Here is a 72,089-nt window from a genome sequence, read left to right on the forward strand (position 1 = left end):
ATTAACAGCTAGTATTGCTATAACTTCAGTGAAACAATTTTTAAAAAATGAAACTAACAAACTTTATTTTTGCATCTCCAATGTATAATGTTTTAAAATATTGAATAATTGAATATTTAAACAAGCAAAAGCTAACCTTTTGGCAGTGGGGAGCCAAGATAAACTAGAAAATGTAGGTAATTATTGAAGTTTAAATTCTCTCTTAGATTTTTCTTTACTATATCACTCTACTGTCCTTTCAAAATATATACATTAATATTTTATATTTTAAAATACACTAAATACCTCTTTAATATATCAAAATCATTGTATTTTGAAGATCTAATAACACAGAAAACTTTTGAACTCAATTAATTTAGATGAAATGATTTGACATGAAATTGCATCTTTCCGATATATATAATTCATAAATCATCACTATCAAGAGGAATGGTAAGTCTGAACTAAAAGATTGTAGGTACCTTGGTAACTGGTGTGCATTGCATAAAATTAAGAAGAAAAGAACAAACATGAAATCCAGAATGGGTAGATGAAATTAGTTATGGTTGCTAATTCTGAACCACATGAAGTGAAGCTTTACATGAACACATGCATTGCATATGTCGTCTTCTTACTTGTATCAATTCACTTCACTCCATTTAGTGAGTGGGGGTGTGCATTGGCCATTGCTTTATTCATTCCATAATCTTCGATCTCTCATCTCTATCACCAACCTTTTCAAAGTTTCCAAAACTCTTCTAATGAACCATTTTACACAAAAACATACAAATCTCACCCACCAAATAATTCACGTATTTCTTTATCTTTTATCATCTCCCTACTAATAGTTGTTGTTGTAGTGACTAATTTTAATAATAGTAGTTGTAGTAACTAATTTTGATGTTCTTCACTATCATTATCGAAGTTTGAGGTGTTAACTCATATTGTTAAGAAATGAATTTTAAGTTTAACTATCAACCTTAAAAAATGACTTGTAAAGTGAGGTTTGCACACATTTATATCATGTAAACTCATTTTATCTCTATTCGATGTGACATCTCCAACACACCTCCCTCATGTCGAGGATATATTTCTCGAGCGTGACACTAAACATTAATGGGTAGTCCAAGAGTGGCCTGATAGCGAGTGACATAATAGGCCCAACAAACAACAAATTTGCTAGAATAGGTTAAAACTTAAGGCTTTGATACTATGTTAAGAAATGAACTTTAAATCTAATTTGACCCCACAAAATTGACTTGTAAAGTGAGATTTACACCCATTTATATAAGGTAAACTCGCCTTATTTCTAGCTAACATGGGATCTCCAATATACTCAATTATCGTAAGTTCTAATAACTAGTGAATACTTTAATTGTTAATTGTTTGGTTTTATTTTCTTTTTTGTAAAAATAAATTTAATTGGAGCAATCATGGGTGTAATTTTGGTGTTGATTTTCATGATGTTAACCATAATTATATTAATGTATGGTTAAATAAGATGAATCTTTTGAGGGATAATTGTCGGGGAGAGACAACATCAACAATATAAGAACTCAACCCACAGATAAGAGATTGACACCACATCTAACTCAAAATCTTAAGGCAATATCCTTCACATTAGTACTTCTCTCTCAAGTGAATCACGAGTACCATTCTTGTACTATCGTTCATCTCAATGGGACACATTTTCCTGACCGTAAAAAAGACTCTCGATAGACAGAATTGTCCAAGTCATTCATCAAGACGAAGCATCGACTCTAATACCACTTATGGGTCTTTCGAGGGAAGAGACAACATTAATGAGACATGAGTCAAATACACACATAATTGATAACATCTCTAACCCAAATCTTAAGACAGTGAGTTAATGTATCTTCTTTCTTATACTACAAAAATATTATAAATTAGCTTCCATAAAATAACGAGGGCTAGAAAATGGGACGCTATAAAATATGGCCTAGCCCACACTCTAACAGAGGTAAGATAATTATATATTTTAAAGTGGGTTAAGTCCACTCTACATTAACAATTTTAAAAATAAAATATAACTTACATCATTTAATCAAATTAAAAAAGATGGGGGAGGACTAAATAATATGACCATAACATGGATTTAAGCGACACAAAAATTAAAACTAAATTAAAAAAAGTTATTAAAGGTGTATCGTTACTCATGGAAACAAAATTAGAGTGGCCCACTCTATAGTGAAAATAATATAAATAAAAAAAAAACCTAAATAGTGTATCTGAACAACATGAAATTACATGAAATTGGACACAAATAATATCTTGGACTAAAAATAAATATTGCGCGTGGGTCAAACTGACGTTTTAATAACTTAGTTTTGTATTAAAAATTAAATATTTGTGTCAATTTAACTGACAATATTAAATAATAAGTTTAAAAATTATTAATAGGTGTCATGCGACGCATAGATTGACGCTTGCATTTTATAAAAATTAATTCTACATTAAAATTAATTTTGTGTGTCGGTTAGGTGTAACCAAAGCTACGGAATAATAAATTTAAAAATTAGTAATAAGTGGTGTGTGACACATGTTTCCATTTTATAAAGAGAGAGTAAACAAGCAAAAGAGTAAAGTTTCCCATTTTATTCTCACTTTCCCTCTTCATTTCTATTTTTTCATTAATGAATAATAAATTTAAAAACTGCTAATATGTGGCAAGTGAGGCACAAACCGTCACATTTGTTTTATAAAATTAAGTTCAAAGAGTAAATGAGTAAAGAGTAAAGTTGTGTCTTTTATTTTCAGTTTGCCTCTTTGTTTTTTACTATCTAAACTCATGCTCCATTTTATTGTCAGAGTCGACCCTTGTATCTAAACTCATGCTTCATCCTACATCTTGGACTTATGTTTTCATCATCCCTTCTTAGTACTCGCTTTTTCATCTTCCATTTTGCAAACCATGGCTTTTGTCCTCCATTTTCCTTTAATTTTGGGAAGTCATGCTACCGTCCTCCAGGCACATTACTACTGCTGAGGTCTAAGGTCACAATAGTGCAAAACAAGTAATCGTTTCTACTATAACATGTTGCCATTGTTGTCAGATCCTTTAGTGTTTGAGAAACCTATTGTGCATTGAAGGTTTTGCATTTGGGCTGGAGTTCCTCATTTAATGGACACAGAGAAAGTGTAAGTCTTTCTATACACATCCTAAGGTGAGTTTTGTTTTTAACCAATAGATTGCAAAGTGTTAATGTTTTAGAGATTTGTGTTAAGGTTATTGTGCATAAAAGGGGTCTGTGTTGGTTTGTTTTAGAGGTTTTGTGTTAGGGTTAATTTTGGTGGAAGTAAAGTGATGAAATGTAGTTGTCAAGAATACAAATTGGGTTTCACAACTTGGAACACCTCTTTTGGGTATATTTAATAATTCCTCTTGTAGATTTTACTTCATTTGACAACACATGATGAGTTAAGAACATTTGTGATAATGATAATGATTGCTAGTTTATTTTGCTTATAGTAATATCTAAGAATTATGTTCTTAATCTGAATTGAAACTATTATCCATTTGTTATGAATTATGAGTTTTGATACATATCTATATTGCATATATTATATCCTATATTGTAGTTTTGGTGGTGTATGTGTGTCATCCCTCACTCAACCCTCCTTATTAGATACTACCGCTGACTATGGTGTTGAGAATGAACAACTTCGTCAAGAGGTCAAGGAAGAAAAAAAATAGGCTCGTGAGGCTAATCAAAAGTATGATGTCATTATTCAAAAGTACACACAAGTGAAGGAAACATTAAAGTTGATGCAACAACAAATGGCCATGATGATGAAATGAAATCTCTGCAATACTTCAAGAGGTACGAGTCAGGTCCACCTTGACTATGCTGACACTGATGACTAGTCGCTTTCTTGAAGTTCACCTTCAATGTAATATAAATTATTTCTTATTTAGATAATTTTGTTACAATTTTGATATACTATATTTACACTATGTGTATTATATTTATTCTAATTTATTCTATTGCTTTTACAGTTATTTCACCTTATCAAGAAAGAACCATAATGTTGTTTTGTCGTGGAGGATCCCTTTGTTTTGTCGTGCAGGATCCACTTGTTTTGGTTATTTCATGTAAATGAAATGTTATGTTGTTCTATTATTAAGAACAACTCTTTTTGGTATTTCATGTAAATGAAATGTAGGTTTGGATACAATGGTGTTGCTCCTTTATTTGAAATTCAATTTCAAACAAAACTTAAATTATATTAATTGTTTATTAGTCTTTGAAAATGTGATTTGTAGTTGGATATAAATTTTAATTATTATGGTTGGTCTAGACTTTGAAATTGAAATAAATATTTGTCAAACTTGGTTTCTTGGATTTTGGTTTCGACATTAAACAAATAAGGCATTTCAATTTTTTTTCCAAACAAGCGTCGACGTGGCTGACACTACATGATAAATTTATTTAAATTTTAATTGTAAGAGATTGCTAAGCCCACACTACATATCATTTTACTAAAAAATAATATGATCCAAGCAAGGGCTTCATTGACGCTACTACAAATCATATATTAAAAATTAAATTATTTAATTGTGTAGTGTGGGTTTAACCCATGTTAGTAGAAATATTATTTTAAATAATAAAATGTGTGCTCTAACATTATTGTAGATGATATATGTAGTAAGGACTAAGCCTAGAGAAATAACAATTTAAAAAAAATAAAATTTAAACAAGGGCTTAACCCACGCAATAAAATTATTTATTTTAATAAATAAAACTTTAGAGAGGGCTTCTCTTACTACTATTAATATTTTCTTAAGATAAAACTTTAGCGATGGCTTAGTCCTCACTACTATTAATACTTTCTTTAAACTAAAATGTTGCTGTGGGGTAGTACAAAAAGGGTATGACCAACTATTTTATGAGACAACTGTCTCAATGTATTAGTCACCATGATATAAAGAATGACTCATTTTTCACACTGATCTTATGCATGAGGACACATAAGAGTCAATTTTTCACCTTTTGAAAGGATTTTGTTGCGAGATTTTTTGTGCTTTTCTTGTAGTGTTACATGGTACTCAACTTTCTATTTTTTATTGAATGTGAAACTTAGACTCACATTTAGATTCTCAACAAAATGCAAAAATTATCTATAAACACTTATCCACATATTTTTTTTCGTAAGTCTCCAAAGCTCAACAAGTTATATAGTAAAATCAACACCTAGGTAAAGATATATATATATATATATATATATATATATATATATATATATATATATATATATATGAAATATAAAAATAATATTGAATAAAAAGATGGTAAAAAGGACTCGGTCTTTCTTAAGGGTCTTTCTTAAGGCATGCGTATATAAGTTTGAATTGAAATGTGTTTTAGATAATTTATAAGAGACTTAATTACATGTCTTAATTTTGTGTATATAAGTTTCACCCTTTTTGTTACCTATGTATAACATTTTTAAAAGAGAGTGCTATTGGTAACTTTTATCCGTTTGGATTATGCATATATACGATAAATAATCAAATGTGTTAGGACCGTTATATTTTATTAGCTAATTTATAGTGATGTGATTAATTATATCTATGACTAAGAGTATATATCTGTCATGAAATTATTAACTCTATAGATACCCGCAATATAATAATTTGATAAAGAGGACAAAATATGAATATTGACTTTTGAAAAAATAGTAACTAACAAGATGTTACATCAAGGGGTTATGGTCCCATATGAAAGTCCTTATTTTTGTTCTATTCATTTTTCTTTCTCCTCATCAAAAGAGAAAACCAAAGGAAAATGTGGTTGGAATACTAGATACCAAAATATTCATTATCTACTGTGTGTTCCTAGATATGTTCCCCGCTTTTAATCCTTTGGGTACTGAGAACTATTTAATTATGGGTCTTGCTAACTAGTAGGCACTGGTTAAAGATAATTAATATACATTGGATCCTATAAAAGTACATAGATAAGTGTAATATTAAATAAATCCTGACCTAATAACCATTAATGCAACTTTATTTAAAAAAAAAAACAAAAATGCCCATAAATATTGTACATGTGTATTTAATATTTTATTTAATGTTGACAAATAAAATTTAATACTAATTAAATAATAAACAGTGTCAATTTAAGATCTAAAAATAGTGTTAAACATCTAAAAATGTTACAAAAAATGAATAATTCAAGTGTCAATTTAAGACTTAATTGATTTTTTTTCTTTTTAGTAGAGACCTTAAAAATTTCAAAATCTTGTTTTGTAACAGAAAGTTATTGTCTACACATTTAAAAGGGTATTTTTGTCTTTATAAAATTTATTATGTGTATTTATACTATTTTAATTACTGTATTTAATTATTTTAACTTTCAATGTAAAAATGATGATATCAAAACACATTTATTATTCCTTAACCAATGTCCTTAGGACACTGGTTATCATTCTCCTTTATATGTGAGATTTATTACTTTTATGTTTTCATAAACTAATAAATGACATTGTCATTAATACAATGATGGTAATGCTAATACAGACATTAATAATAACTTTAATCATATATACCTTCTAGTCGAGTCTTTTTTTCAATATAAAAGAAAAAAAAAACGTTGCTAGATTACACTATGATATAATAATATAAATAGTAAAATAAATAAATTATATCTGACCGATATTTCAAATAATTAATAATATAAAATGATTATCTTGTTTTGTCATATTATATATATATTCTAAAGTATCATGATCTTCAAATAATATAATTAATTAAAATATTAAAATATAAAATGAAAATAAGTGTATGTGAACTTGAAAACTAAAATAAATTTATCTTTCTAAGTACGTTGATTAACACAATACAACTCACCATCATATATATTTAAACGCACACTATTACATGTATTTAAATCAATGAAGTTCATACATCCAATAAAAACGCACACTATAAATATTCAAAATTCCCTCCAATATATGAATGTCGGCATCACCACAGAACTTTGACTAATGGTTTTTTAGTAAAAAACATTTATAATGAAGAAGAAAGCGATATATAGAGTATAGGATTATTCACACGTAGTATCCTGTTATGTGAGGTGTGAAGTGAATATCATAATTTATGGCCAAGCATGTGCCAAAACAACTTTAAAACACAAATATCCCTTTCAAGTTACTTCCTCCGAATTAAATAAAATAAATAATTTTAACTACTTTTTTAAGTAATGATACTTTCTCAAAATTATCATTAATTTTTAATAACTTTGTTTATCAAGTTTCAGAATGAAAAATACTTTTCTTTTTATATGAAGTGCATTTCTTTTTATCATGTGGCATATAGAAGATATTAATCAACTTTAACGATTGTTAATGTAACATGTCTTAGTTATATTTCCCTATCCATAAAGTTGTTTTTATGTGCTAAATCGTATTAAATCCGAAAACTAATTTTCCATTTGTGATTTTCATTTCATGTGGGGATACATACTTTTTTTTTCTTTCAATTATTATGATGCAGCCACGTAGGACCACATATATATCCCCTTTCCATAACGTTGTTGCCTTGTCTTTGGCTATAAAGCACCTTTATTGACGTGATTTTCAGGTAACAAATTAATAATGGAATACAAGCAATTTTTTGGCTCAACATGCTTGTCCTCAACATTATTAATAACATTTTACGTTGAATGTAATATTAGGAGTGGATGGAATCATGCAAATAGGTTTTCATATCAATTATTTAGGTATATTTTTTTAATGGATTGTATTCTGGTACACCTAATAAATAATAAGTTTCATATCGTTTAGGAGTCGAAGTCAAACACAGTTTAAATATTTTTTCTTTTCTTCACTCTTTGAGGGGTCTTTTAAGAACAAAACCATACCAAAGTTTCATGCTCCAAAACATACAATATCTCGGTGAACCGACTTAGATAAATCAAAACATAAGAAAAAAAATTATAGAACTTTTGTCCCGAGATTTTGAATTAAAGTAACATGAATTATTTATATGGATTAGATTTATATTTTATTATTACTTAATTTCCTTACATATTCTTCAAAAATATCTATAAACGATATCATAATTCATTGTTTTAGAATTTTAAATTGAGACGGATATCGATCTTTTACGTGAATTAGAATTGTGTTTTGCTATTGTTAAATTTTCTTAGTATATCTCTTGAAAATATCAATTTTTCTTTGTTACGGTTATTTTTATTTAGATTGTTCTTATTGAAGTGTTAAAGCATGTGGTTATCTTTAATTATAATTCAATTAATAAACCATAAATGTGAACTTATAATGTGAAGTTATACCTATCAGTTTGACGTGTTTTGATAAATAGTTCATTTAGTTTTTACTTATTTGAGTGTTTATTACACAGATTGATAAAATAATTAAATGCAGCACGAGAGTGGGCTATATCCTGATGAAAAAAAATAGTAAATATATAAGAATAATCATAAAGGCTCTTATTAATATTTTTCGTATGGTAGGTATTAAATACATTTAATAGTAGTAGGAAAATGTAATATTAGTCAACTCATAAGGTAATAAAAAAAGTAATAGGTTGAAGTTTTAATTTTCGACACAAAAAAGGTTAAGATTATATATTTCCATTGCCATAAAAAAAAAAATTAATGGCCAACCTCTTTATCTCAATAGTAAACCTCATTTAAACTCAATCAATTTTCTTAACTCCCATGATTTAAATCTTAATCACTTTTCTTTATTAAGTATGGTATTAAATTTCCACTCTCCTTATAGCCACGCAATTTACCATCCATTTTGTGGCAAGGACCATCCCTCATTAATGATTTATTTTGGGTTCCCCTAGCTTGCCGTCAAAGTGAAAGAAGAAATCTATTATGATGTGAACCAGAAGAAGAAATTCAAAGTGAAGAAGAAGACAAGGATTTTAAATTTTTGTTACATAAAAATAGAAAAAAATATTTTTTTTACTATTTTCTTACAAGTTATTATCATTGTTTAAGATATATTTTCTCTACACAATAGTAGTAATTGCCCTTTTGTGTAATTTTGGAGGAAGAGTAAGGAGTAGTTAACTTCGAAAATATTGCGTATTTTTATGTTAAAAAAGTATGTAAGAATTAATTTCTCAATCAAAGTCAATTTCTATTGTATGACTATATAATAACTCTTATCAACAAACGGCTCAAAAATAGTTAATAAAAAATAATAAATTTATTAAGGAAAGTATAATTATTATGTTGGACTTTCCAAATATGAATTTAGTTTTACTTATATTAATTAGGAAATGTTTTGACGAAGCATGTAATTGTATTAAAAGTGGAGCCTATTTAAGTAATATAGTTTTGGAAGCTTAGTGTCAGACTCTTTCCACGTTCCCGCACTCACATCCATATCCGTTTTGAAAAATAACGCATCACACTCATTTCAAATTCACGACTTCTTTTAATGTTCAAATTAATATGTATAATATAATATGTATTAGTATTATATTATTTTCCATTTAATTTTCTTTCCTAAGTTGGAATAAATAATAATAATACTAAAGTATTCTTTGGCCTGTAAGATGCAAACGGTTTCCCGAAGGAACGAATTAAGAATATTGGAAGAGTAGTTAGTTGCGTCGCCAACCATCGGAAAAATTTGAATTTCTGGGCAGAAAGAAAAAAAAGGGATCATCACCACCAACAACGACAACAAGGACAAAGTTAAAAGTTTCTGTTCTGTTTTCAGGAACACGATTTGCAACGTTAAACGTTTTATTCCGTTTTGCAAAAAACAGAGCAGAGCAACACTCGCAATTGCGAATTTTCCCAAATTGTTGCCGTTCGGTGTTTATAACCTTTTTTTTTCTCTCTCCCATATTTTTCTTTTTTGGGTTTCTCTCTCTCTCTCTCTCTCATTCTCATTCTCTCTGCCTTTGAGACTCTGAGGAGGTTTGTTTTTGTTTCTCGTTCGCAACAACCTCAACCTCCTCATTCAAACCTCGTAACTTTCGCTTTCAGCCATGGAAACCTTCGACGTTCCTCGATTTGGCAAATGCACCTCCGGAGTTCGTTTTTGAAGGTTGCGTTGATTGCTCCAACGACCTTTTTCGTTCTTCTTCTCACCCTTTTCGACCTTATTATTTTGAAACACCTCCAGACAAGAAAAATACATTTCTTTTTTCATTTTTAGCGTCAATTCTGAAATGGGTTGGTGGAATCAGGAGATGGGGTGTTGATAATTGAAAAATCTCGAGTTGGGTTGGGTATGAGAGTTTCTGAATTTGAGGGAAGCGTTGTGAAATTTGGCTAAATTTTGTTGATTGAGGTTTTCAAGATGATGTTATCAGCTACAATGTCTGCTCTATCGAGGAGCTCGCTGGAGGAGATGCTTGAGTCGCTTCGCAAGAGAGACGAGGAGGAGAGGCCGAAGGACTTGCCGCCGGCATTGCCGTCGCGGCCGCAGTCGAGGGCGCGGATGCCTCCGGCGAGGAGGTCGTTGCCTAATAGCTTCAAGGTTGATGGCGATAATGATGACAAGGGGCACAAAAGGAAGGGTAGTTTTGGGTCCAAGAAGGTCAAGTTGCGTGCGGAATCCCCTTATGCAGTCATAGCAGAAGAGAAAGTGAGTAAAAAACCATCGCCGTCTCCGGTTCCAACTGCGAAGGATTCTTCTACTGATTGTGAAGCTCCTCCTCAGTCCGAGGAGTTGGAGGATGATAACGTTGCTTATTTCATCAAAAAGGTAATAGGGGACTTGAAAAAGTTTATAATCATTAATGGTGGTAAGTAATAACTAGTTAATTAATGGGTTGAAGTTTTAACAGCGATTTTCAGTGTTTTAAAATCCTCAGCTTGTTTTCAGTTGTCTGTTTTTTGTGTGTTATGTTTTTCAGTCAGAAAGATAAGCTTTTGGTGTTTGGATAAAAGCAATCAGCTTGAATGAAATGTGGAAGTTGGTGTTTACAAAATCTGTAATTTTTGTAGTTATACGACTACTGCACGACCTTTTCAAAATTGCCAATAGAAATAAACTCCACTCATCTGAATTAGATTAGAAATCTCTTCGGTTATTTTAATTTTTAAATTTAAAATTTACTGATGTTTAGATTCACAGATTTTATTTGTTTGATGTTTCATATTGGCAAAACTTATGCATAGGTAAATTGTCTGTGGCATGCATAGTGTACTTTCAGCTCAATCTTCGTTCTGTTTGTTGTGTTTCCCTGAGCCTCCCTACTCCTTTAAAATATGAAATTTCGTTTGCCGCTTTTATCTATTTATATATCAGTATTGAGACATTGTTTATGGTATGTTTTGTCTGTTAAATTTCCTTTCTGTTTTTGGTTGTTTCCACAGAAACTTCATGTTTGGTGTAGGCAACCAAGAGGGATGTGGGAGCTGGGAACGATACAGTCAACTTTTGGAGAGGAAGCATCTGTTTCTCTCTCAAATGGAAATGTGAATTTCTGAGCCTTTTTTGTCTTTTAAAAGAGGTATTCATTATTGAATATGCAAAGTAACATGTGATTTGGGCCATTGAGTTGTTACTGCAGGTTATGAAAGTAGCCAGGTCAGATCTCCTACCAGCCAATCCTGATATTTTAGAGGGTATTGAAGATCTTATACAGCTCAGTTATTTAAATGAGCCTTCAGTTCTTCACAATCTTCATTCTAGATATGCTCAGGATATGATTTATGTAGGTCTGCTGCTTTGGCTTGTTTTTCCTACCCAGTTGATTATCTATCTATTCTCATATGCTGCTTGTACTCCTTGTATGCAGAGTAAAGCAGGGCCAATTTTAATTGCACTCAATCCTTTCAAAAAAGTCGAAGTTTATGGAAATGATTATGTTCTAGCTTATAGGCAGAAACTTACCGATAGTCCTCATGTTTATGCTATGACAGATGCAGCTTATAATGAGATGATGACAGGTTGATGAAATTACTGTTTTTTATCCCCTTCTTGAACCCTGTAAAATGTAGTTGTCTGATTTAAAGTTTCTGTTTGCATATTGTACATTGCAGATGAAGTAAATCAGTCTATTATCATAAGGTTAGCACTCAGCATATTAGCCAGTCTATTTCTTGCATGCTTTTTAATATATGTTTCTGAACTCGATATCATTAAAATTTTATAGCAAGAAGATAGTTTAACCACTGGTATACTTGTTAATAGCTGTTATAAATTTGTTTACAGTGGTGAAAGTGGAGCTGGGAAAACAGAGACCGCCAAAGTTGCTATGCAATACTTAGCTGCTCTTGGCGGTGGCTGTTCAGGAATAGAAAATGAAATCCTTCAGACAAATTTTATTCTAGAGGCTTTTGGGAATGCAAAAACATCTAGGAATGATAACTCTAGCAGATTTGTGAGTTTGCTTTTCTTTTCATTGTAGAATAGGAACTTACTCCTGTTCTTGTTCTATAAGATTTCTTTTGCAGATTTGTAACTTTGGATGTTATATACTGGCTGAGCAGTGTAGTTGATATATGTTTACAATTTGGTGCAGGGGAAATTGATTGAAATTCATTTCAGCGCAATGGGGAAAATTTGTGGTGCAAAAGTTCAAACTTGTAAGATTGCTCCTGTTAAATTTTACACAAAATTAGCTCTTTTCTATATTCTTTTTCTTTTATTGTGAATTTACTCAACTGACTTCTTTGTACGGCTTTGTGTTTCTCATATGTCAATTCCTACATGCTATCTTGAACAGTTCTGTTAGAAAAGGTAACTTGTGATGCCCTATTTGAACAACAGCGTGAATCTGAAATATTATTATTCTTCACTTCTGAAATCATCTTGTCTCTTGTGGCCAGTCAAGAGTTGTTCAACTTACCTTGGGCGAGAGGTCATATCACATATTTTATCAACTTTGTGCGGGATCTTCATCCAAACTAAAAGGTGCATTTTTTATGCAATCTATCTACTAATTTGCATACTTGTATACTTCTGTGCATCTTTGAGATAATCCATTTAAATTTTGTTTACTGTTATTCTCCCTTATTATCATCTGCAAAGATGTTTGCCCTGTAAAATTATTTACAAATTTTAAATGGATTGTTCATTTTATGTTGAATTTCATTGACACCATTTTTTTGCGAGTGAAGTGGTAGGTTTCCTTCTCATTGTGATAAACCATATGGAATTATTTTCTTTTCCTGTGCAGAAAGACTGAATCTTAGGACGGCTAGCGAATATAAATATCTTAAGCAAAGTGACTGCACAACAATTGATGGTGTTGATGATGCTAAAAATTTTAAAAGGCTGATGGTATATTATTTTACAACTCAGTTTTGAACTTCTTTAATGTTATTTACAGACTCCTAAGATCTCATGTCATTTTTCCTCCTTTTAAATGTGTTTTCCCCCAGAAAGCATTGGATGTTATTCGAATGTCCAAAGAAGATCAAGAGCTAGTTTTTAAGATGGTGGCTGCGATATTATGGTTGGGAAATATATCATTCCAAGATACTGATAATGAAAGTCACATTGAGGTGGTGAATGATGAAGGTAATGGTTAAGGTGTTCCATGTGGCCAGGAATATGGTCTAAAAGTCTATAAATCACTGAACTATCCTCCTCTCTTGATTCATATTATCTATGACTAACATAGTAACATAAAGTATATATGTAAAACTTCAGTTACTAATTATGACTTTTGTTTCAATCTTCTCTTCGCAGCTGTAACAAATGCTTCTGTGCTAATGGGGTGCAGTTCTCAAGAGTTAATGGCAGTGTTATCTACCCACAAAATCCAAGCTGGCAAGGATACAATTACCAAGAAATTGACCTCGCGGCAGGTCTGAGCATTTATTGAGCACATCAATTGATCAATTTTTTCTGTTTCCTAATTGTATTATACTATTTTATATTTTATTATATATAATATTTTTATTCTATATTCAGGCAATTGATGCAAGAGATGCAATAGCAAAATTTATCTATGCAAGCTTGTTTGACTGGCTTCTTGAACAAGTTAACAAGTCACTTCAAGTAGGTAAACGGTGTACTGGGAGATCCATAAGTATCCTTGATATTTATGGATTTGAGTCATTCCAGGTATGCAGTTTCTATTAGCATGTTTATTCATGCTTAATAGATTCTTTTCTATTATTCCAATTGTTTATTAATTTTCTTTGCAGAATAACAGCTTTGAACAATTTTGTATAAACTACGCCAATGAGAGGCTTCAACAACACTTCAATCGACATCTGTTTAAACTTGAGCAGGAGGTCAGAAAATATGTTAAACTTTGGTAAAAAGTTGTCGTTATTTATATGTTTAAGAAACTTGGTTGCTTTGATGCCTAGTATGTTTGTATCTTTCATTCAGAAGAAATAGTGTGAGATACAAATCCATAAATATAGTTTGTGTATGTAAAAGGTGTTATTACTTCTGTTATCTTTTGGGAATGAGGGAGGGATTTGGTCATGTCAAACTAAAATTTCTCTCGACAAGAAACTTTTGATGTACAAACCATCAATCAGTTTAATCCTGAGTTGGTGACTTACCTATCTGAATCACTATGTTGTTTACTTCATTACATTGCCTGTCACATGATGGAAGAAAACAACCATACTACAACAAAAGGGCTGGTGTTGCATCATTTGCTAAGTTTGTAATGTTCGTTGGATGCTTCATTACAACATTGCAATTTACATGTTTCAGGACTATGAATTAGATGGTATTGATTGGACCAAAGTAGAGTTTGAGGACAACCAAGTGTGTTTGGATCTCTTTGAAAAGGTATTTATATGGTTTAAGATTTCTGAAATTTTATAGCTGTTCTTTTGCTGATCTGGAGGAAAACAGGCTATTTTTTTGTTTGGTATTCTTTTCCTGGACAGTACTATTTTTTACACTGCAGATTATTTTCAAAATCATATTATGTTCATGTCATATTGTTGGAGTTCAGTATTTTCATTATTTACTCTATTGTCTAATGTGCAGAAGCCTCTTGGGCTATTCTCTCTGTTGGACGAGGAATCGAATTTCCCCAAGGCCACTGATCTAACACTAGCCAACAAACTTAAGCAACACCTGCACGCTAATCCTTGCTTTAAAGGGGATAGAGGCAAGGCTTTTAGTGTCTCTCATTATGCTGGGGAGGTTAGTATCAGTTCCTACTGACCTTTGAAAGTTAGCTCATCTAAAATCTATTGTTTGTGATTTTTAAAGTCAATTTGATAAATTTAATTGCTTCAATACATACTTGGCTGAAGTTCTTAAAGTTGAATTGTCCTTAAACTTACTGGTTTACGTTTTATGTTCATTTTCAAAATAGTGCACCTGGAGTATTGTAGTATTAAGCGTAAACCTACTACATTTGATGTTGTTATACTAAGAGTAGCATTACTGATAATTAATATATTTGTAATTTGTCTTGTTTGAACTAATATAATCATTTATAGCTTGTGTTTTGTAAAATTCTATGTTTTCTAATGTGATTATTTAGTTATTTATAATTACAATGTTCTATATTATCTCTCTTTCTAAAACCTCCCTAAAACTAAGCTTATTTAGTTTCTTCCATTGCATGCAATTCAAGATAAAAACTAAATGTTGGGTTGCTTTAACTTTGACGAGGGAAATGTTGACACAACTATCATTCTGATATTAAACACAGTGTTACTTTCAGAGGAAAAATGTTTCAACCAGAGTTTTTTTGTCGTAGCCTGTTATGATCATTGTGTGCTTTATAATTTTGTTTTTCCTAGCCTGTCAGATATATGTAGAATGCATACCATGGAAGTCAATTTTGTATTTCTATTTCTGACTCTTCTAATATCTGGTCCTCTATTAGGTTTTGTATGATACAGGTGGCTTCCTAGAAAAGAATAGAGATCCACTACCATCTGTTTCCATTCAACTACTGTCATCATGTAGCTGTGAACTGCTTCAGTTGTTCTGCAAGAAGCTTAATCAGCCTCAGAAGCAATCAAATTCCTCGCATGGAGGTGCTCAGGACTCACAAAAGCAGAGTGTTGGCACTAAGTTCAAGGTATTATTGTAGCATTACTTGAACTGGTTGAGCATCTTTAATATTTGGAAAGAAATTATTTCAATATTGTTGATATGTGCTGATATAGTCCCTTAAAATTATATGATGTAGTAAATGTACCTGAATTTTAGGAGTATGCTGAGAAACAAGAGAAACACAATAGTTTGAAAAAAAAGTAAGCCTAACGAGTCTTTTTTCTTTTAGGGTCAATTATTCAAGTTGATGCATCAGCTGGAGAGCACCACACCTCACTTTATTCGCTGTATAAAGCCAAATACTAAGCAACTTCCTGGAATGTATGAACAAGATCTTGTACTACAACAGCTCAAGTGTTGTGGAGTTTTGGAGGTTGTTAGGATTTCGAGGGCTGGATATCCTACTCGAATGACACATCAAGAATTTGCCAAAAGGTAGTGGTGAAACTCCTATTTATTTATTTTTATATTGAATAATGGGTTGATTTGTGTTCGGACATATGTTAGGTATGGGTTTCTGCTTTTTGAGGCAAACACATCTCTGGACCCATTGAGCATTTCGGTTGCGGTTTTGCAACAGTTTAATATCCCTCCCGAAATGTACCAAGTTGGCTTCACCAAACTGTATCTTCGAACTGGGCAGGTATATGTCTGTAGTTTAGTGTTTTGTTTGTTTCAACAAATAAAGAGCCATAGTATTGCAAGCTGGATTACGCTTAGGGTGGCAATTGGGTCCATTTTCCATTACTCATCCATATTGAAGTTCATTTCTATATATCTTATTATATTAATAGACTTTACGGATTGAATAATTTTTGTTTAATGGATAGTTAATGAGAAAGTAAGTTTTTGCCAGTGTTAGTTTGTCCAGTGGAGATAGAGAAGAATTAAGAAAGATTGCTTATAAACAAATAAGATGTTCTACTCTCTCCTTTTATAGTTTCAGTTTGATTTTCTTTTTCTCACAAATCATAAGATATTCTACTCACTCAACCTCTCTTATTTATAGGAAATCTACCTTGTATGTTTTAGATAAATTTTATATTAATTTATGTACTAGTTTGTCTGACTTAACATTTCTTCTGTTCTGGTTGAATGTACAGATTGGGGCACTGGAGGACAGGAGAAAATATCTTTTGCAGGGACTACTTGGTATTCAAAAAACCTTTCGTGGTTATCGAGCTCGCTGTCATTACAATGAGCTGAAGAAGGGAGTGACTGCTTTACAATCATGTAATGTCTGGATATCAATAATAGTTTTGTTTGAGTTGAACGTTCTTATCTTATTCTAGCTTTCATACACACTTTTCTTTATTTTTATGCTCAGTAAACTATTTCCAGAAAACATAATTGATTGAAACCGTAAAGAAATGTTGGTGCTTTTCACTTCTACTTTTGAAAAATAAAAATCTGAGAGCCTTATTGATATGGATTAAGAACTTTGAGCGCTTAATCCTGTGCTGTGGCCCTAATAGTAAAAATTATTGCAAGTGTTTGACAATAACCTTTGTTATAGTTTTTATCTGTAACTTAATTGCAATTTGGTTATATTGTAGTTGTTCGGGGAGAAATGGGAAGAAGGGAATATGGTGTTATGGTGAAGTCTTCTTTGACTATTTCTTCTAAAAATTTGAAGGAGATGCAGGCAGCCACAATACTACAATCTGGTTTGTGTTTTATTCTGTTTTGTTTGCCCATAGCAGGGGCATTGCATATGGTTTTGCTAACTATTCATTTCCCTTCAGTAATTCGTGGATGGCTGGTTCGGAGGAAAGCCAGTAACTTCAATAAGCCAAAGAAAAGTCGTGAAAATGCAAGAACTAGGCGAAGGTCACGTGTGAAGATGCCCGAAGAAAAGGTACTTTTTGGTGCAAGTTTTCTCAATTTTTGGAAAACTAATTGATATGGTTCATTTTCTTTTTCTTTTATGTATGCAATGGTACTTGTTGGCGTTTATATCTTCTATCCAACTAAAAATCGCTTCATTTCAGAATTTCAAATCTGAAGTTGTATAGTTTTCAGCTCATTTTCAAACCCACTTTTTAATAGTATTAATGAGACTATTGCTGTATGAGAATGCATATCCCCGTGTTTGGTAAGACAATTGATTTTTTCTTTTCTTAATTATCTTGAATAATTTATATCCATATTTGGTAGCATATATGGAAGTGTATAAAGTGAGATACTAATTGAATAAATTAAATTTGAGCAATGCTTTTGATTGCTTGTACGTTTTTGCTCAAGTATTTTCATATGATTTAATCGGTAGTAATCAAAGTTCTTCCAAGAGTTTTCTTTCTAGTCTTTTGCTTGTTATAATGTACAGTATCCCAGCCTTTTTGCAGAAACATGACTAACTACTCATTTGCATACTGGTCTAAAACTTAAAATCTGTTGTATTGCACTCGTCACAAGAATTCAAAACCTATTTTCCTTCTGCAATCAGATTTGTCATCGAGTAAAATGCTGAGCTTCATGATTATATGAACTTCCTAACTACTCAACTATGATGCATGGACACGATACGTATATCGAAAACATGTATTTTGAAAATAATAGAATAGAACATGTGACATAATATATATTTAAAAATGTATAAAAATTCTTAAAATATAATAAATATATAATTGTAATTGTGCAAATCCAAATACGTGACATAAATTAAAGTATCAGTGTCTCATAACTACTCAAAATTTCCAAAAATGTCTCATTTTTTTTTTTGTTTAGCAGGATGTGTCAAGTGATCAGATCCGGAATCTACCTTCAGCTTTAGCTGAACTCCAAAGGCGGGTTCTCAAGGCCGAAGCTACCATAGAGCAAAAGGAAGGGGAAAATGCTGAATTGAAGGATCAGCTAAATCAGTTCGAGAATAGATGGATTCAATACGAGAAAAGGATGAAAACAATGGAGGATATGTGGCAAAAACAAATGGCATCTTTGCAAGTATGTTTTCAGCTCACAGAAGTCCTCAACTTTTTGTGATATACTCGTGAATATTATTGTTGTAGACAAAGTTGGTTGACTTGCTCATTCTGCTTTCACCTCCCTGAAAAAAAATATGACTAGTATAATATAACCAAACAACTGCACTTTAGTTGTCTGTGTCATCTTAAAGAGAAATGACACATACCTAGAAATTTATTTCTTATGTTGCAACCTTTTGTTTGCTGAAGGTTCTCATCTATAAATGGTTCCAAATACAGCTTAAAATTATACTGATCTTTCTGGTTGCAATTTGAATGCAGACGAACCTTGCTACTGCTAGAAAGAGCCTTGCTTCTGAGAATGCCAACAATCAACATGGTGCAAGACGTGATGTATCATCACCTTTACCCTATGAATCGGAAGATGCTATTTCCATGGGATCTCGAACACCTAGTGCAAGCACACCATTGAAGTACTCTAATAGTATTTCTGAATCTGCACTAGGGAGAGAAGGTCATGGTGCTATGGCTTCAGTGGGCAACCTTGCGAGGGAATTTGATAACCGCAGACAGACCTTTGATTATGATGCCAGAAATCTGGTTGAGGCTAGAGCAGGTCAATCTGCTAACTCAAATTCCGTTGAAGAACTTCGGAAACTCAAACACAGGTTTGAGGTGTGGAAGAAAGACTACAAGGTTAGATTAAAAGAAACAAAAGCAAGACTTCAAAAGGTAGGGAATACAGAAATGGATAAAAGGCGGAAATGGTGGGGGAAACTGAGTTCCAGAACACAACAATAGCTAGCATTCAACTTCCAAATATGCTCTTTACCAAAGGTGAAAGATTAAGCAAAATGGTTAAATCTCATTGATGTCATAAACTCTTATTTTAGAAGTTGCTTCATCTGTACATCTTACGGGAATATTTGATCAATGTTACTGTACTTAATTGGTGAAGGGAAAAATATGTATATCTGCCAATTTTGTTACATTGAGAAGTTGTGTATAGTTGTAGACATTAGGTTGCATAGTTGTATTAGTAGTGTAGCGTGCTGATGTATATATATGTCTTGTGTAATGTAAAACTTAGTCTCTAGGATATAAATATGAAGTATTGATGACATCTTGAAGAATATCACTATATAGCAGGGGGAAAAGGAGATTCATCTACAATGGCTATCTGGTAGCCTTTTTGGGGTGGTCAAGTTTTTGTTCCTGTTTTGGTATGTGTAATACTGCAGTTCTTTTGGTCATGTTAGATCAGAGGCCTATAATTCGACAGATTTGCACATGGTTTGATCAAGTTTTCGTAGTCTCTTAATTTTCTTTTTCGAGTCAATTCATGCAACATCTGTTTTGTTTATCACATGCTTCCCTTTTAGCTTTTGTTTCCTATGTGATCCTCTTCTAAATATGATTAGCTTTTGTTTTGGTCTTTTTAAGTTTCTCAAGCTTTTCATTTGATTTTCCATGGGAAAATTCCAACATACTATGATTGGTTTGCCTGTTCTGTGAAACTGATAATGGAAAGTTCGGAAACAAAAGAAGTGGAGTGAAGGTGCACAATTGAAGATAAATAAAGAATTATAGCAGATTATAACATTTTTGTAATGGAATTATGTCAAACGTGAGATTTATATCCACAATAATATTTTCTTTTACAATTGTTCTATTTAAAATCCAACTTGAGATAGTTTTAGTATTGATTAGAAAGGAGATTAATCATAATTTATTTTTACAAAAAATTGGTTTGTAAGGAGAACATTATCTCTAAGCAAATATCATAAGTTAAGTTGATATTATCTTTAATTTTTAACATTTATTTATTATAACTATTAATTATTTTTTTTGGATTACAAAATTCTATTATCAGTTAATCTTTCCATCATCGTAGATTTTATAGACTTTTTTTAGAAAGAAAGACAATGTTGTGACAAAGGAAAGAGTCCAAATTAAAATTGTTTACAATCAAGAGAGATAAAGTGTCACTGAAACCATGAAAGGAATTTTTAAACTTCATCCAGTGAATTAATTGAACAAAAGCTTAAGAGATTCAACAGAAAAAAAAAAAACCAACATATTAAAAAACGAACAATTAATATCTGGAAAGTTATATAAAACATTTTTTATTTTTCTTTAAGTAGTCACGAAAATCACTAAACATTTGATAATATAAAAAATTTAAATCATATTCTAAATTTACAATAAAGAAAATAAAAATGAAAATATATTTATACCTTTTTATGATTAGGAAAAAAAAAATGCATCCTTTTAGCTCTTGTCATCATTGTTAGAAAGAGTATATAAACATTGCATTCCCTCTTAAAAAAAACACCTTTCTCATTGAATAATTTAAACAAAACTAGCTTAACAAATGAGGCTTAATCCTTAAAAAGTTCACTAATCCAACAATTATTATTTATGATCATAATCTACATATAAATGACAATAATCATAAACATTTAAGATCCAGGGGCAAACTTGGTAGCATAGACCCAAGCATTGTTAGCCACTGGGTTGTCAAGGTGGTCCAAAAGGTTCTCTAATGGGCCTTTGCCGGTTACAATGGCTTGAACAAAAAATCCAAACATGGAGAACATGGCCAACCTTCCATTCTTGATCTCCTTCACTTTGAGCTCAGCAAAAGTTGTTGGGTCATCAGCAAGGCCCAGTGGGTCAAAGTACTGGCCTCCAGGGTAGAGGTTGTTGCCCTCTCCTACTCCATCAAGCCCATTGATGCGGAACCCTTCGACAAGGCCCATCAGAACAACTTGGAAGCCCAGCACTGCCAAGATGCTTTGGGCATGGACAAGGTTTGGGTTGCCCAAATAGTCAAGCCCACCTTCTGAGAATATCTGGGCCCCAGCTTTGAACCACACAGGCTCCTTGAAGTCCACTCTCAACCACTTCTCTAGCACCTCTGGGGTGATGCAGCCCAGTGCTCCAAGCATGGCCCAACGCCCATGGATCACCTTATTCCACAAAAACAATTTTCTGTTATTATTGGGAAAAAAGGAAATAAATAAATAAAATTAAGCGCCACACCCATAGTTATGAGTCTTTTACACGTATATATGATCTTAAATTATTCACTTTGTTGTAACTATAATTTCTTGTTCCTACACAAATTTTTTTAGCAGTTTTTACTTTCAGAAATCCAATTATAGTATCAACCACGAATATCAAAGCTTGACTTTTAAGTATGTGCAGGAACTAAGAGTTATGACTTTATTGGTATAAAGATTAAAACTTTGAATGAGGAGAATTATAGATAGCAAAGAAATAATTTAACCAAATTATGATTAGCCAAACTAAAATTTGCCCTATAATTAATTTCACTAGGACAAATAGTAATTCACGATAATGTACTGATTTTTCAATTTATTTAACCTATTTGTACGTATTCATATATAATACTTAACCTTTTCTACTATTTTAAAGTGAGATTAGTTTAATTTTTTTATCGATAATTATTAGTTATTAATATTTTATTAGTAAAGTAATTGAATTTTTAATATCTGTCATTTTCTTTTTTAATTTTTCAAATCAATATTATAACTGTTGGAAAGTTGAATGCAAATTTTTTTCCAATATCGTTCCAATTTTACCACTTAAACCTTTCAAATAAATCTTATAATTTTCACTTCAACCTTTCAAATCAATGTTTTAATTTTCAAATGTTAATTGAAAAGTTGAGGGCACAAATTCTCCCTCCCCTTTCGTTGTAATATTACCACTAAACCAATTTATAAATCTTTGCGATTAGTTAGCATGGTAAATTAGTTTGAAGAATATGTTAAAGAGAAGGAAAAAGAAAGAAGCATATTATTGTTGTTGAGAGAGTTTAAGGGTAGAAAAGTAACCTCAAGAGCCCTGTTCTTGGCAAATGCTTCTGGGTCAGCAGATAAACCAGCAGTGTCCCATCCATAATCACCTGGAAATTCTCCCTTCAAGTATGAAGGTGTTTGAGCCGAAAACGGTCCCAAGTATTTCACTCTGTCCGGTCCATACCACAGATCATTGCTCTTCACGTTCACAAACACAAAACCAAACAAAATTCTCAGACTCAGTCAAACAAAAAATCAAAAAAGAAAAAAAGGAGAAAAAAAAAAGAGTAAGTACCATGGTGTACTTCCCGGTTCCCATTGAGACAGCATCCCTAAGAGGGTTGGCATTGGCACCCTTTCCTTGGCCGAGGAAAGGAGTTGGTTTAAGAACAGTGCCAGAACCACTTGTTGCTGCCATCAATGTTGCTGCCATCACTTCCAACTTCCTAGGTTTTCAAACCTCAAGTTACGGAAAAAATATGATAACCAGTGGTTTGCAGAAGTGAGTAGAAGAAGGGTTGAATGTAACGTCATATGTAGGGAAAGAGAATAAGAGGGGTTTGTGGTTAGAAACAATTGTTGAAGTTGGTGGTGGGGATGCTGTGGTTTGGAGCAACCAATGAGAATGCTTTAAAGGATTTTATGTATCTCTAACTCATATCTTTCTATCCACATTTTATCTTTCTCCATTCTATCATTTGTCTATATCTATCCAACTAGCCCATTTTTTTTTAAAGCTTTATATTTGGAATTAAACCTTTCTTCTAACACCACACTATCATATATTACTTCAATCAAATATCTTTGTGAACGTTGATGCTTTAGAAAATAAGTTCAGGATTGGAGAATATATGTTAAAATTATTGTTTTCAGCAAGCAAGCGATTGAAGGATGTTGAAGAAACAAGAAGAAGAGATGTAAGGTTGTGTGTAATGTAACATACAATTGAAAAAGTAGTGAGTTATATTTGTTCAATGCCGTATAATAATTTTGAGACGTGATAGGTTGACATCTTCTAAATTTTATATTACTATCTTATAATTATTTTTATTTAATAATTTACTTTAATATTTTATTATATAGAATTGTTAAATAGATGTAAGAAAATAAGATTGTCAAAATAATATTTTCCAACAACTTTTATCAAATCCATTCTAAACGATTCTTAAATTGACCAACTCTGATCTTCCGTATTTGCAGCATAGTCGCATATTAAATTCAATATTTGGAAAATGTTAAAATAATCTATGAAAAATCATCGTATTTTTTGGTCAAACAATTTAGCTTCACTAGAACATAATTTAGCGTACGTTGGATAAATAGTTTAATTATGCATTAATTTTTAACATTTATCACGTGTAAATTCATTTAATAAATAGCACATAAACAATTTATTTTTATAACAATCTATTAAAACTTTTCTAAAATAATTCAATGGGACTTTAATTTACGCAACAGCACTACCAAATACAGAAAAATCCTTTTTATTTCCTCTTTCAGTTCATGATTTTATATATTGATCAGTTAGATATAGAAATTTAACCGATTGTCTGCCTATATTTCGAGGCATTATTTCTTTGTTAACTTCAAATATTTGTTAAACTACTATTTAATTACAACAATACCCTGACTATTTAAAAACCCAATGCTTCGTTTATTATCAAAAAGTTACCCAATAAAATATAAAATTAAATATGATTTAATTTAAACTCATGAAACCAGCACAAAGCTAAATTTAGCAGTATAGTTTAAATAGTTTTCATATTTTTTTGTTATTATAAAGTTGTTAAGTATTTACTTACAGAAAGAAAACTGCAAAATTGTCAAATAAAGGTACATATTATGATTTCTTTTTATAATTGTTGTATATTCATATTTTTTATTTTTTCTTCTGTTAAAAAATAAATTACAAGTTCTTTATGATTTGTAAATAATCTACAACTAAACTCAAACAATTTTCAATAGAGACACATATATAATTTTTAGCTTTAATATGCAGCTTAGTTCAATCATAATTCGAAATCTTAACCAACCTATTCAGTTGAAAAAAAAAATCTAAAAATTCTAAAAGAAAATTCAATTGTGATTGATTTTTGACTTTTTTAAAATCGTTTCAGTTTCTTTTTGGGTTCCATTTTAAAAGACTGTCTCCAACCATACTAAATACTTGTTAAGTAGTTTACTAGAGATTTTTCTTCATTTTCCCCTTCGTTTAACTACGAGGTTATCATCAATTTCCGCCCTAAATTCTGTTGCTTTTGCTTCAGTACATATATGTAACAGAAAGAAAGTAATTACATGCTCCTACTTCACTTTCCTTTCACATAAAACATCAATCAATTATGACAAACTGAATGGCACTATGGTGTCTAAAATGAAAGAAAGAATGATAAGAAACGAATAGCAAAGAATGCATTCAGGAAAACATAAACAAATTGGGAGACTGCAGAACCTATTCTGAAGCAATTGACTGGGTTTACTTTCGTCTTCATATACCTATGCCCACATATAACTACTTAATTTAATTCCATTCTGCCTAAACGATGCATCTTCAAATCTCAGTAAGACGTTATAAATTAGTTGACACTTGACAGACTCACTTAATAATTTATTTATACAAGGTAACAGTATTTATCTTGTCACAGGAACTGTTTACCTTCTTAGAGCTCCATAGCTTTTAGTGACCTAGAAACAAGGGAAAGAGATTAGTTTCACGAAATCACAACTCCAAATATGTTAAGAATCAGATATATTAAAAGAAATTTCCAATATCAACCCCATCTGCATTTTACGTTTACTGGAACTATATCAGAGATGAACATTTGCCTGGCAACATGTTCAACGACAAGATAGCAGACCACTAAGAAAACCATTGGTAATTTCAACATCTATGTATGTGTGATTAAATTCATATAGGAAGTGAATAAGCTAATTTGATAACCATGCTTTTCTTAAGGGTGACACATCAAAACTATCCCAAATATCTTTTTGGTATGTCACAGAAATTACGAATCAACACCCAAGCATAGTTTAAATACTTCTGCTCAGAATGAAGTGTATTGACTGAAGACTCTACATGGATGATCATCTATTCAAACAAATGTTTTGAATGGAAAATGGGAGATACATACCCGAGGTTGTGACTTATTTAATCTTTTCATGATATCCTCATCATCATCGTCGTCATCGTTCATGAGCATTCTATGGATTGAAGAGTTATCTGATTTCCTTCCACGTTTAGAAGACTGTGTAGATCCTCTACCTCTTCCCCTTGGAGCAGCCCTCTTCCGTCCTGGTGGTAACTTGGATTCATTTTCCTGTGCAATATAACAATCAGCAGATTCAACTTGGTAATTATGTGCATGTCAAGGATGCTTTAGTGAAAATTTGCAATCAAAAACACGCAAAGAAAATGTCAGGTTATGCTGGTATCAGACAGGCCAGCACTCAATCAAAGAGCCTCATCAATGCTTCATGTTTCAAGGTGTTACAAACTAAGGAAAACAATACACAAGAAATTAGCTTGATCTATACCGAACTATCCTCGATCTCTTCAACATCATTTTTCTCAGCATCATCACTTAAAGCAGAAGCCAAATTATCCTCATTAGCATCACTTTGGATGGCACTTGCTGCAGCTACTGATGCAGACCTGCATTACGTCAATAGAATCAGGATGAATAAATAATTATCCCTTTTGTCATGACATCATTAGTAGAATATCAAAGTGACTTCATAAATCCATCAATGAGTAAAACTAATCCTTCACTAAATTATTTTTCATGCACACCGTGTCCACATTGCCCAACATGCAAGCAGCAACAGGGACGCATGGAGCAAATCCCAAGTCAGATATAAGAATCATAGCTTCTACTAAGAAAATAAATAGAGGGTTAAATTTAGAAGTAATATCTCTGCTATGACTTATCATGTACCTATCCTTCTAGTTTTTACAATGGGACCGAATCTCAGTCACAAAAAAATTTGACACTGTAACCTGGGTGGGTCAATTGACCAACAATAGGTTACAAAAACAGGGATATCCTACACTAAAGACAAGTATATTAAGTTAGAAAGTCTTGTAAAGGAAATACAAATAAACAAAAGAAAAATTATGTGAAGTTTTATCTCATCATTTCCACGTCTGTTCTGGATTTTACTTTGCTACAGAATTTAGTCAGTAAATTCATGAATGAACTACTAAATCAGATGAGTTCCCGAGTTTGCAGCCATCAATATATACAACTCACATGCAAGCCTATTTCTTGGTCGGCTTTTGGTAAAACTTTAACAAACTAGTAGTCTGGACTTGCTCAAACTCCTGATTGCAGAGGTGAGTTGGTTATTCTACCTGGGGTCCAAATCTACGCTCATTTGGGCAGTTTTGAAGAGCAACACAGATTAATATGTAGCAGAGACAAATTTTGTGACATTCATCTCTGTTCAGGACACCCAACGTGCAATTTTGATCTCTGTTCATTACACACATCTTGTGATTCTGTCATCTTTGTTGAAGGCTCTTACTGTTCTTCTGCGTTCCACTGAAGGCTTCAATCTTTAGTTATACTCATTTCTTTGAGTTGAATCTTGCTCTGTTCAACAATAGCTGGCAGCAAGCCGGAGCTACAAGTTGATATAACATTAAACTATGAGCTAGGCATCCTACGCCTTACTGTACTTCTATTCTCTGCTCTCAGTACTAGTTTTTTTTTTTTTTTTTTTAATTTATTAACTGTTTGTTTCTATTTCTGGTGACAAGCCGAGCCCTCCACTCTCAGCCCTTTCCATTTCATGTATTGATAACATGGCATTTTGATAAATTGAAAGTTTCAATTTGACATACTTTAATGGTTTCATTTAGGGATGTTAATGGGGCGGGTAGGGTACGAGTAGTAGCTCTCCTATACCCTACTCGCTGGATACATATCCGTCACGTACCCGTATCCATATCCGTGTGGGTATCTGTTATGCGGATATCCCCGTACTTTTTTAATATCCACGGGTATTCACGGTACCCGCGGATATTTACAAAAAAAAACTTTAATATTTAACAATATATTTTAATCATAAATTCAAATAAAAATACAATGCATAATATAAATTTCAAATAAAGTGCAAATAACTCATCTAAATAGTATTGAATGACAGTTTACAAAAAAATGAAAATTTTTTAAAACCAATTGATAAAAAATAACCCATTTAATTTAAATGTGTTAATGTTTTAATCATTTTTTTTATTTTTTTTAATTTAAATTAAAATATAACGGATACAGGTACTCACGGGTACAGATACTATGATACCCGTACCCGCCCCGTTAACATGCGAGTATAAAAATACCCATACCCGTTACTCGCAGGTATCTATTTACAATACCTATTTCCTATTGCGGGTTTTAACCATGGATACCCGCGGGTACAAATTTTTTTAATATCTCTTTCATCACACTAATTATGATGTGTAGTACAGGGAATACTTTTCACTTTCAACATATTTGTTAGTTTTCATATTTCAAAGCATAATATTGGTTGAATTTCATATCACAGTATGGATCTTATATTCTCAACCATAATGTACTATAAAACTGTTACTTTATTATTGTAATTTTCTATTTTTCTTTATTAGGGAGTTCAATTGCTGAACATTTTTTGTATTAGAAATACTATGTTTCATGCATATATGTTACTTTTAGGCCTTTTAATATTATTCTTACATTAGATCAACTTTAACAAATTAATGCGTCAAGCTTACAAATCCAATTATGAAGGTTCCGAGCTAAATATAAATTCTCAAGTTTGATAGCATTTTTGCAAAGAACTCATCGAAGCTATTAAATGATTTATTTATCAACAAGAAAAACCACCTCTGAGAAATGCGAAACCCTAAAGCTCCGTCAAGAGTTGTCTGCTTCATGGTGCTGGAACCTCTGCCTCTTCCCCTGCCCCTACCTCTGGTTGTAGTTTGGGTTGCACCAGATGACCCTTTCCGACCTCTAGTACTTGGCTTTGAGCTAGATACTGGTATGGTATCTTCATCATCACTGAAGGAAGCTGCAGTACTTCCAGTTCCAGTAGCACTTCTTCCTTGGAAATTCTACATGGAAATAAAGAGAAGTTAAGAAAAATATACCAGAGGTCATGGATAATAACACTGCCAGCACAAAAACAGCTTTCCATCCCTAATGCAACAGCAAGTACAATACACACGAAGGTTTACCTTCCATGGTTCAGCACCATCATTCAGCTGTGTGGGTTCCTTGGAGTGAGCAGATCGTCCCTTGACACGTTCCTAGAACAAGAGAGATAACCAACAAAGTCATTCATGAAACTCAAATGTTCCTTCCATCAAACCATTGTCACGTGTAAAAAATATGAAGGCCCCAACAGTGGAAAATACTGCAAACAAATTTCTGATCAATGGAGGTTTGAAGGACATGGGAAGCTCTAGTGCATAGATTATCTCCAACTACTATCATGGCTTTCTCCAAAGGCAAGACGAATTTAAAACCTAAATCCATTGAAAATCAATTAATAATAAACAACAATGATGAAGCTTCTAACCTCCAAACATTCTCCAACTTTAATAATCAAATCTTCTTCCTCAAACTTCTGGTTATCCGAATCCTTGGCAATTTTATTCTGATTAAGAATGAAAGTCATCAACGAGAAGAGAAAAAACTGACAGTATCTCCATGAACCAGATGTGGAATAAACCATGGACCAGATGCTACAACAAAGTAGCATCATAAACAAAGGCATATGAAAGATAAATGCAGCACAGAATACTCACTCGTGTTTCTTGAATATTGTATTGTACACAAGAGTAAAATGCCATTTTATCATCCTTGTTCACAAAATTTTGCAAAGCAATATCCAAATCATTGACTGGCAGTATCTCCATTTTCTGTAAAACCATATTATAGTTCAGATACATTGAAAATAACAAAAACTGAACATTGCTTTCATATCCATGTTTCTTTTCAACAAAGCTCAGGTCAGTCCAAAGTCATCTAGTAAAACTACACAACCAGTAAACAAGCTTAACCAGTGATAAGTTATAATTTCCATATAGTTGCATATTATGTGAACAAGTATGCACAGGGATTGAAGTGATCTCTGTTTCTTATGATTATATTTTTTCTTGCATCTTTGTTGATGAAACCTTTGAATATTTCCACCAAATTTCAAGTTACATTAAGTGTTTATAAAAGACATAAATGGAAACATCAAAAGAGTTGAAAGGAAAGGAACTTTGATACATTCAGTATATTTTTAGTACAAGCTCTATTGTCCGTTTCATAGGGTAAACAAAAAGGAAAATAAGGAAACAATATAAGAAAAGATAAATATCAGGATACAAAAGGATATTTCTTCATATCCCAATATTTACAATAGAAAGGAATAAATAAGCCAAATAATTAGATACCAGATTACTTTCAGCAACCAAAGCCTCTATATTCTGTTGGTTTAATTCTTCTGGACGAAGTCGTTCTGAATCATCAATGATTTTTCCTACATAAAAATGGAGGGGTAAGCATAACTAACCTTATTTGCACATTTTAAAGTGAAAACTGAGATTATCACTGTTTTTCAAATTATGTAACATAATTAAACCAATATATAAATGTATGCCAATTGGCCAACTAGTGACATTTTTATATGTTTTACATAGATTGCATATGTCATGCACATGACTATTAATATGGCCAAAATACAAAGAGAACACAATTCCTCCAATCTGTCCATAATGCTGATTCTAAATTTCTAATCATAACCACATCTAGCTTTTTGTGTAATTCTCCTAAGATTCCCATCAATTAGTGCTAGAGTTTTCCACCATTTTTCAGATGCAAAAGTGTGACGTGGATGGTGATATCACACTGCAATATTCACTTGGGACTGCCCAGTGGGCTAGTGCAAAATATGCTGCTATATTAGGATCCAATGGCAAGGAATAGGACCCGAGTCCCACATTGGAAGTTTTTTTTTTTTATCTGCAAATGTTAATTGTTAATTTTTGTTAGTGGGGGGAGTTGAACCCACAACCTTTCCCACCCTCCCTTCCAAACCCTTCAACCCAACCTTATACCTCCCAAATGTTAGTGAGAGGAGTTGAACACACAACCTCTCCTACCCACCTTTCCAACTTTTACCACTAGGTCAACCTTATAGCTCCGTCCCACACTGGAAGTATGAGATTCTAGTGTGAGGTTTATAATATCTTGAGCTCTACAACTACAGCTACTAGCTTTTGTGGTGTAGCTCTGCAAAGATTCTTGTCATTCTTATTTGGGATGCAAAATAAAACAGATGCTATCATATGCAGTGATCTATTGCCAGATATTATAGAAACAGAGGCAGGGCTAACTGGCACTGCTCAAAACAGATTACAAGGGGCTAACTAATGCATGCTGCAGTAACAGCATCAAAGGTGGGCGCGGACAGGGATAACATAAGATTTTCAGGAAGAAAATATATAGCTAGGAAAACCTGAATAAGAAACGTAAGTTGTGGCTTCATCATCAGTAACAGAACTGATAAAAGAAGCCTGTCTAGGATATATTGTAATTGAAAAAATACTGTTGATATGAAATGAATCGGTATAGAAAGGTAAATAAAGATAACTCAAATTACCTTCAACCTTGGTCCTTTTTGTAGCCTTGGAGAAAATGAGAATGTCTTGGGGATTTGCAACCTAGAATAAGGATGACTAATCAACAGTAGAAAACAATTTCCAACCAAAATCAACCTTAGCACACTAATTCAGGAAAGAGATAGGTAGAAATTACCTTCCCAACATATTTCTGCCCAAATCTTTGGGGGTTTATAGTCATAAATCCAGAATAATCCACCTGTAGTTTACATTGAAGAAGTTAAGGTCACGCCAGAAAACATCATATAAAATCTACGGTAACTAGATGTGCCTATAGCCAACAGAAGTCCAAATAAAATTTCCTAATAAACTCTGGATTTTGATGGTATTGTGAATCTGACTCCATGCATCAAGATTGACGTTTAATTGGTTTAATATCATGAAAATTACTATTTTTTTCTCGAAGAAAGGTGCAAGATCAAAACCAATAAAGATTATAAAAGCAATTAATAACAGAATTATCTTCTTGCTAGATGAAAAGAAAAATAAAAGGCCACTACATGTAGATGTGACATTCAAAAGTCATAATACAGTGTACAAAAATTACCTTGACACGTATTAGTGGAAGCTTGAGTTCTTTTCTATTCACGACATGCTTACTAGACTTTTCTATCAGTTTCCCAACCTGAACCATATTCTATTATCAAAACACAGTTGCTATACGTATGATCACATATCCATGCATAAAAGTGATTTGAGAAAATTGAAGTTCCAACAAATTTCAGTGGTCCTGAAACAGACTCTAAAGCAGAGTAGACAAATTTTGTCACAACTGAATAAGAACAAATTACAATGAGAATAACCACTAAAAGGAACCGAAGAGGAAGAATCAGGTAAAAAGATACCGAGGTAGGTCTCCCACAAGAAGTTTGCAAGCAACCAAAAGGACATAGCAAAACAAAAATCATCTGATAAGGAATATCCACATACCACTTTGTCTAGGTGCTCAAGAATAGAACTTTGATCATTGGGATCAATATCCGGCTCATCTTTTAGTATTACCTTCATTACAAAGATTAAAATGATTATTGAAGAACCATGAGATGGCTTCAATTGGTAACTATTAAATCAATTCAATCTTGCTTCAATAACAGTGAAAGTGTAAAGTATGCATGTAATTAATAATTAATAAAGACAGAAGAAAACAAAATATTAGTATTTTACCTTACCTCAGTATACTCAAAAGGTCGCACAGACATCAAAGGTATTTTAGTTGGGCGATATTGATTTCCCTGACAATAACCATTTATTTAAAAGCACTTAGTAAGACGATAAAATACAACAACCACTGATCTTCTACCATGGGATAGACATTTAGATTTCCAGTACATAGACAACCTTGATTTCTAGAAGAAGTACATGCTTTGGCTTTGATTCTCCATCAATAAGAGACGTTGCAACTGATGACCCTGGTTGCGAGATGTGAAATCCCATCCCTGGAACTTCCTGTAGCAAATTAAAATCCATATTAATTTTGCAGAGCAAAACATATTCTATCTCGGTCCATTTAAGAGAAGTTTAATCAGAACACCTGCGGGTCAACCAAACATTCATGCTCATGGCCCCACACAATGAAGTCTAGAAAGCGAGGCAGGAAGTGCTCATTTATTGCATTTTTTGGATTTGTCTTCACCCTACATACCATTAGTGAAAATAAGATAAATAATCATGCAGATTAAAATCTAAAACTTCAATACTGTACATCATCTAGACTGCGAGCAAGATCAATAATTTCAAAGTCAAAGTTATATTTCAAAATAATCAACACATCTTCCTCGATGAGTGATATTAAATGCAGCCTCCTAAAACAGACAGACGAAAGGAAGACAACCTGTTCTGGTGAAGTACCAGAATGTTGAACCAATCAGACACTTGACACCCTTCCTGAGATTCAGGTCGCATCCACTGTACAGCATGTGGTGTCTGAAAAAATATTTAAGTAAGTAACATACTACCTCCGGATAGGAGTAGACTTAAAATAGATGAACCGCTTCAAAGCATGTTTTATCAGTAGGATACTTGAAACATCCTATTAAGTCTTTCATCTCTAATGTTTCCCAGACCATACAGAGCTACAGCTGTTGAACCCTGCAATTCATAAAAATACAACTTCAGGACAAAATGAGATTTCTAACCATTCCAGATTTCTCTTCCTTTTCTTTTTCCCATTAGCTTGTCCGCATTGGCTTATTTTGTACACAAAACAAATTTTAATTAAAACCTTACCAAGAGATTTTGAAGGGGAAGAAAAAAACTTCTCTGAAATTAAGCAAAACCAAACATGCACCTAAAAGAAAAAAGTGACGGTTTCACTAAATCTACTGTATCCTGATAGTAAGAGCGTTCAATAACAAACCTTTCTGATAAGAATAGGGTGCAGAGTGATCTGACCAACACCAGAGCCCCCGAGAACTGTTTTCCCAAAGTAATTGACTAGATTACATGCTGAGAGAATATCAACCACAGAAAGGTTGTCCTGCCACAATGATTCAATAAAGTGGTCATATTTGTTGTACTTTGGAAAATTAGATAGACAAAATATCAATGTTGTCAAATATATATATATATATATATAGCTAAATTAAAAGGAGGTGATGAGGGGTTAATTTCCTTCAAAATCAATTGACTTATTCTGATCACTCACTAGGAAATCCAACAACCAAAATAAATAAAAACATCACCACCTTTTCAAATGTATATACAAATTGCTTGTTGAGGAAAATGTAATTAAGGTTTTCCGATAGTCAGAATTTAGAGATCATAAATTTGATTAGGACTAGCTGAACTCCTAAAGCTAGTTTATGAAGTAAAAACTGCCGAAACCTTTCTAAGTTCTACTTCGGTCTCTTTTATAGTTGAAGTGGGATCTCAACAGTCAACCCTTCGTGATCAATACTAGAAATCTGGAATGTGGAATTGTAGGACTGATTTTTTCTACATTGCACAGGGCAAGTAGCAGGCTTAAATAGATTGCATGGGGAGAGCTGTAGGCAGATAGAGTTTTGGTTAAGAGCAACCCAAAATCAATTTTACAGTAGGGCCTAACTCAACTCCATAAACTAGGTCACAAAGTGAGTGAGAATCAAGCCTTTATAAGCTTTACATTGCTCATGTGTATTTTCTTAAAAAATGTTTTTGATGTGTAATAACACATTTATCAATCTTATTCTGAATTTATCTTGCAACAATGATAAGTACAAGACAAACAGCTCTAGTCCTTACCAAAATTTTTAAGAAAAAAGGAAAGGAAAGACAAAGAAATTATCACTAGCAACAAATCTTCATCCAATGCCCTCTTGAAGAAAAACAAATAACGGTGAAATAAACAAACACTAGTCCAGACACTTATGACTTGTATGGAGCTATAACAAGCTAAAAGTATAGTAGTATTTCCCCCAATTCCACATGGACAATCATTAACCTCTTTTGCGATTCTACCCCCCACCCAAACCCTAAAGAAAAAATATACCAAGTCAAGATCATTGAACAGTAAAGACGTGAAAACCAACAGTCGATGATTTATCCAAGTCCTCAATCTATAACACCCATCCCCTTCCTAATCCTAGTCACTCCAAGTTCAATTTTTATCCAGCCAAAACTCTAAATAACGACTTAAGTAACAAAATAAATGTTGCAAGCAAAACCAAAACTCGTTTCAATTTTCAACTACCAACTTAGAGCATAAACCTCTTGAACATTCGAACACGCAAACTTTCAAAACACGGAGTAATTCCCGAAATATAAAATCTCTTTATGGTCTTCCTTCTTAATCGAGCACATTCTAAATGCAGCAATGAACAAACAATACAAGTTCAGAATCATACCACACCAGCAGGATCATCGTGATTTCCGTGAATGGTAAAAACCGGCAAGCCAACGTTGAAGTGAGGATCCTCATAGTTCACGTGACCAAACCTGCGGAACAAATAACAATCACTCACTCTATCCCTAAGAACCTTCACATACATTTAAGAACCACACACACGAGTTAGCGAGAGAGCGAGAGAGCGAGAGAGACTCACGCGTTCTGGAAATTGAGCGTCTGGTCGCTGACGACTTGGAACGGGACGGGGCGGTCGTTGAGGCAGTAGCGGCGGAGAATCTCGATGGCCTTGACTAGCGTTGACCGCGACGGCTTGTTCTCGTGGAATAGGTCGCCGCCAAGGAGAACGAAGTCCACGCCCTGGCGCTCTGCAATGGCGCAAATCTCCTCGAAGGCGTGGAAGGAGTCGTGGCGGCGCACCTCGTCCTTCTCCATGTACCCGAGGTGGCAGTCGGTGGCCACCAGAATGCGTAGCATGTTCGCGGTGTCGCCGCCCTCCATCAACGGTGAGGCAAGTTTTGCTCGAGGAAAAATGAATTGCACTGAGTATCAGTGTCTGAAGAAATTTGGGTGAAGGGAACCCAACGACGCCGTTCTGGTGTTTTTTTCAGAATAGGACCTTTGTTAATCCTTCTTCGTTATTTTCTTTTCCGGTTTTCATAAACCTTTGGGAAAATCTGAAACTAATCGGAGTAAAAAATAATGGAGATAAATTACATCTTTTTCCCTTGCAATTTACGATTTTCGTCAAAGTAATTGGTGCGTGAAAAGAAATTAATAATTTTCAAGCAAATATCTAAAATTTTAATTACTTATTTACTCATTAAAACTTATCATGTATTATAAAATGATTAAATATTTCTTCTTTCAGAGAATATTTTTAAAATTTTAAACTAATTTAGTTTCTCATCTTTAAAGTTGTGTTGGATTTAGTTTTTTTAATCAAATTTTGATAAGTTTAGTTAATGTTTTAATTGTGTTATTCAACTAACATTGAGATAGAAATGTTTCAAACGATATAAATAATTTAAATATTATCTTGAAACATTAAATAAATTTCATAAAAGTTGGTTAAAAATAACTAAATCAAAATATTTATAAAGTTGTGAGCTAAATTAGGTAAAAACTTTAAAGATGAACTAACTCTAATTTTCACTGAAAATTAAAGGATTAATAACATAAGTTTAACATTTAAACATATCTCAATGTCATTATTTAAATTACACTTCTTTAGTTAAACTAGCTAGATTGTATAGTTTGTTTACGACTTTCTAGTTTGTTTAACTTCCTTTATTTATAGCTTTTGCATAGACTCTCCTAGTGAGCATCTTTTGTTTTGCTCATTGAACCAAAGTTGCCTTCCAATTGTAAAAGTGTTCTCTTCCTATCATAATAGAAAAGGTTTTTTTCTTTCAACTTTTATCCAATATGGTATCACTACTACACATGTTATAAGCTTCTGCCTTTCTTTCTTTTCTTTCCCTTGTTCTTGTTTCTTTTTTCCTATTCTTCTTGCTTCCATGGTCAACCCAATCCAAGACACCACCACCATAGTTAAAGAATCTCATTGTGACCCCAACCACCCTTTTTTTTTCTCTACCATGATGGCGCTTATGATCTCCTGACTAAAAAATTTAGTCTCAAAAGAAATTGCTAGAAACATTATGTTCACCACCACCGCTCATGAGGTATGAGAAGATCTTCGTACTCGGTTTTCTTGCAAAAATGGGCCTCGCATTTTTCAATTCCGACGTCAACTCATGTCATCACAACAAGGGTCAAACATTGTCAGTACCTATTATACAAAGTTGAAATTCGTGTGGGAAGAGCTCTCTGATTACAAACCCCAATTCAATTATTCTTACGGTGGTCTCCAACACCTTTAGCAACAAACTAAAGTTGGCTATGTCATGTCCTTCCTTATGGGTTTGCACAATTCTATCTCTCAAATTCGTGGCCAAATCCTTATTTTTTACCCTTTTCCTTCAATTGGTTATGTTTTTTCGTTAATCTTGCAAGAAGAAGCTCAGTGTGAGGTCATTGATAATCAAACTTTTTTTCATGTTGTAAATGTTTCTACCATTCTGTAATACTTTCTCTTATTGTCAAACATTGGAAATTACTTCAACTTGACATAAATAATGTGTTTCTTAATGGTTAACTTGAGGAAGAAATCTTTATTAATATCTCATTAGGAGGTAATCACAATTTTACTCCCACTATTAATGCACCTTTAATTTGTCATCTTAATAAATTTCTCTCTCTCTCTCTCTCTCTCTCTCTATATATATATATATATATATATTTTTTTTTTTTTTTAAAACAAGCCTAAAAAAGATACTTCCATAAATTTCGTGATTCTTTTCTCTCTTTTGGTTTCCGCCAATCTAAACATGATTTTCTCATTTTACAAAAGGAGTTAATGTTAATTTTGTTTCTATTCTTGTTAATGTTGATGATATTATTATTGTTGGTCCTAATATAGATATTATTCATGTTAAAAATGATCTTCAAAACATTTTCAACTTAAAAGATGTTGGGGACTTAAAACTTTTCCTTGGCCTTGAGTTTTCAAAATCCAAAACTAGCATTTTCATGTGTCAATATCATTACATTCTATTTTTCCTTGAAGATTGTAGCATGGTTGCTCGTAAACCATAATCCATGCTCCCTAATATTAATTTGCACAATGATCCAGACACTCCTCTTGTTGACCCTGGTATATACAAACGTCATATAAGACGTTTATTATATTTAACCATTTTGTTATCATGATATATGTTACTTTGTTCATAAATTAAGACAATGTATATCTAACCCTCACTATGCCCACATGGAGGATACCATTATTATGCTTTGATATCTTAAGCACATTAGGTGTTTTGTTCAAAGCTATAGATGATACCAATCTTCATGCCTATGTGGATGCAGACTAGGGGTAATGTCTTTATAGGAGGTGTTCCACAAGTGATTTTTGTATTTTCTTAGAAAATTCTTTAATCTCATGGAAAGCAAAACATCAAAAGACTATTAGCAAATCCTCTACAAAAACCAAGTATAGAGCTTTAGCTTATGTTTCCACTAAGATTATTTGGTTAATAAATCTATTGATTGATTTTCATATTCATAATTCTTTTGCAATAGTTTATTGCGACAATAAACAATCCCTCATACATCAAAAGAACAAAAACACTTGAGATTGATATTCATTTTATCATAGAATAAATTGAAAAAGGAGTTCTTAGACTTGTTAATGTTTGAAAACACCCTCAAATTGTTGATGTATTCACAAATTGCTTAAAACGAGTTCCACTTCTATTATCTTCAAGATGAACATCAACAACATCTTCCTTTCTTCTTGAAAGGGACTATTAATTAAGCTAGTTAGATAGTATAGTTTGTTTATAACTTTTTAGTTTGTTTAGTTTCTTTTTTATTTATAGCCTTTGCATTGACTCTGCTTACTATATTTTTTTTTGTCCACCATACCGAAATTATCTGTAAAAGTATTTTCTCTTCCTTTTATATTAGAAATAGTTGTTTTTGTTTCAACTTTTATCCAATACATTTTTTTTTGAACTAGCATAATTGACAATATTATACACTTTTAAAATTAAAATAGTTTATTCCTTTCATATTTAGAGTGTGTGCGAAATTTCTTGCAATACATGCATTTAACTTAAAAATACACGTTAAAACATGAAAAGAAGACAAAAGAAACTAGAGTCTTCGTATGTCTAATAATAAAGATAAAAGAATCTCGATATGAGATATAAAATGTTGTGTGTTAACATTAATATAGAAAATGTGAAAATCAAACATGTTATAGAAGGCATTGAGAAAATGTATAGGTAGGTGTTATTACTTTTTATAAAGTAAAATAAAATGAAAGAGAATTACGATAGAGATACTAGAACTTTACCACGTGTTTCTTTGAAGAAGAAAAAAGAGCAAAGTTATTTTTGTAGAATTTATCAGAATATATTTTTATTCGAATTGGTATGACATGAGATTTTTTTTTATCTTTTATAAACAAATTAATTTTGTTGATTATTATAAAATAATTTTCATATAAATCTTTTTCACTCATCCAAATAAATACAGAAGGGATATTCTACTTATTTTATTTATTCAAATCACACCTTTTTTTTCCTCTGTTTGATTTTCTATACTTTCTTATTCTTCCCTTTTCCCTCCATTTCACTAATAAAAAAAACACAGAAATATTAAGATTAACATAAGAAACAAATGAAATAATAATAAATTAAAACAAAGTTTATGTTTAGATCAAAACACTGTTTTTGATTTTGGAAATATCTCATTTACCTGTTTATTTCCTGATTTGATTTGTTCGAATAATTTTCTTTACAAATACTTATAAAAGAAAAAAAAAACTCATATAAACTAAAAAAAATTGTATATAACAAAATTGGTAAAAGATATTTTACATTAACCTTTTGAAAAAATAATTTAACTAATACATAAATTGATTTTAATTTATTAAAAAAAACTCTTATAAATAGAGTGTTCTAAATGTCTTCTTATTAGTATTGTATTACTTTGTGATGGATTTTGGGTTGGGATTGAAAATATTAATTTTTCTATATTATATTCTTTTAAGATGTAAATCATCCTTAAAAAAACTGATGATATTATCACCTTCGCATCTTATTATTTTATAAAAAATGACTTTTGTATTGTTAAATCAAAAGTGCCCCTTAAAAGTTTTCCTTTTATGCAATAGATAAGTTCTAGATCGTGGAATCTGAAATTAAATTAGGTATTTCAGGTTTAACAATTTGGAAGTTTTCCTTTTATGTAAAAGGGGAGCTTTTAAATTATGTAATTTAAAATATTATATTGATTTCTAAATTATTCAAACTTAAAGTTAGATTAATTTTTAAATTACTGTTCTATATTGTATAATTTAATATACTTTTTTTCTAAAATCTAAAGTGCATAATTTGGAAGATTTTTAGATCGTACAATTTGAAAAAGAAAAAAAAAACTTTAAACCAAAGAATAGATTAAAATTTTTAGAACTTATGGGAGTGCAGACGAAGATCATAGGGCTGCAAAAAGAAATTCACGAAGAATAAAAAAAAGTATGAAAGTGTTAATGGCCCATTTCATCTACGTGTGTTTTCACGTTAGCATCAATATTTTTGAATTTCATTCAACATATGATAAAAGTTAAAAAAAAAATATTCTAAATTTGTTATGAGTAAATATGAAAAACTATTGTGGCATGATGGTTTGCTACGAACAAATATTTAATCATAAAATTTTCGTATAAAGTTGATATTGTTATTAAAGTTGACATATTTGTCTGATATGATATTTTGGAACTAACTCTCTTACAGGGAAAAAGAATAGCGTTGGCCAGAAGTGTGTGAAACCAACACAAGAAATGCTAAGATCATGAGAAAAGAAGTTTTGACACAATTACAAAAAAAAAAAAAAAACCTAAAACCTGACAATCCCCAATACATTAATGCAGAAAAAAAAAAAACCTCTTCATGCCTTTAAAAGGTATTGTACTGCATGGGACTGTGATTTCCACCCAAATAGTACACATAGATATAAAAATGAGTCATATTATTCAAATATTTATATAAAATATTACGTCTTTTTATATATCAGAATTTGGTTTACAAGGAGTTAAATTCTGAAATGTTATTGTATTCAAATCTTTTTTTTTTCAAAGCTCATTTTACTTTTTCTTAAATGAAAAAGAAGAAAAAGAAATACAAAAAAAATACATAAAGAAAGAAAACTTCGTTCTCACCAAAAAAATGCGGACGGGTTAGGATATTGAGCCCACTAACCAGTAAAAGTCCAGTCTGTAAAATCCCACAGCTCGAGCGGGCTGACACGTATAAATAAAAATATTTGCACTTGTGTATATTAGTTATTTTCGTTATGAACTTTTATATGAATATTCCAAATTCTTGTATAACTGAAAAAAAATAAGTATTATGTATTTTTGAATGTGTTAAAATTTGAAGAATACACCGTGTATGTCAAAGTACGAATATGAATATGATGAAAATGTTGAATTATCAATTTATCATCCAACTTCTCAAAATCATCGCTTAATTTTATGAACTTGTTAAAGTTTACCAATTTGTTGAACATTGAAAGCTTTATTATAATTTTTTAAAAACATAAAAAATAGGCGGGTTGGCCCACAATTATGCAGGGACTGCCATTTTTTAGCCCGTGTTGAAAATGTGGGACAGGCTAGTCCGACCCACATTTTGCGGACCAAGTACAAGTTAGGTCTAAATGGATCGGGTCAACCCACGTTGCCTCACTTCATGTGTTGGTGAAAGAGTTTTGGATTCTTTATTATTATTCTCGATTAAACCAAAATTGTTGCAGTAGATTTGATAATAATGATTTTATACAAATGTTATTGTTTGTTGATGTCATGTTGGAGTAAGCTCAAACAAAGTTCAAAAATCTAATAATTGAAGACACAACATACTATGAAGTTTTATCAAAAGACTTGGGATTTTGGGCATGTAAAGTCTTCAAGATGGAAAATATAAGAATGTTTGACTTTCTCATAATAATTACTTACAATTAAATATTATTATAGTTTATCATACAAAATTATAAGAAAATGTCTACCTTACATCTTATTAGTTATAAGTTATTTTCAAGTATGAATTTCAGTAATGAAAGAGAGGGGATGAAAATGTCTTAAATATTGTATGTGTCAATAGTTATATAAGACCAAACCTTATATAAGTAATGAAAATGGTTAGTATATTTATGACAAAAATTCTAGTGAAAAATATTCGAGGGTCATTAAAAGGATTCTTAATCAAAGGAATCTTAGGTGTTACATTATGTCTTAAAAGATAAAAATTGGTTGAGAAATTATGTGAATTCATATCTTTTAGGTGCTTTTGAAAAAAAAAATTATTGATTATGTGTTTAGACTTGTTGATAAGACAATAAGTTGGATATCCAAGCTAGAAAATGTTCTAGCTTTGTCTACTACATAAAATTAATATATAATGCAGTTATATGAATTTAATTGATGAACTTTGACCATAAGTAGAAGATATTATTGTATAGTGTGACAATGAGAGAGTTTTGAACATTGTAATTTTTGTCTTATTCACAAATAAAATGCTCAAATCATCTCTTTATCTTCTTAAAAGAATGCAAATATGCATAAATTCACAATGATGAAATCTGTTAAATGATATGACAAAGTTGGTCAATATCAATTAATTTATATTAAACCAGTACTACCATGATCTATCAAAGAAAATAAACAACATGAATAACAATTAATAAAACATGGCAAAAAGATTTTATTAATTTAATCAAAATATTAAAATGTGATCACGTGAGAAGACAAATCTCACATGAAAACTTCATTTTAATGCTTAGTTTTTATTATTATACACTTTTTTTTCTTTTTAAAAACACATCAAAATATTTTTTTCTTCCTATTATTTCCGTGGATGAGAGAAAATTTAAGGAAGAAAAATAGAATTTTATTATTTTATCTTGATATTTATAAAAAAAAAAACGTTATAATTTTTTTAACAAATTGCATTATTGCATATTAGTTTGCTTCATCTTTTCGTAACATATCCTTTATTCTCTTACTTTGATGTCCATCACTTGTTTCTATCAATTATGATTATCAAACGATATCTTATTTATACCAAAGTTACAGTGGATAGAGCTACTTTTAATAAAGCCAACTAAAAAAAGGACATTAAAGGCCATAGATATTCTATGAAAAACATATTAAATAATGAATTGTATAATTCATTTATTAAAAATAAATTGTTAATATTAATTTAAAAAATTAATGGACGGAAGGATTAAAAGTATAAATTAGTTAAAATTATCTTGTGCAAAAGATAAAAAGGTTTGTAGTACTTGTAAAAGCTATTTATATGTTTTAAAATTTTCAGTCTCTGATGAAATTAAACTGGTTTCGAGATATTTACAACAACTTTACACAAAAGTATTCGTAAACTTTAGGACCATTAATAATAAATATTCCTTCATCGGAAAATAGACCATTCGTTTTCAACTAGAAAATAGACCATACAGTAATAAATTCTGTCGATATAGGTTTTGAGTTTCATACCTATGTAACCATACAGTGATTGAAAATATATATATATATATATATATATATATATATATATATATATATATATATATATATAGCAGGTGATTTAAAAACAATCAAAGAATAAAGTGATTTAATAAAAAAAAATTCATCGGAGATTCCAACTTATAAATAAAGTAAATTTTCAGAATATATAAAGGGTATAATATTACTTTTAAAAATTAATCTCGTAAAGTTGAATTAAACTTCAAATTTGTTATTTAAAATGACATGGTTAGAGTTTATGTTAATAAAATTTATTCTTTTGTTAAAGTTATCGTTTCATCCGTTATCTCATTACGTATAAATATTTAATTTTATTTTTGAGATATACATGTTTGGTTTAATAGAATACTAGATAAAATAAATTTATCATATATAATTGAGAGCAAACCATATTTCACTATATGATTTTATAAAATTAAGTTATACTTATAAATCACTTTGTAATATTTTTTTAATAAATAGAGACCTTAATTCACGAATTGATTTTATCAAATTAAATTACATTTTAACTTTTTTTTATCATAATTATCAATCAATTATGTACAAGACACCACACCACCAACGTAATAGTATACTACTATACTTTTACCAACTTTTCCTAAATAACAATTGTTTCTAACGATAAAATGGTCAATTAAGAAACCTAATTAAAATATAAAGTAAATTATTCAATAAAAAAGTGTTGTTTATAAAATTATACAGGGAAATAACTATAGAGTAGGGATGAAAACAATACAACTAATGAAGAAACAAACAAACGATGAAGTTGCTCCGAACCTCAGTCTCTCGAACTTATCTGTGAACGTGACATGAATATGCTCACTCCTTTTCAAACGTAACTACCACTGTCCTTTCATCACTCCCAACTTAATTTCTTAATTTCTTTCTGGTGGGGTCATTATCCAAAGTTAATTAGTCCCTTTTTAATTCGCTAATCATTTTTATCTACTTAAGATCAAACACTTCAAGTACTATATGTTTACACTAATTAAAATATATAATCCAAATCAGATTGCCATAAACACAGAAAAAACGTGCATAATGTGTTTGTCAACAACTTTCAAACTAGCTTTTTCTGTTTGTTTCCTCTTCATAAGCATTAATTAACCTGATTAGTAAAAAAAAGAGTTACCATGGAGGATTTTCTCAGTGAAACTGCATGAGTTAATTAACCACCTCACTTTTTTATATTCTGAAAAGAAATTATTAGATACAAAGTTTGCAGTTTAACTAAATTCAACTCTATTTTGATGATAGCTAATGATGAACATGGTGACAATGGTAGAGTGATGATGAATTATTAATGTGGCTGGACCCCTTTGGTAGTAAGAATCTTTTTTTATTAAACATGTAACTTTTACTTTTTTAAAATTATTTGAAGGGGAGAATAAAAAGTTCATACATGCTTCGATTGATGATTTTCATGAATTGAAGTGGGAAAAGTTTACTTGATGGATTCTCATGAATTTATTAGTAGCACTTTTTTTTTGGTCAGGATTGTAGGGCTGTTCAGAAAATTAAAGTGAGGAAAGTCTTATTTGTTCTCATAAAAAAATTAAACATATATGTAATGTAATTAATAAGTTACTGAAATAATATATATTTTTATATAATTGATTATGGATATTAAAATTAATTATAAATATATATCTCTTTATTTCTAAAATACTCCAATTTCAAGATTCTCGTTTAAATTTTTTTTTGACAGTTTAATGAAATATAATTAATTTTAATTTAATAGTTTAATGGGATTCCGAAATCTAAATTCAATTTCAATTTTATGATATATTTAGATATTTTTATTTAATTCTTTAATATTTTCTTTATTGAGCATTAAAACATTTATATTTTCTAATAGATTTTTATTATTTAACCTTTTTCTGTTAATTGAGTTATATTTTCCTTTCATCACAATTATTTCCTCATTTTATTTGTGTTAATATTAAATGATATAAGTTTGTAATTAATTTTTTTTATCAACAAAGAATGAATTAAAATTAAAATAACACTTAAGGGGTGCTCTAACCCTTATACAAATAATTATTTGTATACACTGATGCACTAGTTTGGCGTTATAGCACTAACTAAACACATATCAGCCAAAACCAGAAAATGACATTGAAAAACTACTTGAAATCCTCAAAGCAAAGCAGGCAAAATATATATGCATCCCTGACATGAAATTCTAACTTGTTTCTTCACACCAGCCCAAAATCACATATTCATTATCAATCTAAGCTCCTTTATGCAACAATGATATTTAAAGCATTTCAAATATATGCATTATACTGTAGTAATGGCTAAAACACCAAAACAATGGCCAAGACTAAAGTATTTTATCTTTTTTGTTCTACCTGCAATCGTTCCCTTGCTACACTTCCCTATAAATATTCCACTGCATCTTTCAAAAAAACAGCTTCTAACATAGTGCGGAATGTGCAATGGTAAGCCAAGCTAACTATTATATTCTCAAACAAACACCCCTCTTCCTTTACCCAATTTTCAATAGATCCATCAATTTATAGGCATAGATGTGTCTTTCATATAATCCTACAGTTGAACTTCAACCACTGGTACTACTAACTTTGCAATACCATGGTTCCTTCCTCTACAGTTTCTGCATTTGTTCACCTGGCACACTTGAAAACACAACGGTTACCATATCAAAGAAATTTTAAACAAGTATACGGGGATAAGCACCAATCACTATATGAGAATTTTACACTTAGAATTTTGTGTTCCATCCATACCCAGGCCGTGACCTAGGCAAGAGCAAAAACCTTAGTAGGATCTACTTTACTTTGTTTGAATATTTCCTCATTCCTATGTTTCCAAATCTCTCATATAATTGCTAACCACATTCCGTGCCATACAATATTTTGCCTCTTATTCAAGTTAAGAAGATAAAAGTGTTGAAAGTTAATTGTTGCCTTAATGTGAGATAATGTGCTTAAACCCAACCACTTATAACACATATTCCATACCTTTTGGGCTACTCTACATGAAAAGAATATGTGTTCTACAATCTCCTCACATTCTAGACAAAATTCGCATAGACTATGTTGTAAGAGTAACCCTTTCGCTATTAATTTGGCCTTTGTTGGAAGCTTATCCAGAAACATCCTCCAACCTAGTATTTGTGCCTTTGGGGTAACCCTTGTTTTCCACAATGTTTCAAACATTTTATTCTTTCCCTCTTCAAAGTTTCTTTGCAACTTGTTATAGGCAGATCTAACTGTGAAAACACCTTCCCCATCTTCCTTCCATTTCCAAATATCTAGGTTCCCCTTGGTTAGGCTTCAACCATTTAATAGTTGAAGAAGTTTTTCCTCCATAGCTGTCTCCCACACAAGTATATGCCTCCTCCAAGTTGGGTCCCAAACCCAAATATATGCTTCCCAATGTCCAACCTCCTCTAAAACTTTCCCTTTACATTCTGATATCAAGTACAACCTAGGAAACTTGCAACAAAGTGGTTCTTCCACTATCCACTTATCTTCCCAAAATTTTACCATTTTCCCGTCTCCTACCACCCATTCTATGCAATTATCAAACCATTTCCCACTCTTAGTATTCCCACACACCTTGTGAATGTCTTTCCACCACCTTGAAGCATTCCTGGATGTATTAGATTCTTTGAGCCTCCTCCATGATTCGTGTTTTGAATCCAGAATCTGTTTCCATACACCTTGATCATCCATTCCCAATCTCCACTTCCATTTGGATAGAAGCTCTGTATTAAAGTTGCCAATGTCTCTTATTGCTAAACCCCAACCTCTTTTGGCCTACAAATACTTCCCCATCTTACCCCTACGTTATTTTCCTTACTTCATATCCCCATCCACAAAGAAAGTTTCTTTGTAATCTAACAAGCTCCTGGATTACACTTCTTGGTATTTTAAAGAAGGATAGATAATATAAGGGAAGAGCGGAGATTAGTAATTTTATGAGGCACACCCTTTCCGCCATTGATATTAATTTCCCTTTCCAACTAGTGAGCCTACTTCTAATTTTGTCAACTATAGGTTGCCAAAATTGCATATTCCTTGGGTTTCCTCCAATTGGCATGCTAAGATACACAAATGGGATTTTCATATGTTTACAATTTAAAACATTAGAGAAATTTGTTAATAGTGTTGCATCCATACCCAACCCTCTGATTTTTGTTTTGGAGAAATTAACTCTAAGTCCTGATGCTAGTTCAAAACTTCTTAATATTTCTTTTATGACCCATGCATTGTCTACTTTTGCATTGCACATGAAAAGGGTATCATATGGAAATTGTAACAGTCCCACCATAGTCCCTTTGGATCCCACTTGCACCCCATGGTATAGATCTTTCTTAACAGCTTGTCCAACCATCCCTGTTAAGCCCTCTGCTATAATAATGAATAAAAAAGTTGTCATAGGATCTCCCTGTCTAAGCCCTTTTTTAGGGTAAGACTTCCATTAACCAATACCGACACTGAAGATGATTCCAAACATTATTTTATCCACCTTATCCATTTAGTACAAAACTCCAATCTAGTCATCATGTAGTAAAGGAAATCCCAGCTTATTGAATCATAGGCTTTTTCATAGTCGACCTTAACTATTGCTAGCATTTTCTTCTTGATTCTATATTCTTCCACAATCTCATTAGCTACTATAATGCTATCCAAGAGTCCTCTTCCTTTAATAAAAGCTTATTGAGAATAATCTATTATCTTAGGTAGTACACTCCTGAGTCTATTTGCTAAGATCTTAGTGATAATCTTATACATGCATCCAACAAGAGATATAGGTCTATAGTCCTCCACCCCTAAAGGGTTAAGTTTTTTTGGAACTAGTGCTATGAAAGAAACATTACACTTTTTTAGAATTTTCCCTTCTCTCTGAAACCATTTTACTGCTTGACAAACATCAACCTTAATTATAACCTAATTATGTTTTATAAATGAGAAGTTGAATCCATCCCGACCAGGACTTTTACTCCCATCACACTCATTTATCGCCTATTCTACTTCATTATCACCTATCTCCTTCATTAAAAGCCTATTGTCTTTCTCTATGATATTTGGAAACTCAATGTTTTAGAATTTAATGTTTAGATACTTAGATGCTGAGAACCATTTTTCAAAGATATTCCTTACTTCCTCTCTAACCTTTATTAGATTCTCACACCACACACCATTCATATTCACCTCTTCTAACTCATTCATGCTTATAATCCATCTAATTATAGAATGGAAATATTTGGAGTTTATGTCCCCTTGTTCTAGCCATTTGACCCTCGCCTTTTGATTTAACATAGAGCTTTCCTTCTCTAGGAGCACTTTTAACTCACTAAGAAGGTGCAAACACCTTGATTTTTCCTCTTCTCCTAGGTTGCTTTGGTCATCCTTCTAATCAAGGTTTTCTATTTCCTCACTTAGGCTTTGTTTCTTAAATCCAATTATGCCAAAAACCTCCTTGTTCCATAACTTTAAGTCATATTTAAGCTTTTTTAGCTTCTCTTTTAATCCTGTCATTGGGTTTCCTGGTCCCAAGACTTTTTTATTGTCTACTTTAATGATGGGTTCAACATCTAGATATCTAAGGTTTTAAATTGCTTGGTTCCCCAATCAATGGTGACTGATTTAAGCAGTAATGCCTTATGATCATATACTTGTCTATCCATGATATATTGTTTTTAGTTTAGCCAATATTCTAACCACTAAGAGGGTATTAAGATTCTATCAATTCTGCTATTGGCCATTCCATTATCCTTATACCACGTGTATTTACGTCCAATTAAAGGGACATCTAACAACTCTATCGTTTCAATGAAGTTATTAAATCCTTCTACTTCTCTAGTTGTTGTGCTACCTTTATAATTTTTCCTTCTTCTTTCATTAATTCTACTCATAACATTGAAGTCTACCAACATACACCACTATTTGCATTCTTCCCTCAACTTTATATTAGTTAATTCCTCCCACAAGCTTAATTTTTCGTTAAATTCACAAGACGAATACACATTGAATATAGCTACCGGGATTGGATTAGCATTAACATTGCTATAAAACTCTTCAATCACACCTATGTACATGTTTCCAACTACTTGCTTCCCACACTTAAATATTTTCTTATTTCATATTGTTATGATTCCCCAAAAATTTCCCCTTGCTTGTTTGTTCACCCAATCTATGTTATTATGTCACCACGGATTGTAACAACTGGAATCTTGTAGCTCTTGTAGCTTTGTCTCTTGAATGCATATCATATCAACTGCCTCCTTTCTTAGAATTCCTTTTAAGTACTTTCATTTGTAGCCCCCACCTAAACCTCATATGTTAATACTAATTATTTTCATGTGCAACTGTTTGTTCCCCTACACTCGTTCTCCCATGCTTTCCATCTCTATCTTCCATATTTTCTAAATATTTTATAATTTCTCCCTCTTCACATGAGAAGGTAACCCCTAGTTGTTTTGCTATATTCCACAATCTAACACAATCAAACTTACCCAAGATACAATTATTCAGCCAAAACAGTCTATTGTAGTTATTTATATTATCATCAGATAATTAGTTACATATGGAGTGAACTACTAACCTGAGAAGCTTCCTCTTCCCTGCCTTCCCGCCTCCTTTAGGATTACATTTCAGTCTTTCATTTTCTGACTTGATTCACCAACCCAGAATTGTAGTCATGCCAAGAATTCCTTTGGGTCCAAATTCGTTGCTTTGATTAAGGTCATCTGGTTAGACATTTGTTCCAAATTATGATACTGTTGTCCAACAATTACCGAGTCTACAAATGGTTGTGCTTCATTCAATTGATTGAAACCTCCATTAATCGCTAGTACATTGTTGTCTGAAATGCTCGAGACTCGTTTGTGTTGCAGCCCTCCAATTACTTCATCAACTTGTTTCTTTGCTTCATTCTTGTAATTAAACTCGTCTTTATTCATATTTCCATTGACGTCCATCGTGGTCAAAGTATTAGTGTTATTTGCCCCTTTCCCGTTGCTTTCTTGATCCTTCTAAATGAGATTTTTACCTCCAGACCTGCCATGAGTAGATATTTGCTCCAACCCTAAATGAATTTGATCCTGAAACGCACAAGATTTTGTGTTTTTTGTACGAGCAGGGGTAATTGAATCTTCCATTAGATTAGGTGGGCCCTTGACATTGATATTAAAGTGTGTTTCGAGAACTTTGTTTTGTGTGTACTCCACAACTACAGTTTGGGCTAATTTTTTATTTAGGCCTCCTTTCATAGTGCAAAAGTTTGGTGTAGTATTGTTAACAACCATAGATGGGTTAGACATCACATTAGTTTCACTCTTTTGGCAACCTAAGCATGTTACTAGTTGCGCAACCCCTAAGTGTGATTCATAAACCACATTAATTGTTTGCAGTCCCCAATGGTTGGGAAGACAGTCATTGTCGTTTGCATTAACATTCTCCAATGACTAAAAATTTCTTAGTTTGCCAAAGATTGCTGGCGATTGCACCGTGTATTCCTCATTCCCTAATTTACTTCCATTTTCTAACAGAGTTTCATTTTCACTCCAATCCGAACCTGAGCTGGATTTATACCTTCCTTCACAACATAATTGCTTTCAGAGGAAGTATCAAACTCCTTTACACAACAACAATAGGAACGTTTTGCCTCAGTGGTTTCTACCTCCACAACCAAGTTATAAACTTGCCCGTTTATCTGTATACTTTTCTTGACCCATACATTGCACCCAATCGAAACCTTAACAAGCAATCTAGAATATTCTAAACTCCTAATGGATATCATAACTCCTAATGGTGCTACCACTTTGGCAAAGCATTGGTGTGTCCATAAGTTGAGAGGTAAGCCCTTGCATTTAACCTAGACATTCTTATGTTGTAGCACCTGTACTGAGTTCCAAGGATTGATTGAATCAAAATTTGATTCCCACCATTCTTTATTATCCCCAATAAGTTTCTCTATCTATGTTCCATTCATGCCTTAAATCAATATTGTACTATCCCCCAAGTATTTTACTCTTAGTCGGCCCAAACCACCTTGCACTATTTCCTCCATAACTGTTTGCACTTTCATACAATTATTTAACCTTCCAATATAACTCCCTTCCAACCATTTGACGTTTGCCTCTTCAGTTTCAAACGATATGCCTTTCCAATGTTGATCCGAGTTCGAGGAATTGTTTCTTGATACTTTTACTACTTGTGCATATGAGTGATTATGCTTGACTTCTCTCCAAACAGGTTGTGTTTTTAGTCTCTTATTAGCCTCTATGGAGATATCCTGATGACCCTTTCCTCTCATATTTAGGGATATTGACATGCATCTTTGTTGATCCAATCCTGATTGAATCTAGATCCCATTGGAACTTTTGCACATCCCTTACACCATAAAATCTCACAAAACCATACCTATGCCCCTACCTATCTAATCTTCTTGAAATGAAAACTTCAGAAACCCTTCCCCAACGCTGGAACACCTTCCACATATCATATTCTTCATAACTGTAAGGAAAGTGTGAAAAGAAGTATGTAGTTGGTTTCCTTCCCCTGTCCATCAAATTCTTGACAAAACCATAAAACCAAAATAATGAAACAACAACACTTCAAATTTTGTAGTTAATATACAAAACTATGTTGAGTTTTATTGCTAGACAAGGATAAATAAAAATATAAAAAAAAAAGAAAAAGAAAAACATAAATATGGTATTGGGAGACTAGGAGTGATAAGTTGACTTAGTGATTATATAAAAGAGAAGGAAAGTAAATATTGTGGGAACGATTCCCTGTTAATAATTTGGAGAAACAACATGTTTGTTTGAGGATATCTCAACTTGAAACTAAATACCTTTAATTTAATTATTTAGATGTAAAAGACGATGTGAATATTCCATTTTACATTTATTTAATATATTTTTTTTAATTCTTATTGACTCAAGTGTTCAAGGGTATTTTGTAGTTGAACTTTTTTGTCTTCAATGATCTAATTGAAGTTTATCTTAAAAGAATCCACAAAGTTTGAAAATAAAGTTTTATTCTTACCATATCTTGAAAAATAACTTTTACTATGTTTAGAAAAAAATTGGTCCCATCATGGTTTCAAGTAAAATTTTATCCCAAACCACTCATTTATGATTTATTGAAACCAAACTACAATTTTGTCATACCCAAATATTGAATAACCTAAAAGCACCTATAGCAAACTTTTTTTCCAAAAGAACAAGAAAATAACCCAAGACTAAATAACAAATATGCAAAAACAACAAACTGAGGAGATTTGCCAAATTTAGGCCCAACTCACAAAAATTTTAGAGCTTGTTCAACAACAACATGAGACTAGGCAACATGGTCTACATGACTAGCTAAACGTACTCATTTGTGAGCAATAAACAAACATTGAGAACAATCATCAGGGTCTCAATCTTTGAAAAATTGAGCAAGTGAATGAATCCTAAGTTTGAGAATATGCTCACACCTAAAAGTAGACCATCAAGCACACCGAACAACCCTGGCAAATGCTTGTCTAACTGAAATAACAATTTAGAGTAGTCTCGACCCCTCAACTAGACGAATTCACAAAGAAAATCATTGATAAGTATTATCCTTTAACTCTTGAGATCATGATCATTAGTCTTCCAACCAAGTGTAAGAAGTGCCTCAATATCAATGACTCTAGATGTATTTAATTAAGTTCAATCTATTTCTTGACGAACCCGTTGTAGATTACGCTAACATGACTAACTCTGTAATAGTATTACAACTTGCAACACAATTTGATTGATTCATTTGAGATATTATCAACTATATCTACAACACAAATTATAGTTGGTAAACCAATGGAAACTAACTTGGTAGCATTGGAAACATAAGGAAAGAAGAAAAAAGTTACTTTGATAATACATGGACCACTTTGAAATCATTGACCTTCATCTAGCCATTACTACACACACAATGCTAACAAACTTACATCAAAGTCCTTTCTTTAACAACTTGTTTGTCAATCTACCAAAAGATAAGGATGAACTTCAAGAATGAGCAATGAGACACAACTATAGAAAATAATTTTAAGATGATAAAGAACACCCAATCCTCCTCTTCAAACATTGCACCATCATTTTCGGTGGTGTCAAAATAAGAATGAACGAGGAGGTACGAAAATCGAGACAACATCATACAAGAAGCATTCAACCTAAAGCTACTATCAATTCCATTAGGTCTTCCTTCTCCCGTAAATTTCAACTCGAAAAGAGATGCAAATACTATCAAAAGATCGAGCACATACCTAAATAATGTCAAGGTTGGAGATATCATCGTAGACAGAATGCCAATAATGATATAGGTTGAGAATGAAAAGGAGGAAGTAGAAGATACAACATGATGTTTGATGGTAGATTGTGCGTAAAGATCGTAGAAATCAAGATGACAACGAGAATTGATCCCCACTAAAGAGTAGAACCAACATGTTGATCAAATTTACTAAAATCAAGAGAAGTTCAAATTGGTCTTCAATAACAAAGTTGATGGATTCTTTAGCGACGAAAATTCAACCCTCAAAAGAAAAAGACACCTCTAAAATAAAAATAAAAAAAATATTATTGACCTTGTCTCACCAAAATGTTTTCATAAATTACTTTCACCCGTAAGAATTTCAATATATTTTTATTTTTATTTTTATTTACTCAATTATAAAATATAATTACTTTTGGACACAGTTAAATATATCAAAATAAATATATCAGTTAAATATATATATATATATATATATATATATATATATATATATATATATATATATATATATATATATAATTGTCTATGATGATTTTTAATTTGACATAAAAATAACACTGATTTCTTTTTAATATCTTTAATATAACAATGTTAGACTAGGATCCAACAAATTTGTCTAAAAATTTCTATATTCACTATAACATTTCTGAACTATTATATTTTCTACTCAAATGAAAAATATATAATTTCATACTAATTAAAACATCACTTAAATTAATTTGATTTTTTATCCCATACAAAACAATATCTACATATATTTTTCCATGGTCGAATTATTTTATTTAACTTTTTCTCATGTTTTAGTGAATAATTAAGCACATAAATTATTGAATATTTGATGCAAACATCCGGTACATTAAACACTAGATATTTATAGAAGGCCAATAAAATTAATATCTTATATTACAAGCAATCAGAGCTCATTGATGGTTTTAGAAAAAAAAAGAAGAAGATGGATTGATTTAATTAATGCTTTACACGATGTTGAATAATCACAAATCCAAGAATATCATGTTGAATAATGCTTCACATTCAACAAAATCAATCATACCCACAAGTTCAATCTCATAAAGCAAAAATATTATGTTCTCATGTGTGCAAGGAAACCCATCAATCTCATTGACCACACTATACAACGAAAACTTGTAGTATCGTTGGAAAAATCTATTATCACAAAAATTTACAACCATTCCAACATATAAAGGTAAAGTCTTTTTCAAGTTGGGATAACTTACAAGATTTAGGTTGTATCAGCTTAGTACTTTCTTTATAGTTATCATCACCCTCTCTTTGATTGACCAGTGATTAAGAATGAATGTTTTATAGTGAAATGAATTACTTTTATTATAGAGTGGTGAGTTGAGTGCATGTGATTGAACATTTACAAATGATTTGATAATAGATTGATAATAAATAATGTAATAGAACCAACCAGTTAATGTAGATTTTAATAATAATAATAATAATAATATTATTATTATTATTATTATATTAAGAAATAAATTTAAACTTATTGTTTTCACTACTAAAAAAATTTATATTTTTTTTCAATTTTGTTTTGAAATTTTTTTCGTAAAAAATATTTACAAATTTTGTTATAAAAAAGATTTTGTAAAGAATTGTTACTAATTTTTTTGTAAAATATTTTGTATAAAATAATTTTCGTAATAAATTTTGTAAAAAATATTTATAAATTTTATAATTTTATAAAAAATAATTATTACGAAAAAATTACATGTGAATTAAAATTTTTAATAAAATTGATAAAAAATAATCTTTTCTTTGGTATCATTTTAACAAATTTACGAGAAATGTTTCATGAAAATTTATAGTAGTTTTTATATAAACGTACGTTATTGTCAGTTTAATCGTAACCTTCGGCACTTCTTTTATGCAAGAGATCATGTTAGGTATGTTAGGTTAATGATTGATGTGAAACTACATATTTTTATTTTATTAAAAGAATAAAATAAAAGCCTCGTACAACCACGTGTGAGAACTGCTAAACAATTCAGTATAACAATGGAAGAAGACATAGATCAAAACCTACATACAAGATTTTATAAAAACTTGAAAACTATAATCTCTTAGTATTGAAAGTAAAGTCAAAATAAAGAAAAAAAAATAGTGTATGCTAATATTCTTCTAAACTTTGGTGGTTTTTAATTGTATTTATCAAAATTTGTAAAGGTACTTTTTAGTTTTTACAAAAACATTTGTAGTTTGAGATGATTTTTGGTTCTAAGAATTAATTTTTTCTTCTAATTTTAATTTCAAAAATAAATTAGACTCAAGATTCACTATCATGTTTGAATTAATTTAAATATATATTGTATAAATGATATAATGTTAAAAACCATAATAATACTGATAAATGATATCAAATTTAAAAGTAAAATTAATTCTTCCTGCATATTCCAGTGACCTATTTGTGGGACTGAGATAACTTAGGATTCTCTCTATATAACATTTTCCCCTCTTTTATGTGTATGTGGGCAGCTTTTAAAGCTTTTGAATAGTTTGTCTGATATATGAGAAATTTCAATATCATTCTTCTGTTGTATGTCATTATCATAAATAATGTGATAGGTAGGTGCAATTTTACTTTATTAGACAGTATTTATAAAATAAAAAAACATATAATCTATTACGTAATTCAACATATTCATTCGTCATCAACATATAATCTATTACGTAATTGATTATTATTGTTTACATGTTTAAGCTTATAATATTTATATTGTAACTTGTTTTATTTAAGTTTGTTTAAAAAAATGGTTGAATGTAAGTCTAGATGGAACCATCAAATCAGTTAAATTTTATTATATTTTGTTAATCTATACTTTTATTTTATTTGTTAATAAACCTTTTAGTTCAAAGAGTAGTTTTAATTGTGTCATATTCTAGAAAATAACATTTTAAAAGTGAAGGTAATTTAATACAGTGAGACTAGATTATTGATTATTTTAGTATTAAATTTTTTAGTTTAAACAATTTTGTTATAAACGAGTTTCATTATTTTAAAACATGTAATTTCACTAGAAATCATTCTTTTAGAGTTCTTTGGATTCTCTTTAGGAGTTTTGTCTTTCTGGTGATCTGATTGAAAAATCAAGACCGTAAAATTGATCTTCTCGGCACACTCTTCAAGTTGGACCGATCAATTTATCTATTTACGTAAGTTGACTTTTTGCCCTCTTTTTGATCTATTTATATTTTTTATTGTATGTGAACTCTTTTCCGTTTGCATGCGTCGCTTTAATAATTAGTATGAGTCTCTACTGATTAATGATCATAAATGTATGTCCTTATTGTTCTTGTGATGTTTCTATGTGTAATAGAATTTTGAACTCATCAATATCAGAACTAAAATTTTCATTTATTTCTTTTTCAATGTAAATAACCATATTGTTTGCAAGAAAATAATCTTTCATTTTATTTTACAATCTTGTTTTGAAAATCTTCATTGTAGAAAATGATATGAAGAGTTAAAATAAGATAAATTAGATGATCAATCAAGTAAAATATTTTTAATTTCTTTGTTCTTGCAAAGAGTTGACATAATTCAATAATGGTTGATAAATTCATCAAATTTGAATGGTTAGGAGCATCAACAATGAAATGTTGGAAATTTTAAACTGATAATCTCTTTATCAATATACAGTAAACATTCATTTAAGTCCTAGTCATATTACAATGTAAAATATTAAGGATCATATAATTACAGTATGAAATATTAAGTGTTGAAAATTTGTGGAGATTGTTAAAATATGAGAGATATAAGAGATATGTTGCAAGAGGAACTTGTTATTTTATTTTTTTCCTATAATGTCTTTCTCTATCTATTTATACAATATATATATATATATATATATATATATATATATATAACAAAATGTAACATAATATACAGTCAAATGACTTTACATGTTTTTTTTCTTCTAAAAATAAAGTTACAAAATTATTTATTCAAGCATTTTTCCTTTCCAAATGCGGATTTAGGTGAGATGTAGACTTAAATGAGTGCGAACTTAATCAATTGTTCATTGTACCTGTTTTTTTTAAGTTTAAGACAAAAAATAATTTATCATAATTTAATAAAAAAATTGAGATGTAATTAATAAAAAATATACATGTGATAATCAAGCCACAATTAAAAATCGATTATAGAAAAAACACATAGTACATTATTTTTTCCCCTATATTCATACAAAATGAATATACAAAAGGCTTATGAGATAAAAAATAATGTTAACTATTAAACAAATACTTGAGTATCAAGTGAGAAAAGATAGAGTTATCTTTTTTTTATTATTATTTTAAGAATGAAAGAGAACAAATGAAAAATGAGAGCAAAAATAATATGTATGTGTCTAATTTCCATTTTTTCTTTAGAAACAAAAATAAAAAAATAAAAAATATAGTAATAAATATTTTTATCTTGTACATTTGAATTTATGTTTTGTTATTTATTAAACTTAAATATTGTGCTCTATAAAAGACATAGAAAGAAACTTAATTTAATTTTCATCAATTCTCAGTATACACTGCATATAATTTAAAAAAAAATGAAAATTTTAATATAATACATATAGTTTTAAAAATATTTTAAAAAAGTTTGGGGGAGGGGGGCATGGCCCCCTCTTGCCCCTTGTAAGATTCGTCTATGGATACAGCATCCTCTAGAGTTAGAGGTGTTTTGGTGTTTATAGAGATGTCTAAGCAAGATAACAGGTAAAAGAAGCTGATTTCATTGTTTTTAAGTTACAAACATGTTAGAATGTTAGAATTATAGATTGTATGATTGTACTATGATTGGTTGTTTTATCTGAACTATTGAATGATTTGTGATATGTTAAAACTATAATATCAAAGTGTTTAAATTTTGTTTGTATAGAAATGTTGATGTTTAGTACTGCAATTGAGGTCAATTGGTATTGATGTTTGTACTACACTTGATTTTGATGTTGGGTATTAGGCTCCCTTCCTATGTGGAGAAAAGACCCAAAATTTGAGAAGCTCATATCTCACTTAACCTAGTGGAGAGGAGGCTATAAAATAAAGAGAGAGGCAGAACAATAGAGTCAGAATACACTGAAAGCCCTAACACATAGAGGGAGAGGTAGAGGGAAAATTCTGTTCACGTTTTTCATAGAGCTGTCACAGTAAATTCGGCGCTGTGGATTCGTTCACCGTTGGATCGGGCTGAAATTTTTACAGCAAGTTCGGAACTCATTGCTCTTCATTCTGACCGGTCGGATCTTTGATACGAGGTCTGAGTTGGGAGATATTAATTTCGCACTGCAGCCGTGATTTGTAGAGGTTTTCCCCTCTTGTTCTTCTCTATTTGAAAGCTTTGTTGCTTTGTTATTTGGTTGGGTGTTGGCACTAATTTGTGCTATTGATTGAGACTCTTTTGTACTCTTGTTGATCATAGTGGAGCTATTTCTTTGGTCTGGACGACTCGTGGTTTTTACCCTTGATTTGAGGGGTTTTCCACGTTAAAAATCTTGGTGCCTTTATTTGTGCTTTTGGTGATTTATTATTGCTGCTCTTTGATTATTGCCCCTCATATATTCTTGCAAGTTAGGGAAAATTATATCCGCTGCATTCTCTGGTATATTGTTTGTTGTTGTTTTCCCCATCAGAGTGGCATCAGAGCTCTTGGTTGGGCTATATTTACTTGCTTGAATGATGGAGGCAAATGCAAAGATGGTTGCTTTGAATGGTACAAATTATCATTTGTGGAAGGGCAAGATGAAAGATTTATTATTTGTCAAGAAATTGCATCTTCCGGTCTTTACTACACAGAAGCCAGATTCTATGTCTGAAGAAGAATGGGACTTTGAGCACCAACAGGTATGTGGTTTTATTCGACAATATGTTGAAGATAATGTTTATAATCATATTGCTAATGAGACACATGCCAGAGCTTTGTGGGAGAAGATTGAGTCTTTGTATGCTTCTAAGTCGGGCAATAATAAATTGTATTTGTTAAATTGCTTGATGAATTTGAGGTACAGGGAGAATTCTTCTATTTCTGATCACTTAAATGAGTTTCAAGGGCTCCTAGATCAATTGTCAGGAATGGGCATAAAGTTTGATGATGAAGTTATGGGATTATGGTTGCTTAATACTCTACCAGAGTCTTGGGAGGTATTTCGGGTTTCAATTACAAACTCTGCCTCGAATGGTGTTGTTTCTTTTCAGATGGCAAAGAGCGGTGCTCTTAATGAAGAGATGAGAAGGAAGGCACATGGTTCTTCATCTCAGTCTGAGATGCTTGTTACAGAAGCTAGGGGGAGAAGTCAGAAAAAGGAACATAAAGGTGGTAGAGAGAAGAGTAGGAGCAAGTCCAAGTCAAGATACAAGAATTTAGAGTGCCATTTTTGTCATAAAACTGGGCACATTCAAAAATACTATTTTAAGTGAAAAAAGGAGAACAAAGACAAGAAGGGCAAACAGAGAGAGAATGATCATGATGATGATGATCGTGTCACTACTGCTACAGATGGTGATCTTGTTCTTCTTCGTGACTTTGAGTCCGTTAATCTTGTATCTGATGAGAGCATGTGGATTATTGATAGTGGTGTTACACTGCATGTTACACCGAGGAAGGAGTTCTTCACATCTTACACTTCTGGTGATTTTGGAGTGTTGAAGATGGGTAATGATGGTGAGTCTAAAGTGATTGGTGTTGGTGATGTTTGCCTGCAAACCAACATGGGAGTGCAGTTGTTGCTTAAAGGAGTCAAACATGCTCCGGATGTCCGTTTTAATTTAATCTCTGTGCAGTTGCTTGATGATTGTGGTTATGACAATCACTTTGGTTCTAGTAAATGGAAGCTCACTAAAGGTAACTTGGTTATGGCCAGAGGGGAGAAACAATCTAAATTGTACTGGACTAAAGCTTTGGTTGCTAAAGACAGTGTGAATGCTATGTATATGGAGGCATCTTTGTGGCACCGGAGGCTTGGTCATATAAGTGAGAAAGGGCTTAACTGCTTAGCTAAAAAGGATGTGCTTATGGGATTGAGAAATGCAGAATTGGAGAAATGTTCTCATTGCATGGCTGGTAAACAAACCAGAGTATCTTTTAAGAAGCATCCACCCTCAAGGAAGTCAGAATTGCTTGAATTGGTGCATTTTGACGTTTGTGGCCCATTAAAGGTAAAGTCATTTAGTGGTGCACTTTACTTTGTTACTTTTATTGATGATTGTTCCAGGAAGCTATGGGTCTATGCTCTTCAGCGGAAAGGTCAAGTACTTGAAAAGTTCAAGGAATTTCATGCTATGGTTGAGAGGCAATCAGGCAAGAAGCTGAAATGCATCCGTAGTGATAATGGTGGTGAGTACCGTGGACCTTTTGATGTTTATTGCAGGCAGCATGGTATTAGACACGAGAAGACTCCTCCTAAAACTCCTCAGTTGAATGGTCTAGCGGAGAGGATGAACAAGACCTTGGTTGAAAGGGTTACATGTATGCTTTCGGAAGCAAAGTTGCCTAAGCACTTTTGGGGAGAGGCATTGCATGCAGCTGTGCATGTTATTAATCTCAGTCCCGCAGTTGCTTTGAATACTGAGGTGCCAGACAAAATTTGGTTTGGTAAGAATGTTAGCTATGATCATTTGCGTGTCTTTGGTTGCAGGACATTTGTTCATGTTCCTAAGGATGAAAGATCCAAGTTAGATAAAAAGACAAGGCAATGTATCTTTATTGGCTATGGTGAGGATGAATTTGGCTATAGGTTTTATGATCCTATTGAGAAGAAGCTTGTTAGAAGCCGTGATGTACAATTCATGGAAGACCAGACCATTGAAGACATTGATAAGGTGGAGAAGACCACACCCGAGAAAGATAGTAATCTTACTGATGGTAATCCGATGAGGTTGCCCGCTCACAATTTGGAGAATGTTGAAACGGAAGCTCAAGACAATGAGCAACATGGTGATGTTGATGATCAACAGTTTGGAAGTGGAGTAGAGGTTCCAATTGATGATGCTCAAGAGGAACATGATGATGATGACGATCTTGGTGATATACTTGAATCACCTCAAGTCCAACTCAGGAGGTCTAATAGACAAAAACAACCTTCTACAAGGTATTCCTGTGATGAGTACATAACCTTGACTGACGGTGGAGAACCTGAGTGTTTTGAAGAGGCTTTGGATAGTGAAGAGAAGAAACAGTGGCTGGATGCAATGCAAGATGAGATGAAATCTTTGCATGATAATCACACTTACGACTTGGTGAAATTTCCTAAGGGCAAAAGGGCATTGGAAACTAGGTGGATTTTCAGGGTGAAACAAGATTCAAATTCTACGCTTCCAAGGTACAAGGCCAGATTAGTGGTGAAAGGTTTCAGACAGAAAAAGGGTGTTGATTTCAATGAGATTTTCTCACCTGTGGTGAAAATGTCATCCATCAGAACTGTGCTAAGTTTAGCTGCTACTCTTGATTTGGAGGTTGAGCAGATGGATGTGAAGATAGCTTTCCTTCATGGTAATTTGGAGGAAGAGATATACATGAAGCAACCTGATGGTTTTCTTGTTAAAGGCAAGGAAGATTATGTGTGTAGACTAAGGAAGAGTCTATACGGTTTGAAGCAGGCTCCAAGGCAATGGTATAAGAAGTTTGAGTCTTTTATGTGTGAGCAGGGTTACATGAAGACTACTTCTGATCATTGTGTCTTTGTTAAAAGGTTTTCTAATGATGACTTTATTATCCTGTTATTATATGTTGATGACATGCTTATTGTTGGGAAAGATATTTCCAGAATTGACAGGTTAAAGAAGACACTTGGCGAGTCTTTTGCCATGAAAGACTTGGGAGCTGCTAAAAGGATTCTTGGCATACATATCTCACGTGATAGGAGAGAAAAGAAGATTTATCTATCACAAGAGCAATACATTAGAAAGGTGTTGCAGAGATTCCAGATGGAAAATGCTAAAGTTGTGAGTACTCCTCTTGCTACTCATTTTAAACTGAGTGTTAAACAGAGTCCTTCAAATGAAGTTGAGAAGACCAATATGAGTAGAGTTCCTTATGCATCTGCGGTGGGCAATTTGATGTATGCGATGGTGTGTACAAGACTAGATATTGCACATGCTGTTGGTACAGTTAGTCGATTTTTGTCAAACCCAGGTAAAGAGCATTGGAATGCTGTGAAATGGATTTTGAGGTATCTTCATGGTACAGTTGATATGAAACTTTGTTTTGGAGGTGATAAACCTACTTTGATGGGTTACTCAGACTCAGATATGGCTGGAGATATTGATTCCAGAAAGTCCACTTCGGGCTATTTGATAAAGTTTGCAGGGGGAGCTGTGGCTTGGCAATCAAGACTACAGAGGTGTGTAGCGTTGTCTACTACAGAGGCAGAGTTCATTGCTATTACTGAAGCATGCAAGGAGTTATTATGGTTGAAGAAATTCTTGCAGGAGCTTGGTTTTAGGCAAGATAACTATTCATTGTTCGTTGATAGCCAAAGTGCTATCCATCTTGGTAAGAATCCAACTTTTCATTCTAGATCCAAACATATTGATGTGAGGTATCATTGGATACGTGATGCTTTGGATGCTAAGTTGTTGGAGTTGGAAAAGGTTCATACAGATGATAATGGTGCTGATATGATGACTAAAGCATTACCAAGAGGAAAGTTTGAAGTTTGTTGTGAGATCGCTGGTTTAGCGGTTATCTCCACATAGTTGTGAGGGGGAGATTTGTTGGGTATTGGGCTCCCTTCCTATGTGGAGAAAAGGCCCAAAATTTGAGAAGCCCATGTATCACTTAACCTAGTGGAGAGGAGGCTATAAAATAAAGAGAGAGGCAGAACAATAGAGGCAGAATACACTGAAAGCCCTAACACATAGAGGGAGAGGTAGAGGGAAAATTCTGTTCACGTTTTTCATAGAGCTGTCGCAGTAAATTCGGCACTGCGGATTCGTTCACCGTTGGATCGGGCTGAAATTTTTACAGCAGGTTCGGAACTCATTGCTCTTCATTCTGACCGGTCGGATCTTTGATACGAGGTCTGAGTTGGGAGATATTAATTTCGCACTGCAGCAGTGATTTGTAGAGATTTTCCCCTCTTGTTCTTCTCTATTTGAAAGCTTTGTTGCTTTGTTATTTGGTTGGGTGTTGGCACTAATTTGTGCTATTGATTGAGACTCTTTTGTACTCTTGTTGATCATAGTGGAGCTATTTCTTTGGTCTGGACGACTCGTGGTTTTTACCCTTGATTTGAGGGGTTTTCCACGTTAAAAATCTTGGTGCCTTTATTTGTGCTTTTGGTGATTTATTATTGCTGCTCTTTGATTATTGCTCCTCATAGATTCTTGCAAGTTAGGGGAAATTATATCCGCTGCATTCTCTGGTATATTGTTTGTTGTTGTTTTCCCCATCAGTATTGATGTTTGTACTACACTTGATTTTGATATGTGATTTTGCAAAGGTTCTTGGGTTGTCTGAACTGGCTTGAGTATGCATAATTATGCAGAGATCAAATTCTCCAAAATTATGCAAACTCGCTAGGTGAGTATTACTCGTTGGACGAACTCAAAGTCAGGGGTTGATCTGCAGAATTATGCAGAATGCTGGACGAGTTACAAGAAGGGGCAGACCTTACTGTCCCTATAGGGGGGCCATGGCCTCCCCTCTCCCTCCCCCAATTTTTTTCCTATGTAGGTAATATATATATATATATATATATATATATATATATATATATATATATATATATATATATATATATTCAATTTTAATGCATTTGATATTTTTAAAAATTTTATATATTTCTCACGTTAAATATGTTTCTAATTTATGAGTTTTAATGTGAAATTAAAATTTGTTCCTAACATTTGATTTGTTTACGGTGTCAGACACATTCCCATTTCAATATCTGTTGAAAAACGCATTTGACACATAAAAAAATTAACTTAATTGGGTTAAAAGTACTATATCCATTCATTTAAAGTTTGAGGACTAAAATGAAATGTATCAAAGTTTCAGACAGTAACAAATTCTAATTTTGCATCAAAATTCATAGATTAAAAACATATTGGTTTAATTAGTCGAATGGTACCCACTTTCGTTCGGATGTGTCAATTTGGTATCCACTTTTAAAAATGTGTCAATTAAGTGCCAACTTTTGAAAAAATGTCTTAATTAGATCTCTTTCAGAAAAAAAATTATTAATCTCGTTAACCTTTTATCTTGGCAGCCCCTAAGTTTTGTCTGAAGATCTGCCACTACAAGTCAGGTGCTCGTTGATTTATGAGGTCATTGAGCGAGCAAGAGCTCGTTGGGTGAATTATGAGTCAGACATTTACTAATTTGTAAGTCGCTGGACGAGCCCACTTTTTGGTGAATTATTCAGAAACATGTCCTCTAAACTTCCCAATGAAATACTCGTTGGACGAACAACCTGGTCATTAGTCAAAAAGTGTCTTTTTGCCTAAGAAGAATTAATTGAATTTAAAAACTTTGTATGTGTTTCTATAGCTGAATAGTAATGGTATTTGAATTGCATATATATATATATATATATATATATATATATATATATATATATATATATATATATATATATATATATATATATATATAAGCATGGAAGGTGATGTGATTTCTAAAATTTCAAGGGAAATTCTATGTTGAGGTTTTAGTGTATGCATCGGCATAAGGATTCATGATTGGTTGGTATCCTGAAACTCTAATAATCATTCACACTTAAATAGAGTAGAATGAGTTATGTTGTGAAGAGTAGTAGGAGGTCCTGGTCACTAAACTTGATTAGGTCCTAGACGCAAGAGAGATTTACCTTGTGAGTGGTTGGGTGATAACTCCATGAGGCCAAACTCTACAGCGTTTGGGAACCACCCACAAGTGCATGCCACCAAGGGATCTGATGTCAGATGCATGTATCCAGATAATTAAGTTTAGTGTCAACTGCTTGTATGATTATAGATCAGAGAAAAGTTTTATAACATGTTTGTAAGTATTTGACATGATATATATATATATATATATATATATATATATATATATATATATATATATATATATATATATATATATATATATGAATATCTAATTTGCATGTTAACTTACTTTTTCTGTGTCTTTGTCTTATGTTGTTTGTCTTCCTTTTGCGATGATCACTTCTTCGGTGAGAACATATGTGTTTCCAGTTTTTGAGGCACATTTGGAGGATGAGGAGCCATCTTCTAGGTTGATGGAAGGTTTCAATTGGAGCTCTAGTAGCTGTTAGTTTATGTATATAGCTCATTAGTTTAGTTGAAGTGTATAAATGATATATTTCTATAGTCTATTTTTTGTAAGATTGTATTAATATATTTTGTACATTGGATTACTGTTTTAAATACTATGATGAAGCACCTTATTTTATTAGTTTTAAGATGCTAAAATTTGGATGTTACAAATTTAACTTCTATTTAATTTGCATAAAATATATATTATGTTATTTCTATTATACTTAAAAAAATAGTATAAAGAAAACTTATATAATGCAATAATTTATATTAATAAAAATAAAATTAGTAGTAAAACATGTATATAAAAAATTGATTATAAAAAAACGATTTGTTTTATTAAAAGTTATAGATTTTGTTGTTATATTTTTTTACTTAATTTTTAAATAAATTTAATAGGTTAATAAATGTTGATATTTATAGTTAAACTTTTATTTAAATATTTAAAATATTTTACTTTTGATTTTTTTGTAATAATATTATTATTTTGGTTTTCTAATTATTTTTAACATGACAATTAACTTATATTTTAAAAATAAATAAACATATTAAAGAAATTAAAAATCAAATGAATATAATAATACCTCATCTTACTGATAAAATATTTAAATAATACTATTTAAATAAAATAATAAATATTTGAATCATTTAACAAAATTATTTTTAGTAAAAATTTAATTAAAAATATAATTTTAATAAAAATAATTAAAATTTAATTAAAAGTTATTTTAATTTATTTAACTTAAGTCAATACATTATAGGATATCAATAATTTCTAGAGGTTTTTCCAATTTTCTGACTATATTTAAGATTTTTTTTATCAATATACTCTGTTGTCGACAAGAAAGCAAATGACTTTTTTGGATATGAAAATATGTACTTCATTTTCAGAAAGGAATCAAGCTGGCATCATTATTTTTTTTCCCAGACGTCTCTAATTAAGAAAAAAATCTACGAAAATGAAGAATTAAGAAAATATCATTCAGAAGAAAAAAAAATTAAGTGATATTTCTAATTAAAATTTAAGAAATAAAAAGTAAAAAATTGAATTAGTGGGATGAGTTCTAGTAATTGAATATAATATAAGTTTATTATTTAATAATTATAATGAGAACATGTTTGTCAAATAGTTTCCTACTTCTCTCTCTTACGCACCTTCCTACTTCAATTATTATTTATGTCTCTTATGCTAATTAAATTCTCTCTCTTTCAAGGGAAACTCTCACCTCAGTTCTTTACTTTCTCTCTCATATGGCCACCTCTCACTCTGTTTCAGACTCACGTGTCTCACGCATGCACTACTCCTCCACTGATGAAGACCAAGACGGTGATGACGAAGAGGACGAGGAAGACAATGACTTCAACTTCTACGACACTAATGTCGGTGTCGAAGACGAGACCAAGAAACCCGACATCTTTTCCGGCAGCGGTTTCTGGCGGGAGTCCGGGGTGGTGTTGGACCCACGAGCCAAGTGGGTTCAAGAATGGAACAGGGTGTTCCTCCTGGTGAGCACCACGGGGCTTTTTGTGGATCCGCTGTTCTTCTACGCACTGTCCATAAGCGACACGTGTATGTGCCTTTTCATCGACGGCTGGCTCGTGGTCACCGTCACGGTGCTCCGGTGCATGACCGATACATTGCACGTGTGGAACATGTGGCTCCAGTTCAAGATGGCTAAACGCTCTTCTTCTCTCGCCAGAAACGCTCACGCCTCTCGCGGTGGCTGTGCTCTTCGCTACCTCAAGGCTAAGAGGGGTTTCTTCTTCGACCTCTTCGTCATCTTCCCTATTCCCCAGGTTAGTGTTTTGTAATTCTCACCTTTTATCGTATTTTTTTAATTCATAGTTATGCCAAGAGGATAACATGTCATGCTGATAAGCCATTTTACATTATATGTTACTGTTATAATTATTATAAAGTTAACAATTTTATGGTTTTACTTTAACAATATGATTAATTTTAAAAGTTGTATTTAAATTAATGAGGAGTGTTTTAAGAAAGTGATAATTTGAGAGGGGAGGGAAGTTTGAGGTTTGGGACGGTAGCAAGGGATAGAGGATACGACAAATTGCATGCAACCGCTTGTTGTTTTTATGCATGGCGACTGCGATAGTTACCGGCGTTACACCTCATCGTGTGAATGATTTTTCATGTCATGTCTGCACGTGACTGTGTTTAATCTTATCTCACCTCACAGGTGCTTTTCGTACAGGAAAATTATATTAGATATTTGACAAGAGAAAGTATTATAAATAGAATTAAAATAAATAAACTTTTTATTTTTTAATTAAAATAAAGTAATAAAATTTTATTTTTTTTACTTAAATTAATAGTTTGTCAAAATTTATTAAAAAAATTTTGTTAAACTATTATTTCTCTTCTGAATATTACTGATATAGAAGGAGACGGTGATAAGGATATTATTAATTATATAATTAGTGATATATTGTTTCTCTAATCACTGTACAACCATAGAATTAATTAAAATATGTCATTCTAAATATAGACAATGGGTGCCACAGAAATAATAATTAAATGGAATGACCTCTGTAAGGGTATAAGTTGTTAAATTTTCGGAGTTAATTTTCTTAGCTGTTACCATATGAACCGGAATCATTCTTTACCGAATTTGTATTTGTTTCTTCTTTAAATAAATTCTATTTATAGATATGACCTCTCTCATAACAACTAAATTATTTTACTCTGGCATGATGTCTCTAAACGTCCTAATCTAATGATCACGATTTCAATAAATGAACTCCATCTAAATGTTCATTAATTAATTAATTAATCCAAAATCACTAATTGCGCATAACAACAACATATGAGCTGGTTAATAAATCTAAAATTTATTTAAGTTTATTTGATAGCCTAGTGTCATCACCTACTACGTTAGCACTGCATAGTTAACTCTATGGTTGCATGTTTTTTGTCTAGAGGACACGTGGACCTCAAGCTTTCAGGTTTCAGATATTTTTCTCTGTCTAAAATTTATTTTTGAAGATTTAATTTTACCACATGTTTAAGGAAGTTCCCACTTACATTATTAAACTATATATATAATAATTTGTATATATTTCTTCAAATTGCTCATAGTTTATCATCACAGATAACCAAAGAAGAATGGATATATAGAGTTTCATAGTGATTATGATTTTCCAAATTAAAACTTCCATTATGTTTTTTTGATATGCAGATTGTGCTATGGGTGGTAATTCCCTCTCTTTTGGAGAAAGGATCAATTACATTAGTGATGACAGTGTTCTTAATCATGTTCCTCTTTCAGTATCTTCCCAAAATTTATCACTCAGTTTGCCTCTTGCGTCGCATGCAAAACCTTTCTGGCTACATTTTTGGAACCGTTTGGTGGGGCATCGCCCTCAACATGATCGCGTATTTTGTAGCTTCCCATGTAAGTGTCATGTACTTTCATTTATTTTCATGCAATGTTTATCTCTATATAGTATACATCACAAAATCAAAAAAATCTCTTTCACATCAATCACACTCGTCATAGAAAAAGCATTTTCGTTAACTTACATGAATACACACACGTTAATATTACAACACAAGGTATTTTTTTCAAGTTTTGGAAAAACAAGCTTAAAATATAACATTTTATCAGTAACACAATTTTGCTGAAAAAAAGCTTCCACAATACGAAAATATTCACCGAAAAGCTGTGGATATAGAGGTGATTGAATTGACGAAACACTACAACCTTTTCTCGACAGGAAACTTGACTTAAAGAAGCACATTCTTTTTTTTTTTATGAATTAAAAGTTAATCACTGCATTTACTGAGAAGGGTTAACAGTGGAATAACTGTGTTTCGTGATGAACGCGCTGGCTGATAGTAAAAGTTGATTAATCACATCTTAAATTTTCAACACCTAATCATGCTTGGATTATGGTCCCCATATAGGCCAACAAGTAGATAACCATTATTTTCAAGAGGGATACAGAATCAAGGTTTCAAAGTTCTTCAAAAGAAAAAGAATATTATAAAAAAAAAGAAGCATTGTTCTTAACTAGTTCGAGTTTTGTGTATAGGCAGCAGGGGCATGTTGGTACTTGTTAGGGTTGCAAAGGGCAGCAAAGTGTTTGGAAGAACAGTGTGCAAAAACAGAAGGTTGTGGTTTGAGAACACTGTGCTGCAAAAAGCCTATATACTATGGAGGAAGTAGCATTGTAAGGGACAAAACGAGATTGGCATGGGCTGAAAACAGGGAAGCAAGGTCTACTTGTTTGGACAATGCTGATAACTACGATTATGGTGCATACGCATGGTCTGTTCAACTCATCACAAACGATAGCAGATTGGAAAAGATACTTTTCCCTATCTTCTGGGGCCTCATGACTCTCAGGTACCTACCACCATTTTTTTTGTTTTGTTTTGTGGTCCCACTCCTCCATTATTTCGCATATGCTTTTTCTTTGTCCTCTTTTGACCACCCTTTTGTTGTTTTACACACCTTTATCTTCCTCTTTCCCGATTCATCATCTCCCAAACTGACACTTCAAATCTTGATTACAAATCATCACACCCGTGTCCACACTGCAAAAGTAATATTTTCCGACTTCAATTACCATCGTGAGAATGTCTCACAAATTCACGACCCAATAGGGTTCTTATATTTTGATATAAGGTAATCAAACAATTGTTAGGTTTATACGATGATAATATGCTCGACAAAAGAAAACACAGACATTGCACATGGTAACATGTATTTCAGCGTCAAGAAAGATCAAATCATAACTATTATCCACGTTGGTGTATAGTTGTTGCTTCTTAGTTACTCTAACATAATATCTTCTCTCAGTAATTTTTTAATCATTGATGTGACCAGCACTTTTGGGAACCTAGAGAGCACACCGGAGAGGCTAGAAGTGATTTTCAACATTATTGTGCTCACCAGTGGCCTCCTTCTAGTGACTATGCTGATTGGAAACATCAAGGTGAATATATACATACACGTTTATGGGGTCACACAATAATAAAAAAAAAAAACAATTCAACAGTTAATTGGTTTATTGTTCATGTTTGTTTGGTAGGTGTTTTTGCATGCGACAACATCAAAGAAGCAAGCAATGCAACTGAAGATGAGAAACATTGAATGGTGGATGAGCAAAAGGAAGTTACCACAAAGTTTCAGGCAGCGCGTGAGAAACTATGAGAGGCAGCGTTGGGCTGCCATGCGAGGGGTTGATGAATGCCAAATGATAAAGAATCTCCCTGAGGGACTAAGAAGAGACATCAAGTACCATCTCTGTTTGGATTTGGTGAGACAGGTAAGCTTCAGAACCCCACCAATGATACTTTCATCTCATCTTTTCACTTCATTATAAACCATGATATCCTGTTTTTCACTACTTACCATAATGTTTTTGCACTGTAACAATGTTTTTTGTCTGTCTCATACTTATAACATTTGCTCAGGTGCCACTGTTTCAGCACATGGACGATTTGGTGCTAGAGAACATTTGTGACCGTGTGAAGTCCCTTGTATTCACAAAAGGAGAAACAGTGAGTTCTAACATTATTATATAAAATGCTTCTACCATAACCTAGAAAAAAGAGTGTATCAAAAGATAATGCATGGTACATGCAGATAACGAGAGAGGGAGACCCGGTTCAGAGAATGTTATTTGTCGTACGAGGTCACCTTCAAAGCAGCCAAGTTCTACGAGACGGGGTGAAAAGCTACTGCATGTTAGGCCCGGGGAACTTCAGCGGCGACGAGCTTCTTTCATGGTGTCTGAGACGGCCGTTCATAGAGCGTCTTCCGCCGTCATCAAGCACTTTGGTGACACTTGAAGCGACGGAGGCATTTGGGTTGGAAGCAAAGGACGTGAAGTACGTGACGCAGCACTTCAGGTACACATTTGTGAAGGAAAAGGTTAAGAGAAGTGCAAGGTATTACTCACCGGGGTGGAGAACTTGGGCTGCAGTGGCCATTCAATTGGCGTGGAGAAGGTATAAGCACCGTTTGACTTTGACATGTTTGTCCTTCATAAGGCCTCGGAGACCTGCCTCAAGGTGCACTTCCATGGAAGAGGATAGGCTTCGTCTGTATACGGCGTTGTTAACCTCACCAAAGCCTAATCAGGATCAATTTGACTTCTGATCATAACCATGGATCTCCACTTTGCTTAACTTAAATAAGATTAAAGGCTAATGTACCAGGTTTATGTTCACTTCCCACATGCTTTTCATGTATTTACTTTTTGTA

At 32.1% G+C, this 72,089-nt stretch overlaps 4 protein-coding genes across 6 annotated transcripts in view; 2 read left to right on the forward strand and 2 right to left on the reverse strand.

Moving 5' to 3' along the window:
* Nucleotides 1-9,523: 9,523 nt before the first annotated feature.
* LOC114185757 (myosin-2-like) lies at nt 9,524-20,157 on the forward strand. Of its 2 annotated transcripts, none has more exons than XM_028073659.1 (24): nt 9,524-10,698; nt 11,313-11,414; nt 11,510-11,653; nt 11,738-11,888; nt 11,982-12,009; nt 12,154-12,322; nt 12,464-12,527; nt 12,668-12,681; nt 12,771-12,855; nt 13,121-13,224; nt 13,326-13,464; nt 13,636-13,754; nt 13,861-14,013; nt 14,097-14,186; nt 14,623-14,700; nt 14,905-15,063; nt 15,758-15,955; nt 16,160-16,365; nt 16,438-16,573; nt 17,034-17,163; nt 17,487-17,597; nt 17,676-17,788; nt 18,658-18,873; nt 19,176-20,157. In XM_028073659.1, exons 1-24 carry the CDS (start codon nt 10,291-10,293, stop codon nt 19,653-19,655), a joined length of 3,597 nt encoding a protein of 1,198 aa, XP_027929460.1. In that variant the 5' UTR covers nt 9,524-10,290; the 3' UTR covers nt 19,656-20,157. The 2 variants fall into 2 exon arrangements, with proteins under 2 accessions (XP_027929460.1, XP_027929461.1); XM_028073660.1 differs by having other exon boundaries at nt 9,525-10,698; nt 18,661-18,873.
* Nucleotides 20,158-21,176: 1,019 nt separating this feature from the next.
* LOC114183456 (chlorophyll a-b binding protein 13, chloroplastic) lies at nt 21,177-23,280 on the reverse strand. Its single transcript, XM_028070480.1, has 3 exons — nt 22,977-23,280; nt 22,718-22,879; nt 21,177-21,826 (listed from the first exon to the last, which is right to left on the reverse strand). Exons 1-3 carry the CDS (start codon nt 23,112-23,114, stop codon nt 21,317-21,319), a joined length of 810 nt encoding a protein of 269 aa, XP_027926281.1. The 5' UTR covers nt 23,115-23,280; the 3' UTR covers nt 21,177-21,316.
* A 1,776-nt stretch (nt 23,281-25,056) lies between these two features.
* Nucleotides 25,057-35,785, reverse strand: LOC114183455 (double-strand break repair protein MRE11). Its single transcript, XM_028070478.1, has 20 exons — nt 35,354-35,785; nt 35,156-35,246; nt 33,688-33,807; nt 33,351-33,419; nt 33,163-33,254; nt 32,863-32,965; nt 32,670-32,777; nt 32,501-32,563; nt 32,262-32,333; nt 31,879-31,956; nt 31,468-31,530; nt 31,313-31,373; nt 30,105-30,190; nt 29,469-29,582; nt 29,240-29,317; nt 28,896-28,967; nt 28,543-28,772; nt 26,216-26,333; nt 25,813-25,998; nt 25,057-25,366 (listed from the first exon to the last, which is right to left on the reverse strand). The coding sequence occupies exons 1-20, from the start codon at nt 35,653-35,655 to the stop codon at nt 25,334-25,336; spliced, it is 2,139 nt and encodes a 712-aa protein (XP_027926279.1). The 5' UTR covers nt 35,656-35,785; the 3' UTR covers nt 25,057-25,333.
* Nucleotides 35,786-67,035: 31,250 nt separating this feature from the next.
* The window catches only part of LOC114183831 (cyclic nucleotide-gated ion channel 4-like), a 5,139-nt gene continuing 85 nt past the window's right edge, over nt 67,036-72,089 (forward strand). The window contains exons 1-7 of one of the 2 annotated variants that reach the window (XM_028070987.1): nt 67,036-67,653; nt 69,054-69,269; nt 69,910-70,223; nt 70,707-70,815; nt 70,912-71,148; nt 71,312-71,383; nt 71,469-72,089. The exon at nt 71,469-72,089 is cut by the window's right edge and continues 85 nt beyond it. In XM_028070987.1, the coding sequence (XP_027926788.1) occupies nt 67,108-67,653; nt 69,054-69,269; nt 69,910-70,223; nt 70,707-70,815; nt 70,912-71,148; nt 71,312-71,383; nt 71,469-71,984 (2,010 nt within the window). In that variant the 5' untranslated portion in view covers nt 67,036-67,107 and the 3' untranslated portion in view covers nt 71,985-72,089. Of the gene's footprint in view, nt 67,654-69,053; nt 69,270-69,909; nt 70,224-70,706; nt 70,816-70,911; nt 71,149-71,296; nt 71,384-71,468 lie in introns of both variants that reach the window. The other variant, XM_028070986.1, reaches the window with a different exon arrangement.

The sequence above is a fragment of the Vigna unguiculata genome, chromosome 5 (genome assembly GCF_004118075.2).
Source record: "Vigna unguiculata cultivar IT97K-499-35 chromosome 5, ASM411807v1, whole genome shotgun sequence".
In the NCBI taxonomy this organism is placed as follows: domain Eukaryota; kingdom Viridiplantae; phylum Streptophyta; class Magnoliopsida; order Fabales; family Fabaceae; genus Vigna; species Vigna unguiculata.

Excerpts from the sequence above, each read along its gene's own strand:
- LOC114183456 (XM_028070480.1), bottom strand. The coding sequence starts at position 23,114 with ATGGCAGCAACATTGATGGCAGCAACAAGTGGTTCTGGCACTGTTCTT. Across the intron at positions 22,880-22,976 it reads GAACCGGGAAGTACACCATG|AGCAATGATCTGTGGTATGG; the intron begins GTACTTACTCTT and ends GTGAACGTGAAG. Across the intron at positions 21,827-22,717 it reads CCAAGAACAGGGCTCTTGAG|GTGATCCATGGGCGTTGGGC; the intron begins GTTACTTTTCTA and ends TTGTGGAATAAG.
- LOC114183455 (XM_028070478.1), bottom strand. The coding sequence starts at position 35,655 with ATGGAGGGCGGCGACACCGCGAACATGCTACGCATTCTGGTGGCCACC. Across the intron at positions 35,247-35,353 it reads ACGCTCAATTTCCAGAACGC|GTTTGGTCACGTGAACTATG; the intron begins GTGAGTCTCTCT and ends TTTGTTCCGCAG. Across the intron at positions 26,334-28,542 it reads GGGTTTCGCATTTCTCAGAG|GTCTGCATCAGTAGCTGCAG; the intron begins GTGGTTTTTCTT and ends GACGTAATGCAG.
- LOC114185757 (XM_028073659.1), top strand. The coding sequence starts at position 10,291 with ATGATGTTATCAGCTACAATGTCTGCTCTATCGAGGAGCTCGCTGGAG. Across the intron at positions 15,064-15,757 it reads TCTCTCATTATGCTGGGGAG|GTTTTGTATGATACAGGTGG; the intron begins GTTAGTATCAGT and ends GTCCTCTATTAG. Across the intron at positions 17,598-17,675 it reads AGCCACAATACTACAATCTG|TAATTCGTGGATGGCTGGTT; the intron begins GTTTGTGTTTTA and ends ATTTCCCTTCAG.